General features: G+C 45.4%; 7 protein-coding genes across 9 annotated transcripts in view; 6 read left to right on the plus strand and 1 right to left on the minus strand.

Annotated features, from left to right (window-relative positions):
- Positions 1-6,281: 6,281 nt before the first annotated feature.
- On the plus strand, positions 6,282-9,802 carry gdf10b (growth differentiation factor 10b). Its single transcript, XM_084670229.1, has 3 exons — positions 6,282-6,761; positions 7,577-8,520; positions 8,638-9,802. Exons 1-3 carry the CDS (start codon positions 6,506-6,508, stop codon positions 8,827-8,829), a joined length of 1,392 nt encoding a protein of 463 aa, XP_084526355.1. The 5' UTR covers positions 6,282-6,505; the 3' UTR covers positions 8,830-9,802.
- Positions 9,803-10,821: 1,019 nt separating this feature from the next.
- Positions 10,822-13,586, plus strand: gdf2 (growth differentiation factor 2). Its single transcript, XM_084670370.1, has 2 exons — positions 10,822-11,256; positions 11,636-13,586. The coding sequence occupies exons 1-2, from the start codon at positions 10,896-10,898 to the stop codon at positions 12,658-12,660; spliced, it is 1,386 nt and encodes a 461-aa protein (XP_084526496.1). The 5' UTR covers positions 10,822-10,895; the 3' UTR covers positions 12,661-13,586.
- A 1,344-nt stretch (positions 13,587-14,930) lies between these two features.
- Positions 14,931-17,753, plus strand: irbpl (interphotoreceptor retinoid-binding protein like). The gene has a single exon (XM_084670727.1). It carries the CDS (start codon positions 14,931-14,933, stop codon positions 17,706-17,708), a length of 2,778 nt encoding a protein of 925 aa, XP_084526853.1. The 3' UTR covers positions 17,709-17,753.
- A 1,770-nt stretch (positions 17,754-19,523) lies between these two features.
- On the plus strand, positions 19,524-21,866 carry rbp3 (retinol binding protein 3). The gene is made up of 4 exons (XM_084670728.1): positions 19,524-20,717; positions 20,887-21,077; positions 21,275-21,417; positions 21,538-21,866. Exons 1-4 carry the CDS (start codon positions 19,524-19,526, stop codon positions 21,861-21,863), a joined length of 1,854 nt encoding a protein of 617 aa, XP_084526854.1. The 3' UTR covers positions 21,864-21,866.
- A 935-nt stretch (positions 21,867-22,801) lies between these two features.
- On the plus strand, positions 22,802-44,344 carry antxr1c (ANTXR cell adhesion molecule 1c). Of its 3 annotated transcripts, none has more exons than XM_084670269.1 (18): positions 22,802-23,717; positions 28,922-28,996; positions 30,019-30,090; positions 30,189-30,270; positions 30,375-30,405; positions 30,551-30,624; positions 30,790-30,858; positions 31,596-31,676; positions 31,810-31,870; positions 32,802-32,900; positions 32,998-33,067; positions 35,176-35,254; positions 35,710-35,805; positions 36,339-36,377; positions 36,998-37,096; positions 37,306-37,473; positions 37,842-37,922; positions 42,128-44,344. In XM_084670269.1, the coding sequence occupies exons 1-18, from the start codon at positions 23,563-23,565 to the stop codon at positions 42,386-42,388; spliced, it is 1,692 nt and encodes a 563-aa protein (XP_084526395.1). In that variant the 5' UTR covers positions 22,802-23,562; the 3' UTR covers positions 42,389-44,344. The 3 variants fall into 3 exon arrangements, with proteins under 3 accessions (XP_084526395.1, XP_084526396.1, XP_084526397.1); XM_084670270.1 differs by lacking the exon at positions 42,128-44,344 and adding an exon at positions 41,624-41,948 and having other exon boundaries at positions 22,804-23,717; XM_084670271.1 differs by lacking the exon at positions 42,128-44,344 and adding an exon at positions 41,681-41,948 and having other exon boundaries at positions 22,807-23,717.
- A 6,189-nt stretch (positions 44,345-50,533) lies between these two features.
- Positions 50,534-60,533, minus strand: ubtd1b (ubiquitin domain containing 1b). Its single transcript, XM_084669552.1, has 4 exons — positions 59,733-60,533; positions 55,065-55,292; positions 54,378-54,535; positions 50,534-53,922 (listed from the first exon to the last, which is right to left on the minus strand). The coding sequence occupies exons 1-4, from the start codon at positions 59,818-59,820 to the stop codon at positions 53,587-53,589; spliced, it is 810 nt and encodes a 269-aa protein (XP_084525678.1). The 5' UTR covers positions 59,821-60,533; the 3' UTR covers positions 50,534-53,586.
- A 347-nt stretch (positions 60,534-60,880) lies between these two features.
- mms19 (MMS19 homolog, cytosolic iron-sulfur assembly component) overlaps positions 60,881-68,797 on the plus strand; it is a 10,148-nt gene continuing 2,231 nt past the window's right edge. The window contains exons 1-27 of the mRNA XM_084669533.1: positions 60,881-61,020; positions 61,505-61,553; positions 61,799-61,899; positions 62,146-62,231; positions 62,379-62,453; positions 62,652-62,721; positions 62,822-62,950; positions 63,100-63,161; positions 63,465-63,551; positions 63,893-63,967; positions 64,080-64,157; positions 64,340-64,478; positions 64,733-64,887; positions 64,994-65,072; positions 65,508-65,633; positions 65,811-65,892; positions 66,021-66,118; positions 66,272-66,433; positions 66,545-66,700; positions 66,876-66,975; positions 67,061-67,163; positions 67,244-67,318; positions 67,445-67,571; positions 67,738-67,844; positions 68,167-68,223; positions 68,422-68,608; positions 68,725-68,797. The exon at positions 68,725-68,797 is cut by the window's right edge and continues 10 nt beyond it. Coding sequence (XP_084525659.1) covers positions 60,930-61,020; positions 61,505-61,553; positions 61,799-61,899; positions 62,146-62,231; positions 62,379-62,453; positions 62,652-62,721; positions 62,822-62,950; positions 63,100-63,161; positions 63,465-63,551; positions 63,893-63,967; positions 64,080-64,157; positions 64,340-64,478; positions 64,733-64,887; positions 64,994-65,072; positions 65,508-65,633; positions 65,811-65,892; positions 66,021-66,118; positions 66,272-66,433; positions 66,545-66,700; positions 66,876-66,975; positions 67,061-67,163; positions 67,244-67,318; positions 67,445-67,571; positions 67,738-67,844; positions 68,167-68,223; positions 68,422-68,608; positions 68,725-68,797 — 2,729 coding nt within the window. The 5' untranslated portion in view covers positions 60,881-60,929. The remainder of the gene's footprint in view (positions 61,021-61,504; positions 61,554-61,798; positions 61,900-62,145; positions 62,232-62,378; positions 62,454-62,651; positions 62,722-62,821; positions 62,951-63,099; positions 63,162-63,464; positions 63,552-63,892; positions 63,968-64,079; positions 64,158-64,339; positions 64,479-64,732; positions 64,888-64,993; positions 65,073-65,507; positions 65,634-65,810; positions 65,893-66,020; positions 66,119-66,271; positions 66,434-66,544; positions 66,701-66,875; positions 66,976-67,060; positions 67,164-67,243; positions 67,319-67,444; positions 67,572-67,737; positions 67,845-68,166; positions 68,224-68,421; positions 68,609-68,724) is intronic.

The raw sequence follows: 68,797 nt of genomic DNA on the forward strand, positions 1-68,797 counted from the left end.
CTAATCTCCCTGATATAAAACTACACTGCTTAAACTATCAGTTAGTATTCGGTTGAGGAAGGTCCCCCACTGTTCCCTGAAAGGACTTAAAACGTCAAAAACAGCAGAATATGAATATCGGGTATCAATGTTAAATAGACCTTTGACTGAAAAACAACATCCACGTGGAAACACTCCAGACACACTTCATCAGCCGTGGTCCGGTATGAATTATAAACACTGACACAGGGAACCTAACCCTGTAATGTCTGTGAATGGTGTGCATGTGTGTGTGTGTGTGTGTGTGTGTATAGCCTCCTGGTAGTGATAATCAAATATATCAGCTCCAACTGTTGAGTCTCCACTGGTCCCGCTGTGAAGGGCTGCATGTGTTTTACTGACCCACAAGAATCTGGATGTGAATACCCACAGGCTTACTCATAACTCCAGCCCCAGCCCCAGCCCCAGCACCTACCCCATCCCCAACCCCAACCCTCAGTCTAAGCTAAGTTAAGCTCAGTCTAAGCTGGTCTGTCTTTCTGTTTCTGTGTTTTCCATGACCACTGGGTTGAACAGGCTGGACAGGTGCCATGCAGGCCGGCAGGTACAGTAGCTAAGAGCATGCTGGATACTTGGAGACCTTCAGGGTGACCACTAGAGACCAGCGGAGCAGCTCATCTCAGAAACCTTCAGCTCATCATGCTGATCTCACTACACCAGAGGGGCTTCAAGGTGGTTTGAATGCTCTCCGTTTCTCAGACAAACTCATCTCACAGCCCAACCAACTGTTGTCTATGTATGGTAACAATCAAACCTGTAGCCTACAATCATGCTCCGGGTTCTTTTCGGGAGATCCATAAGAATCCATGGCCAAATCCTCCACCTATTCTGTCATTGGCTGAATACGAGGCCATAGAGGATGATTCCCCCATGGTGCATGATGTCACAGTGGTGGTATACAGTGGGACACAGTTGGGGAGGCGGCCCATTGTCTCCTAGGGGACCTATTCCCTCAATATTGTTTCTACACGACCTTTTCTTATGCTTTAAATCCCAGCCATGGCATCCCCTGCTGAGTGAATGGGCCCAAGGGATTATAGACCGCCCCATACAATCTATGGACAACTCTCCTAACACCAGCAACTAACAACACACAATGCTGGCCAGGCACTCTTGTGCTTTTGTGAGGTGCTATTCAAAATCAGGTCCATCGAGGGGGTTGAAATCTGACAGTTGGTCTGGAGACACATTCTTCAGTTATGAGGCCATTTAAATGGAAGGCGTAAACACTTGTTGATGGTTAAATGTTACCCAACCTTTCCCCTATATTTTATATAGTCATGAGAAAGTGGCTGCCTGTTAAAGTGGGAGTCTAAAGTTACATTTTTTGTATACTTCTTTTGTGACTAGACAGACATAGAAATTAATCAAAGTTACATGTTGAAATTAGTCTCTTACCCTTGGGGCTGTTTGGAGAGGCAGTATCAGATGTCTTGAGTGAAGCTGGGTCTGCGTTTGACTGACTTCACCCCCTCATAACACACAGGCAACATGAAAGACAGAAGGTGAATTGCGAAGTGGGACTTTCTGTGGTGGGATAAAAGCAGCAGGCAACCTTCACAATTGTCTGGGAGCGTTTTCCAGATATTAGATGCTTGGGGTTCACGTCAGGGTCAAACGATCGTTCTCAGCAATTTGAGAGGATGTGTAACAGAAATGCACTGCAGAGGTTCTAATTACAGATACAAGTCTAACAGACCAAACATAACATTAGCACCAGTCAATGTTGGCTCACTGTCAAGTCTGTGTACTGTTTGTGTGTGCACTTTGTCACTACCAATGTGAAGTTCAACTTTGTCCTGATCTTAGACAATCAAGCATTCAGTCACCGAATCACTATCCTAAATCCTAAACCACTATCTACACAACCATGTGAGATTTAAGGGTCAGGTGACATTGAAAAAATGAAAATATTGCTATCACTGTCTGTTGTTTCTACCACAACACTGTGGTGACACGGAACAGAAGCTGAATGAACAGTCCCAGCCAGTGGGTGTAACGCCTGAGACAGAGACTCCCTCATCCCTCCATCCTGAGGGGAACTAATGGTGAGTGACAGGGAGGCAGAGATGAAAGCTGGCCTGGTGCAGAATAGAGGGGGTGCGATGAGGGGGTGGCATGTCGAGTGGGGTGCAGGAGCTCATATCAAACATGACTGCCAGAGGGAAACCACCTTAGTTAGGATTGGATGGACTGGATGCAGTTGGAGCTGAACTCTCAACTTCTCTTCTCATTACCTTTGCTTTTTTGTTTTCTCTGTTGCATATTGTCTTCTTTCTCTCTCTCTCTCTCTCTCTCTCTCTCTCTCTCTCTCTCTCTCTCTCTCTCTCTCTCTCTATCTTCCCCCACTAATGATTCCCTCAGTGCTTAGTTGTCTGATAAATACAACAGATTTTAGACAACTCATCACAGTGATGGGCCATGTTTACGTAGACAGTCTTTGACAGAGATCAGGATCCTTTTACGTAAACCCCAGAATTCCTTAATCAAGCGTTCCTGTATGGATGCATGAAAAGAAACCATTTATAGACATGAAAAAGGGCCCATTTTGGCAGACTTTAGGTGTGAGGGCCAAGGAAAACAGTTTTGCTGGGCCAAAAAACTCTTGTCTGCAACACGTGAAGCTAATTCCATTCTTTCTCTCATGAAAAGAGATGAGAAAAACTGCCAAAACTTGCTGGTAGCTAACATACCGTGTCCACATGCATGTGTGACTGAGGCATAGACATAATGTATCACTGGGGATGAATGTAGGGCTTAAGGGCAAATCTCATCACTGTTGCACTGGGGCCAAAGGCAAGTAAGGAGTGAATTACACACTGTTGGGGGGGGGAAAGAGAGAGTGTGAAAGAAATAGAAAGAGAGAGAGAGAGAATGTCAGAGAGAGAGAGAGAGAGAGAGAGAGAAAGAGAGAGAGAGAGAGAGAGAGAGAGAGAGAGAGAGAGAGAGAGAGAGAGAGAGAGAGAGAGAGAGAGAGAGAGAGAGAGAGAGAGAGAGAGAGTTTGGTTGATGCCATCACTCCATTTGGTGCATTAATGTGGAGTGTAATGGTCTTGCTGACTGAGGGATGATGAAAAAACTACACTTCCTGTTTCGGGAGCTCTTAATGTGATTGATAACAGTGAGGATGGAAGACAACGCTCTATGGCCAATCAGGCTTTCCCCATGTCATCGCAGGCATAAACAAAGATAGGCCAGACTGACTGTTATTGTGACCCCCCGCCCCCTCCTCTCCAACCCCAGCCAGAAGTAGATACAGATGGATTTTAGAAACCAGCTGCTGCCTGGAGCCGGCCTCACCCCCCGTCGTCCAAACAGAAGCCTAACATGTGTATAATGGCTGTAACAAAATACCACCATCCATTCATCATAACTGACGACCACATCAAACTTGCTTAGTCTTTGGATGCACATCTGAGAAGATGAATTAGCAACACAATTAACCCCAACTGCCTTTTGCGTGACGAAAACAACGCAAAGCTTTAGGAGAGTGATACTCATGACTTAACGACAGTTTGAAAATAATATGAGGTACGAGAGGAGGACATTCCTTCCAGTAAATTGATCGTATGGATGTAAAAGTGTGTCAAAATTAAATTGAAATGTACAGTTACAGTTACTGTAACTCAGTTACTGTAACTGTTCTGAAGACAAGACCAAACCACTGGTTTCTCTCTCTCCCAAAGCACTCTGGGATTTCCCCGACACCTTAAAAAAAACATTACCATTAAAACAAAAGATACCTCACGTCATCTCTCCCCACGGAGATGTTGGGCAACACAGCTTAGGCCTAATTGAGGGCTTCTGAAGAGAGAAATCCAGTAATGGCACTCCAAACTGTCCGTCTAATTGGGACACTTGAGGTGGTAAAAGCGTCTGAGGCTGAGGAGAGATTCATCATGTTGATTGTTGGCCCTGAACCTGCCCTGTGCGTGGGGTTATGGTTTTGGTTGTTGCAGATGCTAGTGGGTCTCCTGAGAGCGAACTTAACCGCTAGACTCATTCTGCTGGGACCCGCTCGTTACCTCTGGAAGCGAAGCCCATATCTGAACTCTGGTGATAAATGACTCAGATCTGCTGTGCTCTGGCAGTCTGTGGCACAGGGTCAAGCCGTCAGTGCATTTTTGAGACTGAGAAGAGAAACCTGGCGAGATGACACTGGGTCTGTGGAACACGAACACATTCACACACGCACAGACACACACACACACATACAAAAATGGAGATGATTCTGTCAGCAAGCTTCCCAGGTGAGGGATGGGTAAACGAAGCCAGCCTCACTTCAACCTCCATTTTCTTTTTTTGACTTATAAACCCTAACAATTTTCAAAGATTTGCACTCGTAAATTTGTCACAAACAGCTTAACTTTTCCAGGAGGCGTTCCATCTTCTGTTGGCATTGGACACCATGCTGTATGTTAATTCCTGAGACATCCGGATATCTCTAGGAAAAGGAAGGAGAGAGCAAGAAGGAGAGAAAGAAGGAGAGAGAAAGGCTTGAGAGGGACAACAGAGAACGAGAGAGAGTGTGAAAGCGAGAGTAGGGGGGTTCTTTCTGTGTTTCTCTACAGCAGTCAGTTGTCAGAGGGACATTGATGTGAGCTGAACTAACTCTCTGTGTGTGTCCATGAGGGTGGTATGGCAGAGGACCCAGACTGTGGGGGAGGACTGTGAGATCACACACCAGCAGTCTGGCAACGTTCAGATGGAGTGAGGGTTTCATGGTCCTACTCCTCCTCCAACAACGACGATAGACAGACAGACATCCATGACTAAATCTGTCAGACTGTTTTTTTTTGTGTGTGTGTTTTTTTTTGTTGCTGCAGCCAGCTGTAAGAAAACAAGTGGAAGTGGGGATGAGGAAGGAGGTAGGAGGATGGGGAAGAAGTGAGGGAGGAGGATGGGGTGAAAGCCAAAAGCAACATGGCAGACTCGGCTTACTGTCTTTCAGCCTTCTCTTGATGATGAGGACCCCAGGCAAATATTCCTTGAATGAGAGCATATTTCAGCCCCAACCTCATCTTTCTAACAGAGGTGCTTCGTGCATGATGTCATAGAGGATAAGATATAGTAAATGGGTCTCACTGTGCGTGAATGAGGACAATGTCTGGTTCTGTTGCACCGATTACAAACGCAGGGTTTCTGTGAATACAATGAGCTGAATGATTAATATGGCCTGAGGTAGCTTATTGGATGGACCGACAACAGTGACTGATTCATGTGGAGAGTCACTGAAAGTTAGGTTGAATGAGATGCCTTAACTTGGAGCTGCGTACTGATTTCTGATCATATTGGCGTTGATTGATACACAGAATCATTATTAATTATGAAGCACAAATAATTAAGCTGCAAGAATGATATTGGGAATAACCAAAAATAAGCTGAATGACAACTAAGAGCCTTTTTTAGCTAATAACACTCATCTAACACAGGAGTCTTTCTGTCAGGAAGAACAGCTCCTTGATCATATGATGATAGCTGATACCATCTTGTCCTGCTTTGTAGAGAGAGATAACATTATGGCAGACCAACGTCTCAGTGAGTAGATAGCCAATGGTCAAAGCCAGTCTGATCTCTGATGTAGGACACGATACAAAAGTGTCATGGTGTGAAAGAGCTCCAGTGATGGTTGTTGAGGCCAAGAGAAGGCATTTTAATAAGCGTCTGACCTCCAGCAGGCCCTGGTAACTTGTCTGTCGCCACCTCCATGACAGGGCAGCCATTGTTCTACTGACTAGGGCCCAACCTGTTGGGAGGCTGGTAAGGGACCATAAAGGTGTAGCTCAATCCTGAATCAGGAACATGGAGAGTGAAATACAATGAATCATTGAAAGCACTTTGTAATTAATTGTGCCATGCCCATAGAATTTTTTTTGTGCCATGCCCATAGAATTTTTTTTTTTAACAAATTGTACCAAATACAATCTATTCTAAAATAATAATTTAAACTAATTGAATTTCGCTTATTAAATTACAGTCACTCATATAGAGATTCTAAAGTCAAAATTCAAAATATAAAAATGACTTAACTGACCATGTCAATTTACAATATTGACGTGAAGTTGTTCAGACATTCAAAGTTACTCACGGTTAGTCATGCCCATTGGCGCACAGCAGAATTGTATCATTCTAGTGGGAGAACTTTGCAGTTCTCTCGTTGGCTGATTGCTCCTGGCGTCACCATCTGTCATGGCTATAGTAGACAACCTCCAGCAGTAAGCAGAGTCAAGTGTAGACTGTAAACTCTGAATGTCTCTGTCTATAGTTTGAGGATTAACTCTGAAAACGCGCCCTGTCTTTCCTTGATAAGACGGGTCATCACGTGCAAACGATCCATCGCATTCTGCACTGGACATTTCGTGAAAGCACATGACTTTGTATCCGCTTTAGGTTGTATATGCAACATTGCTAAATTTTGTTAAATAAAACAAAAATTTGATGGACTAAGACATATTTGCATTTAAAAATGAAGAAGACGTTTTTAAATCTTGTGCGTTTTTTATTAATTTTGGACAGTCTTTGCAGAGTTGCATCGGAAGCCTTTTCTGACATTAAGCAGCAGGACAGCGATGTCCTAGGAAGTACCGATCATACCTTTGCGCACGAGAGTACACACCGGGACACGGTCTCCATCAGCATGTTCAAAGTCTATGAAAAGTACAGTAAGGAACCTCACCGTAAGAGAGACGGAAACACCGTTCGAGGTTTCAAAGCTGTCCCGGGTGAGTATTTCCCATGTTTAGAATGTATTGCGCAGCAGTGCATATAATGAAATACGCAGTGACAAAAGAGACGCACAAAATCTGTGTGTGGGTGCCACCTCAACTCAAGAGTTGCAAGAGTTGCTGTTAGGATTGTTGCAACACGGATCTTAAGGTCAGTAAATGGTCATAATCCATATCTCAAAATAAATATCCTTATACAGCTCAATGTTTTTGCAAAATATCACTGAACAGTAAGGTGTTCATGATAACTCCACAGTTATACTTTATCGTGGTCTTCAAATACACAAACTGGAACGCAGTGTGGAACATCACTGATCTAAGTGTGAGGCAGAAGAGGCTATTATCACACCCTGACAGCCTTAGAGAGGCTCATGGAAAATTCTCAGAGGAGCACTCTCCGCTAAGCATTTCCATATGGCTCACATCCAGTGTGATGCAATGTTTACCTTTCAAACTGTAGGTGAATTCCAGGTTAAAAGAATAGTCTGTTTTTAGATTCAAGGTTGGATTGTACAAAGGGGCCAAAGTACCTGTACATGAATGTTAAGTCCCATCAACAATCCATTCATTGTGGTTGAAATATTGAAATTATTGAGGCCAAAGTTGTGCTTTTTCTGTGGGTAAATATGAATTAACGGGATGAAGGTATCAATAAGAAAGGACTAAAGCATTTTAAAGCAGAAACAATTTACAAGCTGGAAGTTTACTGCTAAGAAAGAGTGTTTCATGATAAAGTACTAGGATTGTTATCATCTTTTGTAATTACTATTATGTATTTTTTTCTATTCTTATTTTATCCTTTCCTTTTACAGGAGACTGTAAGGCTTCCTCCTGTTTCCAGTTCAATCTGTCTTCCATCCCAGACTCTGAGCGAATCCTATCCGCCAGCGTTCACTTCCTGGTTCAGCGTCCTCGTTCTCGACCCGGGGTTTGCAGGCATTCTCGGAAGCTGTCCTGCCGCCTCCAACACCTCCAGAGCTCAGCTCCACCTTCCCAGCTTCTGTTCAGAGGAACGTCCCCCAACTCGGCCTTCCCTTCCCTGCTGGGAAACCTCACCTTGCCTCCCCTCCGGAAGAGTGCCTGGCAGACAAGGGATGTTACAGCGGTGATCAAGCATGCCAGGGTTCTTAGCGAGCTCCTCATCACTGCAGAATTGGATCTGGGAGTGAAGCACCATCAACAACAGAGGCTCCACCACCAGAATCACCCAGAGCGCCACCCTCAAGCCAACCTTCCCTACATGCTGGTCTACACGGACGACCTGACAATAGACGAACCCAACAGTGTGGCCATGACCTTACAGAGGTACGGTCCTTTCCCTGTTGGGGAGGAACCCACACGACCCCCCAATGCCTCCCCCCCGGCTTCCCCCTCCAGGGTGAGGAGAAACGTGCCAGAACAGGACATGCAGCTCCAGACCAACCACCTTCCTGAGGTGCACTACAACACTCTGAAGAACCACGAGCTCTGGCAAAGCACATACTTTGCCCCCAAAGCCAAGCCATCGACAGTCAAAGATGGCCGCCACAAGCTAAACCTGGAGGGCAGTGAGGCGCTGAGTAAGCCTCAGGTGCTGAGCTTTGACGAGAGAACCATGAAGAAGGCCAGAAGGAGGCAGTGGAGTGAGCCCAGAGCCTGTTCTAGAAGGTACCTCAGAGTCGATTTTGCAGACATCGGCTGGAGCGAGTGGGTGCTGGCTCCCAAAGCTTTTGATGCCTTCTACTGTGCAGGCATCTGTGGGTTCCCCATCCCTAAGGTGAGTGAAAGTTGGTTGAAGGCCTGTCATTTTGTACTTGTGTGCCATTTTTTACGTTTATTTTACACATCTAAATGTGAAAAAACTGTTTTTATAAAGTTCCTTTTCCTCCTCCAGGTTGTGCGTCCTTCTAACCACGCTACGATCCAGAGCATTGTCCGGGCGGTGGGCATAGTGCCTGGGGTTCCAGAACCCTGCTGTGTCCCGGACAAGATGAGCCCACTAAGTGTTCTCTTCCTGGACCCAGACAAGAACATGGTCCTGAAGGTCTACCCAGGCATGTCTGTGGACACCTGTGCCTGCCGGTAAAAGGACTGCCACAAAACGGACTTCGGAAACGTTATTTATAAAGTCACAAAAGAAATACAGAAAAGCAGACATTTTTGGATGAGAGACGGAAGTGGATCATATACTCATGGAGAGGAATGTAGGTGAGGATTGGAACAATGATCCATATAACATGAAGATATACTCAGACACTCAATGGGACAGCTGCAGGGATGTTTTGGTTTTTCTGGGTGGACTCCCAAAAGGACTACTGTCCCATTTGGAGACTCAATGAGTTTTTTCTCTCTTTCTTATAGCTCAGATAATGGACTCCATAGTATAATACACAATTGAACTATTGGATTCAAGTGGGCTTTGGTTTGAGCAGTGCCCATTAAGTAATGCGTGCCCAGTCCAGTACTGAAAACACTTATGTAAATAGTAATGCTACTAATACAACTAAATGAGACATACAGTATATTTGTACATTATGTGTTTTGATGTATGAATTAAGTTAAGCCAGTACAGTAGTTTAATGCTGTGTTCAGTAGTGTTGTAGTTGATGCATGAGAGAAACTATGTAGAATATAGTGTACTATATATGTACTTTGATTACATGATTTATATTATATAACTCACTGTACAATACAGATGTGATTACTTTAGCTAAGCATTTTAAAGGGAAATGTATTTCACATATGCTCAACGATGGAGACAAAAGTTATATGAGACCATACTGCCCTCTACTGTTTGGAAGGGAAAAGCCGTCTGAAATGACATTCACAGATTTATGGTTTGATGTGACCACCAAATGTGATTGTTTGACACCACATTATAACTGTGCATTTAGGGTCTGTACTGTATAAGCTACACAAATAGTTGTGTACAAATGATTTTGTACACAACAAATGACAATTTGTTTTGAAAAATATATATATAATGACAATTTTAAATGGTAATAAACCGAAATGTACAGTTGATGCATTTAAGTCCATTTCAGATATTGTTTGTTCATTAAAAGGTTAATTAAACAATATTTTACTCTTTGTTTTCTGTTTGGCTTCCTTGAAAAGGAAAGTCCTTAGGTGTCTTCACTTGTCTGTCATTAATTTCTCAATCCAGTTCTTTAATTGTGTCCTTTCTCAAAGAGACACTGTTTCTCTCATCTATTGAAATGTAAACCTAAAGAATATTCTTCTCTCTCTTTACATGCCAAAATATTCCATAAAGAGTGCTTTGAGCTGACAGAATGTGCCAGAATAAAATGTTTTGTCTGAGCCCCAAGCAGGGCCAGCCAGAGAGTGACTGTGAATGAAGGAGACCACAGTGTAGTGAAATGCCAGAAGCTGGGCCAATGTCCGCTGTCACACGCTGGCCCAGGGTCGGGTCCCCCCCCCCCCCCCCCCACAGCGTCATGGAACCCCAGTACTGTGAGTGTCGACATACAGTAGTAGACCTGGCCAGTTCACAGTGACAGAGGAGGCAGTTACATGCACATGGAGGATGTTCTGTAAGTTGTCGTTAAGTACTTAATCAGTGCTATCAATTGGACCTTAGCTTCATTATAATAAAAGGATTGGTGCTCTTTTGCAAAAAATGGTTAATACAGTTTCCTATTTGGGTTTATTATTTGGGTGTAAGTTACATTCCCCATGTTTTATGTATTCGTTAGGGCATCAGCAAGCTTCCTCTGGGCTGACAGTTGACCTCTAGGGGAGGAAAGCTGAGAGTGAGTGTGTGTCTGTCAGTTTGCCTCACAGTGTCCAGTGTGTTCCTCATTATCGCTGCAACTCTGTGAAATGTTTAGAGAATATTCATTAGCAGCAAAGTCTCCAGTGATAACAGCAACCTAAAATGGAACATCAATGGTGAAGATAAGCACAGCAGTGCTACTATTTTGGTTGACATGACTGGCCTGTTTACTCTAGAGCATGGGAGCGGACCCCTGGACTGTGGCACTGGCACAGGGAATCCACATTTACACTGTTGTCGTCGCAAAGTTGCTTTAAAGCACATAGTAGTAGGGAAGAATGAAGTGAAGAAGGAAAAAAAAGACATTAAAGCCTAGGAAGTTTGCAGAGGTACTTGAAGCTCGAACGTTCTAAAAGATGCAGTGTTCTAGAACCTTCCTATTCCAAATGTGTCTGAGTTTACTGGTCTCTACTGGCTCTTGTAGATGTAAGCCTCTAAACAAGGTCATCCTGACAGAGGACCCAAAGGGATTCTTGCATTTCTCCGACCAGGACCTCATTGAGGAGGATGAGGTGGATGCGGATGCACAGTCCGAGCTGGAGAGCTTCCTGGGGACCATGAAGGAAGAGTTTCTGAGGAAGCTGAACCTGTCCGAGGTTCCTCAGGAGCACAGCAGGATCTACCCCCCTCAGTTCATGATGGAGCTGTACAACAAATACGCCTCTGATACGTCTGCCATGCCACGCTCTGATGTCATTCGCAGCTTCACCCTTCAAGGTATGTGTGTGAAAAAGCTCACTCAGGAAATAGGGGTAATATACTCTCTGTATATGTGTAGAACAAATATTTGTAGTCAGAGGAAGGTACAGGCGGGCAGAGAGAAATTGATGTTCAGGCTAGGTTTTTTTCTCTGCTGTCTCAACACTATGTTAACACGGTCAACATTGTATGATACTGTGTGTGTAGAAAAAATACAAACCCGGGACCTTTTACAGAATGGCCACTGATACCAGGTTGTTATTGACTTGTGTGTGACATGTCACACAAGTCAATAACCTCCTGGTTTCTTCTTCTGTGGTCTTTTATGGAACATAATCTACAATCTACCTAAAGGTGTATCATTGCCAAACCACCTGACTGTTTGAAATTTCAACAGATCTCTGTCACTCAGAGAGAAACGGCTCCAGGTCCAAACACAGGCTCCTGTTCAACGTGACGGTCCCTGAGCACGAGGAGGTCACCATGGCCGAGCTGCGTCTCTTCACCCTGCCGGAGGAGAGGTCCTCTACCGGGGTGGGGGGCACCATCAGGGTCTACGAGCTGGATCACACTGGCAGCAAACCCACACCTTTACTCCTGGATGGGAGGGAGGTCATGGGATCACATCCCTCATGGGAAGCGTTTGACGTGACCCATGCGATACAGTGTTGGTCTGGCCGAGGTAGAGGCGGTGGGGTCGGTGCGTTCGAGGTGGTGGTGGATCAATGGGAAGGTGGCCGGACATTCAGTGACAGTGGTGATGGCGCGGCGGCCGAGGGTCTGGACGTGAGCGTGGCCGTTGGGATCAACACCTCCGCAGCTGTCCTGGTCTTCTCGGACGACCTGGGGAGCAGGAGGAGGGAGGCGAGGAAGGAGCTGACGGAGATGATCCTCCGTGAGGAGGATACCGTCCTGTCGTCTGGCAGCTCTCCTCAGAACGAAGATGACGAAAACATCGATGACAACAACAACAACAGCATCGACGACGATGGGAACAACACCCCCGCTGCCGACGACGAGGACGACCACGGCAGCGCCGGCGTCCTCAGCCGTGTGGACCTCCACCCGCGGAGGAGGCGCCGCAGGAGGAGAAGGCAGGTGGAGAGCAGCTACTGCCGACGCACCTCCATGCGGGTCAACTTCAAAGACATCGGGTGGGATAAGTGGATCGTGGCGCCGCCAGAGTACGACGCCTTTGAGTGTCGTGGCGTGTGTTTCTTCCCGCTGACAAGTGACATGACCCCCTCGAAACACGCCCTGATCCAGACCCTGGTAAACCTTCGCAACCCCAAGAAGGCCAACATGGCATGCTGTGTTCCCACCAAACTGGACCCCATTACAGTCATGTACCAGGAGAAGGGCATTATAACTGTGCGACACCTGTATGAAGAGATGAAGGTGGCTGCGTGTGGGTGCAGGTAGTCAGAGGGCTAAATATACAGTGGTGGTGGTGGTGGTGGTGGAGTCTCTCCTGGTTGTAAATCTGTACATTCCTATTGTATTTTGGTCTCATCCAAATGTAGGTGTATGTTCCATCAACGCACATTTTGTCTTATTTTAGCAGTGAAGCCTATGATAACTTTTGTCTATGTTTTGGATTGTTATGATCATATGAAATAGATAATTGGATTGTGTGTATTGTTATGTATTATTAAACAAAGATTTATTTAAGATTATTCTAGACTCTGTCATCATTATAGTCTTGCATATGTTTATGATGTCAGATAAAACGATTGTACATAATAATGTTGTAACTTATCAGTTGTCACTTGTTTATGTTTGTTTCAGTCATAGAAGATGAATGTTTGATTTGACATTAACTTTATACCTTTTTGAAAGATTGAAATGATAATACTATGACTGTTGTGCTGAGAGCACACCATACAGAAACATTTAAACTTCTATTTTCATAGAAATTTACGTGTAAGTATGTATAAGTATGTAAGTATAAGTGTACTTTCACAGTGTACGTGTGAGTATATAAGTGTAAAGGTATTGTAAGAGGATGGATACAGTATGAATTTGAGTGTACGGTATACTTTTTCTATAAAGCAAAGAATAACATCAAAAACCTTTGTGCATTATTTTCTTTTATTTTCCATAACTTTGAACTGAAATGCACTGTAGCTGGAAGGGCTTCATCAAAACACAAATTCTGTTGCATTTACAGTAGTATGTTTTACGATGACAGATTAGTCAACAATGTATTTTAATCACAGTTAACTACTCTTTCCCGTCTGGACAAAGCCTTTGTTAACCATTAGGGGATGACATTTACAATTACATCACTATATCGTGTCAGAGACTAATATAACCTTGTCTTTATTTACCACTTGTTGTATTAAAATAAGACGTGCACTGTTTGATTTTAGCCTTGTTGCTCTCCTCTGCCCCAATTGGATTCCTTCCCTAGCTGATCCCCTCCTCTGTACGCCACAGAACTGACGCAGTGAACAATGGACCTGGACTGGTCTTAAACACAGACTCTTGGTTGTGATTGGCCCCTACAAATCGGCAGAGGGGATTATGTAAGACTGTAGGGGTATTAGAACTTTAGGTAGATTATCCGTCCAATGTCCAGTATTAGCATTGAGGAGAAGTGTGTATGTTAGTTGTGTAATACCCTGTTGAATGACTTCAGTTGGGTTGTACTTCTCAGCCAAGTTCATGTACAGAGAAAGTGTGGCCAGTCACCAATATTTTCAACTGGTGATATGACATAAAAACAAATCTATAGAAAACTGCAACTTCAAATGTTCCCTTCTTAGAGTTGAAATTGACCCTTCAATGAACTATTTGAACAGGAATGAAAATAGAAAATCAAAGACATTTAAGACAACAAGCTAAAAGCAGTTTTTTTGAATAGCTGCAGGGAAGAGGATCCTTTGAAAATGGCATCAGCTTCATCTTCATGTTTATCACCAGCTGCTATGTCTTCTGTTCCTTTTTCATTTCCTCTCATCCTGTGTGTTTTAAGACGGCTTACCACGTGTAGCCCGCACAAACTGTGTAATCATGTCATCCTCTGCTGTGCTGTGTGACCCAGACATGACCTCCCAAAGCCTAACCCTGTCCTCCGCTCCCCACCTGGCCTGGTTTGGGTCTGGCTTGTGCTGACCTGCTGCAGGTCTGACATAAGTGAATTGGACTTTCACTTCCCGGTTTTCGCAATGATAAGGGGATTTGTCTTTGGAACTAAACCAGATTTACTTTCCCATGCAAGTAACTGAAGCACTGAAACATTGAAAGTGTTTGCTGTGCACAACATTTTTGAACATGTGAACTTTGTAATTTATTTAGACTTTTAATCCCATTATATGAAATGCTGATTATCATTCTGGATCCGGAAAACAAAATTCTGATGAACTTCACACAAACATTTGTTTTACAGTGAGGTTCTTTATGAAACGGATGGCCCACAGTAAAAGTTAAAAAGATATGATCAGATGAGCCTGCATAGAACACCTCAAATACCAGACAATATCTCCAGTTGTGATTTTATTTTAAGCCGATGCACCGCAGATAATGCGATTAAGGGTTTATTGGGGACAAAAGCCTCTTAAGTCCATGTTGTTGTCCAAAAACCTGGCAGAGAAAACATTCCCTCCCAGTAAAGCACTGTCCCTCCAAATAGATGAACCAAATGCTGATAAATAGATGAAACATTCTCTGTCTCAACACCAGTAACGATCATGATGGCAGGAGTTCCACTCACACCAACGATTCTTTTGGTGGTTCTTTGTCACATTCTAGGTGCCAATTCTTCATTCCAGCCTGCCCTGGTTCTGGATATGGCTGAGATTCTTCTGGAAAACTACTGCTTCCCTGAGAACCTGATGGGGATGCAAGAGGCCATCCAGCAAGCTATTAAAAGCGGAGAGATCCTGCAGATCTCTGACAGAAAGACCCTGGCCGCCGTCCTGACGGTCGGAGTGCAGGGGGCGCTCAACGACCCCCGCCTCGCCGTGTCCTACGAACCCAACTTTGTCCCGGTGATGCCGCCGGTGCTGCCATCCCTCCCCATGGAGCAGCTGGTGAGGCTGGTGAGGAATTCTGTGAAGCTGGAGCTGCTGGAGAACAACGTGGGTTACCTGAGGATCGACCGGATCATCGGGGAGGAGACAGCGGCCAAGCTGGGCCCATTGCTGAGGGACAACATCTGGAACAAAGTGGCACATGCCTCCTCCCTGATCTTTGACCTCCGCTTCAGCACGGCTGGAGAACAGTCTGGAGTTCCCTTCATCATCTCCTTCTTCTCTGACCCAGGGCCCACCGTCCACATAGATACCATATTTGACAGACCCTCCAACACCACCGAGGAGCAGTGGACCATGCCATCCATCTTGGGAGAAAGGTTCGGCAAGAAAAAGGACCTGATCATCTTGACCAGCAAGCGAACCATGGGGGCGTCTGAAGCAGTGGCCTACACTCTGAAGCACATGAAGAGGGCAATCGTTGTGGGGGAGCGGTCGGCCGGAGGCTCGGTAAAAGTGCAGAAGATCAGGATTGGAGATTCAGGGTTCTACATCACAGTTCCTGTTGCCAGGTCAGTCAACCCAATCACTGGGCAGAGTTGGGAGGTGAGTGGCGTGTCACCGTCAGTTAATGTAATCGCTAAAGAAGCCGTGGCAAACGCAATATCCCTATTGGCTGTCAGGAGTACCATTCCGAAGGCAGTCCAGACCATATCTGATATTATCGGAAGGTTCTACTCCTTCACAGACAGGGTTCCGACTCTCCTCCACCATCTCGCCTCCTCTGACTTCTTCTCCGTTGTCTCAGAGGAAGACCTGGCAGCCAAACTCAACCACGAGCTGCAGTCCGTTTGTGAGGACCCTCGGCTGATCATCAAGCTGTCCCAGGACCATCCAGTCATCATTGAGGAGGACTTTGAAGCCGAGAAGGTTCCAGATGACCCGGAGTTCCTGAAGAACCTGGTGGATACTGTTTTCAAAGTACAGATTCTACCCGGTAACACTGGTTACCTGAGTTTTGATAAGTTCGGCGAGGTGTCTGTAATGGATAAACTTGCAGAAGAAATTGCCAATAAGGTATATGAGCCCCTGAAAGACACTGAGAACCTGATAATAGACCTGCGCTACAACACAGGAGGGCCTTCAGCTTCACTCCCCATCCTTCTTTCCTTCCTCCAAGACGAATCACAAAAACGCCACTTCTTCACGATTTACGACAGGATACAGAACGTCACCACAGAGTACCACACCTTGGCTGGTTTCACAGGCCCAGTCTATGGCTCCAAGCGAGGGGTGTACGTTCTGACCAGCTACTACACCGCCAGTGCTGGGGAGGAGTTTGCCTATCTGATGCAGTCTCTTCACCGTGGCACCGTTATCGGAGAGATCACCTCAGGGACTCTGATGCACTCCAAGTCGTTCCAGGTTGAAGACACAGACATTGTTATAACTGTCCCTTTTGTGAACTTCATAGACAACAGTGGAGAGTGCTGGCTGGGGGGAGGGGTTGTGCCTGATGCCATAGTGTTAGCTGAGGATGCTGTGGAAAATGCTCATGAGATCATAGAGTTCCACAAAGGGGTCAGAACCCTGGTGGAGGAAACAGGCCAGCTGCTGGAGATTCACTACGCAATCCCAGAGGTCGCTCTTAAGGTCAGTAAGGTTCTGTTGGCCAAGTGGGCTGAGGGGTCATACAGAGCGGTGGTGGATTACGAATCTCTCGCCTCGCAACTGACCTCTGACCTCCAGGAGACGTCGGGTGACCACCGCCTCCACATTTTCTACTGCGACATTGAGCCTGAGTCGCTCCACGAGGTGCCCAAAATCCCCACCGTCGAGGAGGTGGGCTACATCATCGACGCACTGTTCAAGAGCGAGGTGTTGCCAGGGAACGTGGGATACTTACGGTTTGACATGATGGTAGACGTGGACGTTGTCAAAGCCATCGGCCCCCAGCTCATCAAACTGATCTGGAGCAAACTGGTGAACACTGATACATTGATAATTGACATGAGGTACAATACAGGCGGCTACCCCACTGCCATCCCACTGCTGTGCACCTACTTCTTTGACGCTGCACCTCTCAGGCACCTCTACACTGTCTTTGACCGCTCAACCACCACCATGACTGAGATCATGACCCTGCCAGAGGTCATGGGTCAACGGTACGGCTCTTCCAAAGACATCTACATCCTGACTAGTCACATGACTGGCTCGGCCGCTGAGGCCTTCACCAGGACCATAAAGGATCTGGACAGGGCCACGGTGGTCGGAGAGCCCACCGTCGGGGGTTCAGTCTCCAGTGGGACGTATCGGATCGCGGACAGTATCCTGTACGCTTCGGTCCCTAACCAGCTGGTCCTGAGTGCCGTCACAGGGAAGGTGTGGAGTGTGTCTGGAGTGGAGCCTCATGTGGTAGCCCAAGCAACTGATGCCCTGGCTGTGGCCCAGAGGATCATCGCGGCCAGGCTGGTGAAGAGAGAACAGGGGACATAGATACTGTTTGTGGGTTTGTCTTTGGATTGTACGGTTCATGTGTAGTTGGTCATTTAGATGGTAATCAATGTTTGTTTTCCGATGGAGACTCAATTACGATTTTAATAATTTCCCTGAAAATAAATGCTTTAAATGTAATGCTAGAATCCAACTGACTACATAACACAATTATCAAAGAAACATACAACATAATTACATAACAAATAGTGGATTGCACATTATGAGGAATTTGGTCACCTAAAGAAAACCTCAGTTTTACACCAAAAATGTATCCCTTGTGACTGCAGGACGGATGGAGATTAATTGAGTTGCCTTTACAGAATTACCAATAGCTATATGTTATTTTGTGTGCATTATTTGATTTGGTTAATTAATAAACCAATTTGATTAATTATTTCTGTTCCATGTACTATTTAATATATCTATGTTTGTGTATTAGGTGGAATTAGTAGCCAGGCCAATGTGATTTTTTTTTACAAAAGTTCAAACATGTCTATTATTCAGTGAGTTACACATTGATTTAATTGTTTTGAATACTTTTGTGAAATGAATGTCTTACGTTATGTTAATTTGTTATGTGTTCTGTGTCTGGAGGAAATTCACTATCAAGACAAACAACAGTCAGTAGAGGGAGCAATTCCCACATAAATCTAAAATTCCAACCATTGAGTTGTTTTACTTCATAAGACAGGCCCTCTTTGACTTGGAAAATTGAATGGATGGAAAATCACTGATCCAACTTAACAGTGTGTAAAAGCATATACTTTCACCTAGCTTGGATATGACATAAAAGAGAGTCAGGACGTATTTTAGAAGACTTTAATCTTTTAGGTATTTAAGTAGTTGAAGTTAGTCAGAACAAGTGTTGGTGAAACAGTGGCAAGACCTCTGTATACTTCTCAAATGGTGTAAAGTTATTGTTGTAATGAATTTGTTTGCCACTATGTTTATTTTTTTAAATATATATAATTGAACATAAAATAATTAAAATAATTATGTCAAATAAAACTGCAATGTAAATCTAGTGGTCAACCAATGTTGCTCCGTGTGTGGGAGAAGGAAAGTGCTTATGTGAGCTGTGGGAGTAATGCTGACTGGGACTTAGCATACCACACTGTGAAGGCTAGTTTGTAGTCTGATAAGTGGAATACAGAGCTCAGCAACCATAAGCATTCTTAGTTTTGAAAAAGGTCAATCCCTCAATAGGTAAAACCTTGTTGAAATACACTTTCCAGCTTATAGGTCACAGTTTACAGCTTTTACATCCGTAAATCTAACATTCTGTACAGTCCACCAAACCCAATGAACCATGCTCATTGTCAGACCCATATAGATGTCTCAACTGCATATTCATATGTACTACACTATATGTACTACTATGTTCATATGTATTCATATGTACTACATCAATCACATTCAAATCTTATGAAAATACTCAAAACACCTTATTTGACAAAAATAACTACGTATTTGTGAAACCTTATAAGCTCCAAGTATAATAGCCTAATCTTTTCAGATATATTTTCTATGTAGAACGTCACCTCACTCAAATATAAACACCAGTTTATATTTAACGTATACATCTTGGAAAACATGTTGCACCTAATTTGGCTAACTTGTTATTGTGCTTACAAAAGCACTCAGGATAATGCGATTAGGGATTTATTGTGAGGAAAATCCTCTTATGCGTGTGTTAACAGAAACCTTCCAGTGGATACAATCTCAGTTGACAGAGGACCTCTTTGCAGACGGAGGTACAACTGCTAAAAGAACTTCCAACTGTGGGTTTCATCTGTGGTCTCGAACCCGGACACGATGGCAAGAGCTCTCCTCCTGGTCGTCTCCCTGGCTGTCCTGGGCAATGTCTTCATCACCCAGGCTGCTTTCGCCCCCAGCCTGATTGTGGACATGGCCAAGATCCTCATGGACAACTACTGCTCCCCTGAAAAACTCACTGGGATGCAGGAAGCAATCGATGCAGCCAGCAGCAACACAGAGATCCTCAGCATCCCGGATCCAGAGACCCTGGCCAACGTGCTCACCGCCGGGGTCCAGAGCACCATTAACGACCCTCGTCTGGTGATCTCCTACGAGCCCAACTACGTCCCGGTCGCCCCTCCGCAGCTTCCTCCTCTGCCCCCGGATCAGCTGATTGCTATGCTCCAGAATTCCATCAAGTTGGAGGTGCTGGAGGGCAACATCGGCTACCTGAGGATTGACCACATTATTGGGGAGGAAATGGCTGAGAAAATCGGCCCCCTGCTCCTGGAGCTGGTCTGGAATAAGATCTTGCCCACTTCTGCTCTCATCTTCGACCTCCGCTACACCGGCAGTGGTGATCTCTCGGGGATCCCTTACATCGTGTCATATTTCACAGATTCAGAACCCCTGATTCACATCGACAGTGTTTACAACCGGGCGTCCGACACCACCACAGAGCTCTGGTCCATGCCCGCTCTCCTGGGGCAGCGCTATGGCACCAAGAAGCCCTTGGTGCTCCTCACCAGCAAGAACACTAAGGGCATTGCTGAAGATGTTGCCTACTGCCTCCAGAATCTCAAAAGGGCGACCGTTGTGGGAGAGAAAACCGCCGGAGGCTCCGTGAAGATTGACAAGATCAAGGTGGGCGACAGCGATTTCTACCTGGCCATCCCCAGTGCCAAGTCCATCAACCCAATTACTGGAAACACCTGGGAAGTCACAGGAGTGTCCCCCAACATTGAGGTCGACCCAGAAGATGCCCTCGCCAAAGCAATAGACATCATCAACCTCCGTGCCCAGATCCCTGCCATCGTTGAAGGAGCTGGAGCACTTGTGGCAGATAATTACGCATTTGAGAGCGTGGGAGCTGATGTAGCAGAGAAGTTGAATGGTATCCTGGCCAGTGGAGACTATAGCATGGTCTCCTCCAAGGAAGAACTGGAGACCAAACTCACTGCTGATCTCAAGACTTTGTCAGGGGACAAAATGCTGAAGACCACCCATAACACACCAACCCTGCCCCCAATGGTAAGGAATGAATATCTTCTGTGTCATCTTAGTCTTTGGGAAATTGTGGTATATGTATTGTAACCTACTTAATTTTCCATCAAACATCTTTAATGTAATTTATTCATGTTTTATACATGTACGTATGTGTTATATGTATGTAGCTGATTGTCATATTTGTCTGCCTTAGGACTATACTCCTGAGATGTTTATCCAGCTGATCAAGGTGTCATTCCAAACTGATGTATTTGAGAATAACATTGGCTACCTGCGCTTCGACATGTTTGGGGACTTCGAGGAGGTCCGCGCCATTGCACAAATCATCGTGGAACATGTGTGGAACAAAGTAGTCAACACTGACGGAATGATTGTTGACCTCAGGTAAAATGTTCTGTTTATAAGATGGTGTGTAAGGGGCAGGAACGGAATGGTTGTTTTTTCCATTTCGTCAAACTTATTTTAGCTAGACTTTTGTCATAAATTTCATTGGTCTAGGAGAGGTGGCATGTTATTTAGTACAGGTTGACAGGGACTATAATTTCTGTACAGAAGTAAGCGTATAAACTGTATGTTTGCAGGAACAACATTGGGGGACCGACCACAGCCATAGCAGGGTTTTGCTCCTACTTCTTTGATGCGGACAAGCAGGTCCTTCTGGATAAGTTGTACGACAGACCATCTGGCACCACCAAGGAACTTTGGACCCTGCCTGAACTTACTGGTAAGAAAACAAAGTATTTGCCCTCTTGTACTTCGCCAGACTCTGTATTCTTTAACGAGTCTCTTAAGATGACTCAGCATTGTTTTTCAGTCTCTCCTCCTTCTTCTTCACTCCCACCAGGTACGAGATACGGCACCAAGAAAAGTCTGCTCATCTTGACCAGCGGAGCCACAGCCGGCGCCGCCGAGGAGTTTGTCTACATCATGAAGAAGCACGGCCGAGCCATGATCGTTGGGGAGACCACCTCCGGCTCCTCCCACCCACCCAATACGTTCCGTGTGGGCGAGTCTGACATCTTCCTCAGCATCCCCACCGTCCACTCCGACACCACCCAGGGACCTGCCTGGGAGGGGGCCGGTATTGCCCCCCACATCCCCGTGCCTGCCGAGGCGGCCCTCGACACAGCAAAGGGTATCCTCAACAAGCACTTTGGTAGCCAGAAGTGACTCCCTAACCAGGATATTGCTGGCAGCCAAAGGGTGCCAGATTAGTTGAGTTTAGTGTGTAGGGTACAGTACAGTTCAACAGTTGTGAAATGAGTTATTCAAATTCCATGCACCTAAGCCTTTGTTGCTTTTTACTGATAATTTGTGACATATAATAATGTGATTTTAGAAGGACTGAAGGAAAGTGGAATGTTTTAAGAAGTGTGAGCTTTTACTGAGATGTGACTGTTGGTGAAGTGGTTTGAATGCCATGAACATTTGTGTTAATAATCTTTGGGGTTTTTTTGAGGCGGAACAGCTTTTCTTTTGGGCTGTTAAAAAGAACCTTTTGTGGTATTCCAACCTGGTAAACGGAAGTACAATTTTGAAGATTAGTCATAAGGTTGATTCAAATTGTTGGAAGATTTCTTGAAACAATATCGTATTGTCATGTAGTTTAATTTGGAATACATTTACAAACAAGTCTCTTGGGAAGAACTGTCTCAATTTCAGGTTGGGTTCTGTTTTCAGTGTAAGGCTAGTATTGTGTCTGTACAAAATGATGTGCCATGTACGGCAATTTGGGTTGTATCAATTCCAACAGTGGGACACAATAAATACAATGGGAACATAAAAAATCACAGTTTGAGTTTTGTCTTTCACAAAAGATGTTATTAATTAATTTCGATACAAGTCTTCATATAATATCAATCCACAGTCTCGGCATTCAAACATAATCTGTACAAATCTCACCAGCTCTTGTCGAAATGACAAATTAAAACAGTTCAAAACCTTACCACGTTCTTGTCAAGGTGGTGAGTGTGTTTATAGATACACACAACGCTAGATTCTGCTAAGTGGGACACCTCAATACAGTCAGCTGTGTAAAATACATTGCGTATACAAACACGTGCTTCAGCAGCAGAAAGGGGGCTCATGTCTGTTTCAAGACCCCTATGGAACTGAACTAAAGATTAGCAGTTTGTGTGTTGGATGACTGACGATGACTAATCGTCTAAATAGGATATTTGTCGTCTAATTAGGATATTTGTCTGGTGAAGTCCAAAATGATATAAAATACGTCAAAAAAAGCAGCATCCCATCTATGCTAGATCTAAGATACATGTGCTCACCTCTGTGGCTGTCCAGATTTTTCTTTAGAGGGAGGCGCAAAATGGAATCTTAACCCATCTTGAAATATGAAACCTGGTTCAATTCAGTCTAGCGTGTCGCCGATCTACCAGTACCCATTACGCCAGCTTCACTCTTCATTGCCTTTGCATTTTGCTTGTTTACAAAAAAGTTTTAACACTCAATGTTAAGATTTTTATGCGGTTCTCCGAAGTAGCGTACTTCTTTTCTTTCTTTCTTTCTTTTTTTACGACGAGCGGATTATAACCAAATAGTATATTCTGACAGAAAACTTAAGCCATAAATTGCCCATAGGACAGTAAGGTCCTCAACCTTTCAGTATTTTCATCCTCCTTGCGCATCCTCAATGTGATCGCGCATCTAGAATCAGACTACTTTGTCACGGGAATGTTTGGAAACTGACCTCAACAACGAATTACCCAACATCCGACTACCCTTTTGTTTTGTCTGACCAGGGCAATCACTGTGTCGAGAAGTCATTTCAAATTATTTGGGAATGTGAGACAGCACTGAATTAGTTTTTCCATTTCGTTTTTGGAAGGAATATAACTTTTACTGGTGGAAAAAGATGGCGAGGTTTTTGATGAGCATGTCTCTTGCTCTTGTTTTTGTGGGGTTCTTGGTTTTTACTTTACCTTATGCAAAAGGACAGGCGGAGGTACAAGACGAAGAGGAGGAAAGTACTTGTCAAGGTGCTTTCGACTTGTATTTTGTGCTTGACAAGTAAGTTTTTACGCATTACATAATCATGCCAGTGAAAAACCCAAGTGTATTGCCTACACTCTAAGTAATAGTAAGTATATCTTTAGTGTAATTGTGATATTAGACCTAGCCTAATTGAATGGTTCAGACAGTCCGGAATTGTGCAACCGCACACGCTGCACAGCTGTTGCTGTTCATCAGTGAGTGCATCAGTTTCTACTAAAGCCCAATTTGACCCTTTGCATTACATTCGTGATTATGATGATTATTACAATTGTTTCTTACGGGTACTTTTTAGATTAAAATTAAGATCCATCTCACAAATGTGTGTGTGTGTTGGTGCAAGCATGTGTGTGCGTGCATTCGTGTTCTTTTCGTGCGCTTGGGTGATGACGCCATAGGAGGCTGACTCTCAGGGGAAGTTTGCTGAATAAGCACAAGGATGAGGAGAGATCTCATTTGGCATTCGTTACTTCTCTCTGTACATAAGCATCGTGCAAGTCTCCCCATGCCAGATGATTGTTTTTACAAGATGGTGGGACACCGCTTCTTCAGGAGTGTAGTCAGTCTTGAGAAGAACTTTTTCACTAGCCTATATTCCTCCACAGTGACCAAATCATTCATTTCCTGTTCGTCCACCCACGTTGGAAAAATGTGGTCCTGACATCTCAGTATGGGCCATCAGAGAGCCTTTAGAAGGACTGGTTCCATGTATTTCTTTGCAGTTTTCATATATTTCTGTCATTTAAGACTAGCATTGGATTAAAAACATCTCTCTGAAGACATGAGTTTAACAAGCAATCCCATAGTTGTGTTATACATTAATGTAAATTCAACTTTTACAAACCTTTTTTCAGTGACTAATGTGTGAGTCGCTCTGATGTAGCCCAGCGCTGGAGTGATAATACTGTTGATGATTCCAAAAAAATGGATTGTTCATTACACATTCCCCAGGGCCCCATGATTGGTTCTGCACAGTCAGGGCCTTGATTCAGAGCTGTCTGTATGTGCACGTGCAAATAAGGAAGAAGGGTTCCTTAATGTAATAGATGACAGAAGCATTCTAATTCTGCCTGTTCCACAGAATCAAATAACTCAGTAGAGCTGACCAAGAGTAATTATTCGATGAACATTCAGTCCTTTCATGTGTTGTGGCATGTTAGCTTTTCAGTAGGGTGTCGTTTGTCTGTGTTGTGGCCCATTTCTTTCTGAGATTGACTTTGCGCTGACTCAGTCTGCTATGTTCAAACCTGCTGTTTTATAAGGTACAACGACACAAAACAACAAGGCGTGTTCCCCACAGAACAGTTGTGAAGATTAAAAGAAAAATATACTGTTGCTCTCACTGTTTATGTCTTTATTTCTAAAGCTTTACTGAAGCCTGATGGATCATACTACAACACTGCTAACATGTACATAGGTGAGAGTCACCTGCTGTATAAAGTAGTTCGCACCTCTGTCCCATTTTGCTATGAGGATCATTGTATTTCTATCCAGTGGCAAGTGATAACAATTCATGTTGATTTGACAGTTTCATTTTCCCAAATGGGAACAGTCATTATTCATCTTATTCCACAGCCTTTTTGTGCTGTACTTTGTTCCGATCTCAAATCAACCTGCAGTGCTCAATGTTTACGTTGCATGAAGTCAGGTTGGATGTGGCCTGCCGCCATCAACAACATTCAACATCTCCTGTCTGATATTGTATTTAGCTCTCTTCTCAGCAGGGTGTTAATCGTGAGAGGGTTGTTGTTCTTCTTTGGAGCCAGAGTTTCAGTATGGCGTGTAGTCATCAGGTCATCGAGGCCAACACAACCCAAACCACAGCTGGCGTCTATAAATATTTTGAACGTGTCAGAACCTTCAAGCTTTGGAATGTTCTTTTCTCTGGAGGGCCCGGCCTCCATAGAGGGACCAGAAGGAGCCGTTATCCCGTGGGTTTAGCAGGGCCGAATGCCTTGTTAAATGTTATCACGCCGTCTAGAGTCCCTGGAGGGCTAAGAAACGCGAACAAGGCAGACATCTTTGAATGGGTTCAATGCCAGTCGAGAGAGAGAGAGACAGAGAGAGAGAGACAGCGAGAGAGAGAGAGAGAGAGAGAGAAGAGAGACAGAGAGAGAGAGAGATGAAACCGAGAGGAGCAGAGAGGGGACAGGAAATGCATAAAAAGAGAGAGGCGGAGATGTATTCCACACAGAGACAAAGACAGGAGAGATTGTGAAAAAGAACACAGGGAGAGAGGGAAGGGTTGTAATGGATGCAGGCTTGGTACTCCCAGACATACCAAGGGCCTCCAGCTAAAAGTAGGTTAGTGGTTTTCTTCGAACAAATCCCTGTGCCTAGTCAGTTAAATTGGAGCGAGATCATTGGTTGCTGGCTGGGGTGGTTCTTAGCAGGCCCAGCTGGAATAGGAGATTGGGCTTCTTCATGGTGTAGGATTTTTCCCCTCAACACTTAGAAGTGTGAGAGGGAAGCTGATGGTCTTTTAACTGAGGGTCTGACAAAGCTTTTTCCCACTTGTCATAGCCCCTCTCAGTGCCTCTGAAAACACACTGTCTTGTTACATAGACTCTCTCCCTCACACTGTCCTCTCCATCCCATCTCTCTTTTCCCTCCACTCTCTTTCACTCTTCTTTGTTTTCTCATTCTTACCCAGTCAGCATAAAAATGATTAAATATTCTCTGTAGGTTGCCATGAGACTTTCATGTGTTTGGAATGGATTTACTCTGTGACATTTAGCGCAGTCCTGACATGGTCTGCTTAGCGTTGCTGGATGTTAATGATCCATGTTGCCTCCCAGAGTGCCTTGAGGTATTTGGAAACGATACAAGCACAGCACAGACATCTGCACTGGAGACATGGTATCAGACGTGGTCCAGCAGAGATGAACTTCAATCACAGGAAGTCCTCAGAGGCCTAGAGAAAAGGATGTTTCTTCCCTGGAATAAAGTTTCTGCCCTATACTGTACAAGAAGGGAATATTAACCCACAGTGACATTACCGACAACAGTTTTCAGTGGTCGAGTATGTTTCCTGAAAATTCTTGAATGTTACCAAAGATTCCTGAAAATTCCCATGGAAAGTTTGACCTCTGACCATACCTTGGATTTTGTATGAGTTGATATTTCTAAACCCATCTGCCTGTTTTTTTGTGTGGGCTTACAGACAGGGAACTAGCATTGTGGTTGACACATCATAGGTCTGTTCTGCTCACTGAGCAGATGACAGTGCAGGAAGCCCACACGTTGATTTAATCATCTCTCGTTAATCATCATTTCAATATAACAAAGATTTTGTCTGACTATTTTCTCTTCTAGCTTTCTCTCACAAATCAACCTGCTTCCAGCTGTCACTGCTTCCTCTCTTATTCCACTTTCTCTCCTTCAAAATAATTGTTCTCACTATCTCTTATCTCTTTATCCCTGCGTCTCTCAAATGAAATGCATATGGACTATCATGTACAATTCATCATGTGCTGTACCGATTAGTCACTGCGAAACGCACACAGTCTGGATGTGTATGACACAATTTCAAGTTGCCAGGGGCTGTTGCCAGGGGCTGTTGCCAGGGGCTGTTTTGTCAACACATTGTAAAAATGTGTGTTAACTAACTTATAGAACCTTTTAACCTCGTTGGAAACCAAAGATACTTTGAACTCTCAGGCTTGGGGCTTGACTCAAGTCTATAAAAGTAGATCAGAGAATTGTCACCGCAAGAAAAGTTTTCATCGAGGATCTCACGAGAAAATAGCCAACTTCCTACCCTAATGCTGTTTGCACAGGTGAGGAAACTGCAAGCTAGGCCTCAATCCCACGAAGGCTGCTCTGCTCCTGTCCAACATAAACAAGATCCATTGTGATGTAAAGAAAAACCATCAGCAGTCAAAAACCAAGACAGGGGTCCTGAGCTTCACCCCTGACTTGTATAAATACTGAAACCATAACCCACTATGACTGGTAGGCTACATGAAAGAAGGAAGAAACATATTTCCTCCCCGCTGTAATGGAACAAGCTACATCCATGAAACACTTGGCTTCTTTTCCACCAGGTCAGGCCTTGGCCTTCATGGGTCCAACACGCATCACTTCTGTTTACTTAGCACAACAGTCTTCCAACATCTAAGCAAAAAGCTTTCTGCTTTTATGCACCTAATGTGCTTGTTTTCAACACTTAGCACAGCATCCGATTACGTTATTGGGCAGTCCTGAAAACTTGGCACTAAAGGAGTATCGACTGTATGAACAGGGTCAAGATGGATGTTATGTTGAGACGTACTTTTATCATGTTTTTAGGATATAAACGTTAGAGAGCTTTGAAAAATAACTTGAGAGTTCCCATAATACAGATATACTTGACATATTTCAAATACACAGTCAAACACTTCTGCAACGATGTATTCATACAAACATGTTATAAATACTACTGTATACCTAACACTATAGAAATAGCTTACTGATGCTAAACTGGGGAAACAAGTCTCTATGTCTGTCTCCCACTTGTTGACATTATTCCGGCCATCAGCCAGCATGTGTGTGTGTGGGCCACTTCATCCTTTAAGAGGGACTAGGGCTTTGCTAGGGAAAGGGAGTCAAGTGGCTGAACGGTGAGGGAATCGGGCTAGTAACCTGAGGGTCGCGAGATTGATTCCCGGCCGAGCCAAATGATGTTGTGTCCTTGGCAAGGCACTTCACCCTACTGTGTCCCTGTACTTACTGTAAGTCGCTCTGGATAAGAGCGTCTGCTAAATGACTAAATGTAAATGTACCACAAACAATAAGATAATTTCCCATGTGTCATCCATGGCTAAGACATTTGGCCCTGGCCCCTGATATCGTTCTGTCTCACACAAACAAACACGCACACGTAATGTTCCGTGTGCGTTGTGTGGTTGTCTGTGTTTTGAGGTTTCACAGAGAGGTTAATTGTTTCCACCCCCTGGGGAGAGCCAGTGCAGTTTCCTCTGCCCTGAGGGGGAACCAGGGTGCTATATCAGACACTCCCTCATCAGGCCCTGATGTTGCCCCCACACCCACTGGGCTCTAATGAATTGAGAGGGCTAACTGTTTTGAGTTGAAAGAGATTTTGCCATTTGTTCAAAAGACTTTCTTGCTTATTGCTTATTTATTACTTCAATATTGTTGTTATTGAATAATCATTAAATGTCCTTTGTGGATTGAATTAGATGTTGAGGATTTTCTTTCTTTTTCTCTCTTTTTCTGTAAAGATCTGGCAGTGTCAAGAACCACTGGAAAGACGAAATCTACCCCTTCGTGGAGCGTCTGACTATGAAGTTCATCAGGTGAGAGAACAAAAGCAAAACGGATGGTAAAAAATAACAAAGTAAAAACCTTCATCTGTGCATGCCTGGTTTTGGACCAGGGACAGATTAAAGACAAAGCCACACTTGATTACTTCTTCTGGAGAAACCATCTCCCACAGTGGACTGACAGGAAATTTGTAAATGCACTTTGGCAGACTGGTTAATGGCATGAGTCATGATCAACACCGGTTTGTGAGGTTTGAGTTGCATATGACCAGACGTGACTAAAATCCTGTTCAACACTTGAAACAGAACATGGCAGCATAGTTTGGCAGACATTGTTTATGTGAGGAGGTGCTTAATCTTATTTTGAGACTATAAGACGTATTAGCTCATTTACAGTAAGCTCAGCAAGCTAAATCAGTCATCTGACCAACAGCAGCATTGGGGTATGTTATTGTCGGCAACCTGTATAAATCAGCATATCAGTTTGGGTGGTATTGTTTTGACTCAATTCCCAGTCATAGTCTCAACAGCACCTGATGCCTTAGCCCTGACCTCATCTGTAGAACGGCTCTATCTCTTTGTCCCCTTAACTCCGGCCTCAATGAATTCATGTTTTCAGTCGACTTCAAAGTCAAGTCAAGAAATAAATAAACCACCAAAACAATCCACTTTCAAGGTCTCGTCTTATTCTAAGCATTGGGTGATAGATGATCCTCTCTAAACATTTTTAATCAAACAAACAATGGGACAACATTCTTGGGCATTCTCCACATGAGAGAGTTTTGTGACATATTTTGACATGCACATGCATATGTTTGTCTCAAGTCGCATTCCCGTTGATGGAAAACATTGAATCTGTTGCATGTGATGCGTCAATCTGTCATATGGTCCGTGCTGTCATTGTTTGTCTACAGAGAAAGTCTTAAATCAAACATTGTAATCTTCAGTCCTTGGAGAGTTGCCCAATAGATGTCCAATTCAAAAAGACAACAGGAAAAAACAAAACCAGAAAGTAGCGTGTGCGTGATGTTTGTTGTTGTTTTGCCCTGCCACAGCCCCATGCTCAGGATGTCATTCATCGTCTTCTCAACCCGAGGAACCACCATCATGAAACTGACAGAGAACAGGTAAGGAACGTGTGCGTGGATTATTTGGTGTACAAGAAATACAGTCAAATTGTAGTCTGAACGTATATATGTGTATTTGTGTGCGTGTGTGTTCTCAGACAGGAGATAAGGAAGGGTTTGAATGTGCTGAGTAAAGAGGTCCCAGGGGGAGACACGTTCATGCACCTGGGTTTGGAGAAGGTAGGCCTGGGTTAGCTCGCGTATCATTAGTGTTAGCGTTAGCTCACAAATCATTACTGTTAGAGATATTTTTGAATGTAAACAATGTATCTTTCTCTTCCAAGGCAAATGACCAGATCCGCCAGGAAAACTTTAGTAAGTGCCTGATGAACTTCGCTTGGCTTTTATAGTCATTTAAATATAAACATGCTTTTGATCCTACCATTAATTACATGGTCCTGCTCACAGTGAAGTTTGCTTTGTGATGTTTGAGTCTTACGGCCCTTCTCTTTGTTTCCAGGGACAGCCAGTGTCATCATCGCGTTGACTGATGGAGAGCTAAACGAATATCAGCTGGACACTGCTCAGCAGAAGGTGAGGCCTGCTGGGATTCTCTGTGATGCATCATGGGATGGATAGCAGGAAGAGCAAGGCCTCATGCTCAGGCCCCATTCACAAGCTCTTATCAGTTTAGCAAGGTAACAAGTCCACGTTTGATCCACCCCAAATATTGTCTTTTTGTTTGCCTCTCCACATAAGGCAGTGGAAGCTCGATCTCTGGGAGCCATTGTGTACTGTATCGGAGTCAAAGACTTCAATGAGACACAGGTAAGAGTTTTTTTTTTTAACCATTTAATAAATGCTTTGGCTGTGAGGTATGGACTGGGACTGATATGGTAGGTTGGACGGTAATTAAACTATTGGAGACACATGCTTGCCATCAGCCTATTGAGGAGGATGCCTCAGAGTCTGGACATCAATCAAAGTCATATTATTCTTCCGCCAGGGCCAGACCTTTATGTATATACAAGCAAGTACAGACCTGACTGTATGTCCATAGACCTCGAGCTTGATTAGCCCTTCTTTTATGGTTGAGTGAGAGCAGAAATTAAACTTGATTTTGTGTGTATATTAGTGCTCTCCTCTTGATTTCCCAATGTGATGTAGGTAGAAGTTAAATACCTGCAGTTAAAATGGTACAGATCCAAAGGGGAAATTTAGGCAGGATATTACCTCATTATTTCAATAGCTCAGTGAATCGGTTATGTTCTGTATAGTTTGTCTCTTGTTACTGTGTGTCTAGAGGAAGCTCATTGGTCTGTATAAATAAATAGCATGAGTTCTGCTCCTCCTCCGGTCTCTACTCTGATCTCTCTTCTGGTCTCTCTCCTGGTCTGTCTCCCATAGCAGTCAGCAGACCAGACAAAGACCCTGGGGAGGGCGGAGACATGAAGACATCTCTACATCTGTAAACTGACTTATTTTCCTCCCATTTACCCCCCCACCTCTCTCTTTCTTTCTCTCTCTCTCTCTGTATCTCTCTCTTCCTGGTATCCGTTCTGTAGCTGGCCACCATCGCAGACACGATTGAACATGTGTTTCCTGTGACGGGGGGGTTCCGTGCTCTCCAAGGAGTGATCAACTCGGTAAATAAACTCTAGTTAGGAAAACAGATGCAGACAGGCCTAGCATAGCGGCTAGCTAAACAGACCTGGTCTTCCCTCTAGTCTCTCTATCTGTTTCCCAGGCCTAACATCATCGATGCCTTCTCTTTCACAGATCATCAAGAAGTCCTGCATCGAGATTCTAGCAGCTGAACCATCCAGTGTGTGTGCAGGAGGTGGGTGGGGTGGCCCCATAGAGATGTGTCTTTTAGGGAGTCAGGTGGCTGAGCGGTTAGGGAATCGAGCTAGTAATCTGTAGGTTGCCAGTTCGTTTCCCGGCCGTGCCAAATGATGTTGTGTCCCTTGGGCAAGGCACTTCACCCTTCTTGCTTCGGTGGAATGTCCCTGTACTTGATGTAAGTCGCTCTGGAGAAGAGCGTCTGCTAAATGACTAAATGTAAATGTAACCAGATAGCTCAAGCTGTTTTATTGATATAAACAGTAGGATGCATCATAACCTTAGTGTATCTTTTTAACAAACAATACATTGTGACTATTCTAAGTTGACTTAAAGCGATTTATCACCATTGATATTTTCCACTCTCCTTTCTTTTGTGGGGCACTGGGGACAGTTGACCCCCCCTGTCCCCCCGCCCCCAGCCCCCTGTCCCCTCAGGACCTGAGCACACCCATGGCAACCCCCTTGTCTCCTGTCATTCTCTAAGTGCTGTGCTCATTATATTAAGGGGTCAACCTGCTGCCCTACCCTCCAACTGGGGCTCAGCTGGGACATCAAATGACCACGTACTGACAGGAACAGAACCATATATGGATGTCGAGCCCCACTGCCCCAAGCTAACAAATGGCTTTAATAGATATGTTCCTGATTAAATGACTCTAATGCCTCAGCTGCAGTCCTGTGTCTGTTTCTGTGGCAGGCGCCTAGATTGAAGAGTCAATTTAATAAATGGTTTGTCCTCCCCAAGAGAAACAGGCCTTTAAGGACTAAATTGAGTTATTGGAATTGGCCTATTTGTGGTCACCAGCTGATGCGTTTACTTTGTCAAACAGTATAAAAGAAATACATTATTATTATTAGTATTATATTTCAATCCTCCACTCATCTCTGTGTTAAGCTAACAAAAATATGACTCTGGTATTTTGCAGAGTCATTCCAGGTGGTTGTGCGGGGTAATGGGTTCCTCCATGCTCGAAACACTGAGCAGGTGCTCTGCAGCTTCAAAGTCAACGATACCCTCACCATCAGTGAGTACCTGGTCTTATGTACCTGCCATATATTAACCCTAACCCATTAGTCTTGGCCTGCCAGTGTGCGCGCATTGACAAGTGTGTTTCTGCCTAGATGAGAAGCCTGTTACTATTCAGGACACCTACCTGCTGTGTCCTGCCCCTGTCATAGACGAGATCGGGAAGTAAGTGTCTTCTTTAGTAAACTGTCTTCACATGGCAATGAGTGGTCCTGCAGCAAGAAAAGTGTTGTGATAATACTGTGCTGCTTTCTGCGTGAAGAAAGGGCCTTGTGTGTTGACCCAGGTCATGGAGGAAATACACTCACTTGCCTCCCCCCTTCCACACACACACATGCACACACAGGCCTGCTGAACATTAGCTTTCTTTACGATCCCAGCCCAGGTCCACATTCCTCCTCTCTTTATCCCACTCTCTGTTGCTCTTTAAGTATGTTGATTCCCTCACTCTCACTTTATTTCTATTTATTTTCACTTTTTTTGTTTTACTTCTCTCTCTTTCAAGTTCTCTCTCTTTTGTCTCTCTATCTTCATCGCTCTCCGTCTCCTTGTTCTAGCCTTTTCTCTTGGTCTCTTGAGTTCACTGAGTTCAGTGTTTTCAGAACAAGGATAGTGCTTCAGTTTCCTCTTAATCCCCCAAACTGTCACACCCCACAACATCAGCCTATCAGACTGTCTTCTTACAGTACTTCATTAGACCTCTGGTTCTCCTTTCTAATGTCAACAAACCGCCCGACTGCTTAAAGAGAACCAGAGTTCACCAGGTCATAAAAAGAGGGGTCTGAAAGGGTCATGGTGTATGATCTAGACCAGGTTGCTCTGCCTCTGACCAGCAACAACACAGTGTCTGTAACCCTGGCAGATATGTAAACCTTTTTATTAATATCAGAGACAGAGAGAGAGAGAGAGAGAGAGAGAGAGAAAGAGAGAGAGAGAGAGAGAGAGAGAAAGAAAGAAAGAAAACTGAGGCGACATCATGTACCCCAAGCCCACAGCCACACCTCTCATCCCGTCCGTCATTCTCATCATTTTTGTCACATCTCTCTCTCTCTCTTTCTCTCTCTTTCTTTTCTCTCTCTCTCTCTCTCTCTCTCTCTCTCTCTCTCTCTCTCTCTCTCTCTCTCTCTCTCTCTCTCGCTCTCTCTCTCTCTTTTCTCTCTCTCGCTTTCTCTCTCTCTCTCTCTCGCTTTCTCTCTCATGCTATCTAGGCCCTCCAGCCTTTATTTTGTCATCTCCCTTTTTCGATCGAAATCTCCCTGTTCTCTCCATCTTCTCACTGCTTTTCTTCTCTCTCTGTCTGTTGTGCCCCCAGCCCTTCTCTCCGTGCCAGTAGTAGTGATCAAAGCAGCTTCGTTTCTGCTCCGGCTCTTTGATGTGCTTGCTTAACAGATGTCTGACACCACGCATCCACCACAGACGCTTCCTCTCCCCTGTTTTTTTACGAACATCCTCAAATTTGCAGTGCCCAGTTTGCTTTGGCCGGGCTCCCCTTCTTTGCCTTCACACACTTCATCCTCCCCTTTTCCCCCAACCGCTGTTGTTTTTCCTTTATCTTTTCAAGCTCTTTTAACCTGCAAAGTGATTTTATCACCTCAAGGCCAAATTGATTTATTTTCTTCTCTGACATTTAAGGGTGCACAAAGACCGACACTCGCACACTCACACACAGATGCACACATGCACATTTGAGACTTCTTCATGGCCAATAGCTCTCCAGCTTCTTAGGTATGTTAGTCATGAACTTCACCTACATACCCTGTCTCCAGTCTGACTAGTATCTCACTTTCTATCGCTATCCTAGCCAGACTAGATACACCTCATCACCCATCCACCCTGACCAGCCTTTAACTTTCCCCTGTTCATTTTGACAGCCAGGAGCTCTGAACCCCTGAAACATGATTCAAGGGTTAAGTTTGAGGTCAAGTTTAGAACATCTTAGAGGTTTCCCAGGCTACCCAAGGTCAGTTTCTGAGAACATGTCATTTATTATTTTTGGTTACTTTCCAGGAAACAGATCAAAAGAAGTGTAATTTGTTGGCTTCTAAGCATCTATAATGCCAATCCTGGAAACCATCTTATTCACAGATGGGAAAACAGAGTCTGTTTTTACAAATCTCTTACTCCCTAGCTCAGGTCAATTACTTTTAACATTACCTTTCACCTTTAGCATATATACTGCACCTCAAACCTTTCTAAGTTCACAAAAGGTCTACTACTTGATTCATTATTATGATAACGTTTTTTCATGTCTGTTTTTTTGTGTGTAATTTCAGGGTTATCTATCTCCAAGTGAGCATGAATGAAGGATTGTCTTTCATCAGCAGTAATGTCCACATCACAACTACAGAGTGTGTAAGTACAGTGCTATGGCACTCCACAGGCCCTCATAAGATGCCTTGCTTTCTTCTGTGGAGCCAAACCACAGGGTCTTCAAACCCGATCCACTCAAAGCCCCCCAAAGCCCTTGTCAGAGCAAGCCTTTCACCCCACCCCATCCTGCCACAAGACAGATAGGGGAAAACACCACCACATCTGAACTCCTATCTCTGGAGCCTAATGGGAACCAGACCGGCCCTGTTTTAAGACCCACCATTTCACTTTTCAATTGAAGTCTTTTAAAAGATGCTCTTATCCTGAAATCAGAAGTGCACTGCACGTCTGTCAGTGAGACAGCCGCATATCTCAAGTTTCACCCTCTTCTCAAAGGTGTGTGTTGGCTCGTTTGTGTGTGTGTGTGTGTGTGTGTGTGTGTGTGGGGGTGGTTGTGTGTGGGTGGTTCTCACTGGGTTTGATCTCCCTTCTGACAGTTTGATGGAACTATCCTCCTGATCACCCTGCTGGTTCTGTTCCTGCTGCTGGCTATGCTCTTCATGTGGTGGTTCTGGCCGCTGTGCTGCACAGTGGTACGTCACTTACCACACACACTCCACCCCAACACACACCCTCTATGCCACCACACACACAGTCCACCCCACCACACCTTCTAGGCCACCACACACACTCTCTACCACACCACACACACTCTGGTCTGATGATGGATCAGTTCAGTAACAATCACTTGGACAACATGTGTCTCGATTTTCAGACAGTAAGCATCAAAATAATGGATGTAATTCACAATCATCTCAAATAAATTGATTGCATGTTCTTGAGAATTTTCAGATAACAGCTGTAGGCCTAGCCACTTTCTTTCAAATCTGTCGATATAAACGTAAGATATCGAGTAGTTTTTCACCTATTGGTTTCCAGGTCGTGTTATCACAATGCAGTGAATTAATAATATTTAAAAATGAACCTACATGTATGTATGTTATTCCAGTGTTTTTGGGGCCATTACTTCATGATCGATATGTTTATGATAGTTATAATGAACTCCTCATGTGACCACCCAGAGGGCACAGTAATGAAATGTTTCTGTGTCAACTTCCTGTTGTAGGTGATCAAAGAACCCCTTCCTCCTCCCCCTCCAGAGCCCGTAAGTCACCCCTTCAATCTCTGCCTCGACAACATACACACTCCTGAAAGACTGCACTCATGAACACACATGCACAGTTGTAGCCAAAGCTGTTCAATATAGAATAGCCCTTAAAGAATATCAGTGCAGACTATTCTCTTCTTCTTTATCGGTGAGACAAGTCAGAGTTCAAACGAGCATTTCTCCACATAGAAGGCTTCTGTTAGACTTTCCCTAGGTTTTACAGCTGGGTGGCACACACACTGATTCCTTGTACACCAATCTCATTATATGCGTTACATTTGGGCTGCATGGTCAGAAGAAGGCTCTCTGTGTTCTCCTGTCCGTATGCCCTCATCCTCTCAGGGAATATTGAATACTGGGCTGGCATACTGGGCTGACTGATAAAGCCCTGTGTGTAGCTGTGTGTGTGGGTGTGCATGTGTGTGTGCATGCCTAATGTGTTGTGATCTTGTGGTGTAGTGGTTGCTTGGCAATCAGGTTTTAAAAGTGCATATGTTCCACCCTTTCACATTTTACACACACAGGGAACTTTTCTCTGACATTTGGAAAGAAACAGTTGGTGTTCGTGTTCTTTAGAGCTAAGTGTGTGTGTGTGTGTGACTGTGTGTGGGTGTCAGGAGTCTGATGATGAGGATGGGATGCCCAAGAAGAAGTGGCCCACAGTGGACGCCTCCTACTATGGAGGCAGAGGGGTGGGAGGCATCAAGAGGATGGAGGTAAGCTAGAGGCAATCGTTAGGATCAGAGCTGAAAGGTTTTTATTGTACTCGGAATCCAAACCATAAACCCACCTTTTAATTACTCCAAGTAACTCGTTTACTCCTCGAGAGCTAGCATTAGCGCCTGTGTCCACACTGTTAGTAGTAAACCTAAGGCCCTTTCCCCAGATAACTCGCCCTCCGTACTGCTAACTCGCCCTCCTCTAGGTGCGCTGGGGTGGGAAGGGATCGACCGAGGAGGGGGCTAAGCTGGAGAAGCCGAAGAACGCCGTGGTCAAAATGCCGGAGCAGGAGTTTGAACCGTACGAGCCCAAACCCAAGAAAAATCACAACAGGAAACCGGCCCAGGACAGGAAATGGTACACGCCCATACAGGTAAAAACAGCCACCATTTGTCATCTGGTGTACAGTAGCCTTCTGTGAGATTACATATTGGCTTTTCATTTGTGTAACAGTTTGCTAAGTACTATGTGCACACTTGAACCAATTAGCCACTAATAAGCCACTGTATAGCCTGAAATAAGACATAGCCCATTGGACATACGTACTTTTGAAGCAACTGTAGCAGGGGTTTCTCATTGGGCGTGTGTACGGTTTCTAGAGTTTATGCATGTTATGCAGTAGACTCCACAGATCCTGTACAGATTTCTAGCTAGCATGTTTCTGTGGCTTGTTTGCATTCTGTGTGTTATAACTGTGTTTTTAACTGTACTCTCGTTCCTGCTTCTCTCTGTCATCTGTAGGGTAAACTGGATGCCATTTGGGCTCTATTTCGCCGTGGTTATGACCAGGTCTCTCTGATGAGGCCCCAGCCAGGAGATCATGTAAGTTGCAAACTTAGGAGTTTAAAAGCTTACCCAAATAGCGGGAAGCAAATCTGTGCTTTGTTTGTAGAGCTATGTGGTAGAGGGTCAGAGAATCAGAAACATATGACAGAGTTGCTTTAAAACAGCACACCAGGGTATAGCAGCCCCACCCCTCACTCTGTCAGAACCCAGTCTACCTCTTTATCACACCCTGCCTCCTTCCCAGCTACTTCAGGCTGACTCCTCCCTCCTTCCTCCCTCCTCCCTGTCACACCTTCAAGATCACACCTCACCTTCGCTCCATTTTTCTCCATCCTCCCTCCTTCACTCCTTTCCTCTCCTTCCTTCCATCCCTCCATCATGTCTCCTCTCTGAAGCCCACTCCTGCTGCGGCACACACCTCAGCTGGGTCATGTGTCAGGTCCTGATCTGTTCCAGACCTGGCCTGGCCCCACACCTGCTTTTGATCAGACGCCATCAAAAACAGATATAAACCAGAACCCCAGACTCTGGACCGGCTCCAGGCATCTTCTTAAAGCTCTAGAACCTCTCCGCTCGCCTGGTGCGACCAAGCATGTGGTTCAACTTTGTCACCCTGACTCTTTTGATTAATACCTACAAATAAGTATGTGCCTGGCTGGAGGGGCTTGATTGGGCTGTAGATGGTCAAAGCTATCTTTGACATCACACAACGTTTTGGATGGGAAGGATTCAGATGGATGAACCCAACTGAACCCTCTGTAAATAAGGAAAGGTTTTGTAAACAGTGGGTACATTTCTTTGTTGGATCATAGTGAAGAAAGCGGTTCCTCACAATTGTGTGCAATACTTCTCAATGCCCTTTGTGGTATGGTGATACCATACCAGCAACCAGCAACCACCAACACCAGTATCGGATTACTTATTTAACTCTTTGTTCTGAAGAGCGCTTTTGCTTCAAAGCTTGTTCAATTTTCTTCATCCTGAATACGCCCCTAATCTGCCCTCCGCTCTCCCTCTCTTCCCCCTGTGTCCCACCCTCCTTCCCCAGCTATAGCCTGCAGAGATGGCTCCCATCCAGGTGCTTGTTAAAAATCATGTGTTATTTGCAGAAAATCTTCTATAACCTTCATTTATTTTACTGGAATTCCACATTTAGTAGTGTTTTCTTGGCTCAGAAAGAGAATGGCAGGGGTTTACTGCTAGATAAGCTTTCAACTTTCAACAAAAAGGGTATATCAACCAGAAAAGAGAAACCGTCCTAGTGAGTTTCAGCCTTTACAACATTCTGTGCCTGATTCTGTTGATCGGGACTCTTCTTCGGTGAGATTTTGACCCAGGGAAAACTTTTAACGATCTCCACATGCGAAAGGTTACATGACTCAATGCTTATTCCAGAGGAATCGTCTACGTCTTTCTATGTAATGGCGTCGCCTACTCCAGTAATTTGCGGTGTATTACAGAGCAAAAGCATTCCCAGGCCAGGCTACGACAGTCCGGATGGACTTGGTGCTGCTTCTGCAGGAGAGATCACAGGCACTGGGCATGGCTGCTCCTTCATGTCCCCATTGTGACTTGAGGAGATCCTGTTAACCTGCCTGGATCCATTTTCTAAATGTCTGTCCCCTGGAACACACTATTTTGGCTATTATGCCGTAATTGTGGAAATTAATGTGCTCATGCACACATACGCACACTGACCCAAGAGCATTAAAACACACACACACACGTATACACACACAATTGCACACACGCACACACACACACACACACAGGCCCTGTGTGCATTGTTGAGCCCTTCTGGACAGGGTCACTCTGGATTCCTGACAGATGTCTGTCACCCTGTTGGCACGTTGCATTTTATCACCAAGGCAATTGCTATGGCGACGCCTGAATGCTACTATTGAGAGATGCCTGGCTTAAGGCCTCTTACTGTGCAATCCTGTCAAACTAGACTGTAACATACTCATATCCTCAAGGCCTGGGATATCAAGGCCAGATTCCTTAGATTTTACTGCACAATGGAGCTGCTATATCTTTGAGTCATTTGTCTCTTCCAAACTACCCGAGCCTGAGCAGAGCCACTGCCATGACGACACCAACAAATAGAAAGACTGCAGCTGCAAAAGTTTCCTTTCTGAGCTTTTTTTCTTCCCTCCCTCCACAGCCCCCTCTCTTGTATCTTAGTCTTTTACCGCTCTTCCTCTCTTTCTGCCTCTCATTCTTATTGTATATTTCCCCATTGGTCTCTTCTGTTCTGTCAAATTGTTTCTGCCTCTCGTCCTCCACTCCTTGTTTCTCCTTCCTCTCCCAGTCTATCCCATCACCCCTCTTTTCTCCTCACTACTAATACTTCTTATACAGATGTTTGTTTACGCAAAATAGGCGAGGGTTCAGTCAGTGTGTGATTGAAAACACAGAACAGGCCATTACCATCTTACTGTGTCTGGTTTGTCATCTCTAAGCATTGTCTTTAAGCATTGCCTAGCCTACGTTGTTTTATAGACTATCATTATCTACATCGGTCTAGCCGGCTACAACCTGGCCAGGGTACCTTAACCTAGTGTAGCATATGAGCCTATCTAACCTGGCTCACACCACTACATAAGACCTCAGCTATGCATAAGGGCCCAGCTCTGCTCTGCGACTTCTGGCACCGCAACTCCTACGTCAAACAGCATGTGCTGGAGTCTGAGGTTGAATTAGAGGGTTGGCGTTAATGTCTCCCTTGACGCGAGGTTAGCTCCTACAAGAGAACATGAGGTAATACCCGGCGGAGACAAGACGCCATAGCAGATCCAGCCAGTCAGGCCACATCAAATGCAGTGAAGAACCCCTGGCTGCTCTGGGTCGAGGCCCAGCAGAGAGCTGCAGACTGGTGGGGCCGGACAGATCACTTGGAACAGATTTAGTTTTTGGTCTTTTGTGTTTGTAGGATAGGATGAAGAATCAGGTTTGTGGGTCAAAGAAAGATTATTCAGCTATTGCTATAACATCTGGGGACGTCACCTGGTCGGTGTTTTGGTCTCTAGATTGGATCTTGGATGTTTTTGAAATGGTGCACCAGAGAAGAGGGTCATTTTTGTAGTTCTAGATACTTCTCTTGGGGAGGTAAAACTTTTTTACTTCAGGGAATGTCAGGCTAGCTTTGAAATGTGATTTTGGTTACCAGCGGAATCTTCTCTGTTTTTCCTCTGCATAATTTACAAGTCACCATGACTGGAATGTGTCCACAGTTGTTTTCATTGATTCTTTGCCAGTGTGGCTTCTCACTGAGTGTATAGTATGTGTGTGTGTGTGTGTTTGTGTGTGTGTGTCTGTGTGCTTACCCATGTGTACATTCGTTAATGTTTGAAATCCTCTACATTCTGACCATGTATGTCCATGCCTCTCTCTGTTTGCATGGGGTAGGGAAATAAAGTTTGACCATTGACCAGTCATCTGTCTCACCTTCATAAATCAGTTAGACTGCTTTTCTGTACCCCCGATTACCACCAGACTCCCAGTCAGGCAGGCTTGAAGCACAGCAAGGCTGTGGTGAAAGGTGGGGGTTCAGCTATGTGTGGGAAAAGATGGGGGTTGTGGATAGTGGTTACTGTGGTTGGGTCAAAAGTTTAGCTAAAAAAAACACAGGTCCATAAAAAAAACTTGCCTAAGACTTTAATAACCCCCCCATCCACACCGTCTTTCGTTATGATCTTTCTCTCTCTCTCTTTTTCCTTCTATCCCTCTCTCTCTAGCTTACCCTTCTTGTCTTTCTTTTTCCTATCTCTCCCTCCGTTTGGTACCATAAACAGCATGCACAGTTTGGAAGGCAGCCATGATTTCATTGGTCACAAGACAGAACATTGGACTAAGAGGGCGGTGGGGTGCGAGATGTCCCAGCAGGACGTTCTGGGTAATCTGTGGACCCAGCTGGCCAAGCTCAGAGAGCAGGCAGTGATCCCCCTCTGACCTAGGGGTCAGCTAGAATCAGCTGCCTTATCCCTCTCAGACATACAGTAGGTTGGACACGTGTGTGTGTGTCTGTGTCTGTGTGTAAGTGTGCTTTCATCTGTTGCTTCCCTTCCCTTTCATTTTTCTCTCTCTCTCTCTCTCTCTCTCTCTCTCTCTCTCTCTCTCTCTCTCTCTCTCTCTCTCTCTCTCTCTCTCTCTCTCTCTCTCTCTCTCTCTTTCCCTCCCTCCCTCCCTCCCTCCCTCCCTCCCTCCCTCCCTCCCTCCCTCCCTCTCTCTCTCTCCCTCAGGGCCGTTGCATCAACTTCACCAGAGTGAAAGAGGAGGCGGCTGCAGCAAAAGCTGCCCCAAAGGCTCCCAGCCCCACCCCTCCTCCACCTGACTACCGCCCTCTGATCCAGCCCACCACGCCCCCTCCTCAGACCAGCCTTCCCCCACGGGCTCCGCCCGGAAACAACCTTCCCCCAGGACCACCTCCCTCCCGTACCCCCCCTGGACCCCCCTGCCCCCCTCCCACACGCCCCCCACCTTCCCTCAACAACAAGCCGTGAGACGAGAGAGAGAGATAGGCACCCCACTCCAGTAAGCACAGTCCACCTTGCCAAAGTGCCAAAGATGCTCCCTTCACAAGTATTTATTGGAGCCTGGGGTGTTGTTGGAAATGCGTGGTTTGTTGCTGGACAGCAAAGTATGTAGTAATAGGAGGGAAACAAGATACTATACTGCAATGAACAAATTGTTTTTTTAATCAACTACTGAGTATCCAATGGTGTTAAGAGGTCAAGGTTACAGTAGACCTGCATGTGAATCTCTTTCAGTCCATTTTCAAGGCAGTATGAATTCGATTTTCTCCATTACTAAGATTCAAATCAGAATCGTCTTAAATCATCAGGTGACGTTGGCATGTTATCGGGTGTTGACAAACCATTGAAAATGAAGTTGAATTGGAGCTTTTTGTCATGAATTTTTTGTATGGTATATGAATGCTTAAATGGTTGATAATTCTGCTGCAATGTCTTTAAAAAATCAAGAGAACACAAGGTATCTCCGTCCTCAAATTTCATTTGTGTCTCTGCTATGATACCCCCCTCCACTCTTTTTAGTCTCATACTCAGGATTGAAACACAAGAGGGGTTTAATCTTTCCTCTAGGTACATCTATGTCCCCTGAACAATAAAACAGGGATGAATCTAAATGCAAGGAGATGTTTGTAGAGATATCACCAAATATTTTGTGGTCGATATCATTGAGGCTTTGGATGTGTCCTTTATTTAGTTTTGATAGAATACAGCCTGCAGGTATATCTTTATCAATATTGGCATCTGTGCACATAGAATGCAGTTCATAGATAATATTATAGTTGTTTTCCTTTTGTTCATTTTCTTTCCTATCGCTTTTGAAACAACCAGTCAGGTCATCATCTCTTTAACACATTCCCAAACCTGTACTGTACTATGATGGCATTGTATTGTTTACCTTTTTTTTTTACAACTAAATCAACGGTCACATTGCAACTGCAGGGCAGTTCACAGCATCTAATTTATTAACCCCCGGGGGCATGACGAGGGTACTTGAAATACGACAAGGTGTCCAACTTCCAAGACGGACACTGTGCACAAAGTTAGAAACACAACTATCCACAAAACTTCATTACCCAGAGTTCCTCAACCCCTGTTAGTCTATAGTCCTGCTCTAGTCTATATGTTGTTGGAATGTTACTGATCAGACAGTCAGTAAGGTTCGTTGGTCCGTTTCGAACTGTGTAATAACTGTCCGTGACCGTGTAATTACCATGTTGTGTCAATATGATGTTTTGTCGACGTCATTGTGCCAATGTTGTAATTACTGGAGTAATTACAGTTATTATTTTGACTACACATGGATAGAGCTGAATCATCTGTTAGCAGTTTGAATGATTTGAAATGATGGTACAGTAAGAGGTTGAGAAACACTGGAGTGCTATTCTTCACACAGTGCCTATTTTCTTTCATACTTTTATACTCTGTTTGTTGTACTTCATTCCATTATGTCTTATACTATAGTGTTACTATTAGTTCCTTTGATGTATCGTAACACTGCTGAAAGCTTTTGATGACAAAAAGTGCATTTTTTTTGTAATTGTATTAATTGGCCATAGTGAAACACAAATCAAGTTCTAGACAGTATATCAATATGTGATAACTTCACAATCAACAGCCTTAATTTGTGACATGAACAGATATTTTTTCAGAAGCCCAATTCACCCCAGTAACAGACTTTGCGAAGCAACAGTGTCAGATAAACCTCCTTTACATTTTTTCATGTATGTTCCTTTTAACATCCCTGCTTCAGTATGCCCATCACCAGGACATTTCCTGAGCTGTGTTCTGATAAAAAAGCTAAAAGATGCATTTATGTTTATCCTTGTAATTGTACATTCTATGAACAGTGGTACTGTTATTATGGAAAGACATATGCAATGTTTGCCTTTTAAACAGTTTTAATAAAGGTTGACTTCCAAGCTTCTAGCTGAGACTGGATCGTAGTGTGTCTGGACGTGTATGTGACCGTGTGTGAGACTGTACAGGAAGTGTGTCTGCCAATGTTTGAAATATATAGGATGTTGAATTTCCTTTTGCAGCTGCACCTAGTAACATTGGACAGAGCTAAGGGAGCTCCCTCAAGAATGGTGAACCACACACCCTTACACACACACACACACACACACACATACACACACCCTTACACACACACACACACACACAAACACACACACACCCTTACACACACACACACACACACACATACACACACCCTTACACACACACACACACACACACACACCCTTACACACACACACACACCCACCCACCCTTATACACACACACACACACACACTTAACAGATGTTTCTTTGACCTCTGTATAACCCTAGGTAATAGATAACCCTTGTCGTGTTGTTAGTGGTCACTTAGACCCAGTTTGTTATTGTTGTGACGGTCACTGCACTTCTCATACATCAGAAACAGTGTCATCGAGACTTCAGTTGTCACCAGACAGTATCCTCTTTTGCATCTGAGCCAACAGGATGTAACTGGCACACGAGTCGTATTAAAGCAATACATTTTGCCAAGAAGGTGGTGTTCAGCATAATGACAGGTAATTACTCCTTAACTAATGACACCCTGATCGGAGATCTACCATGGGATCAGAGAACAGCACTACAGTGAACATATTATTCATGATGGTTGGAGGATATACCGTCATCATAACTGAATCTCTTATGTTTTTTACTGTAATGACTTTAAGATGCCCAGAATAGCTGCTATGAGCAGTTCCAGCTGTATAATTGCTGTGTAGTCCATTTCCCCCTGTCCTTACAGAGGAGATGAGGATGTGGGATAGAAACAGAGACAAACAGAGAGTGAGACCAGAAGAGAGAGAGGGATAGAGAGATGGTGAGTTGGGTGATATATATATATATATATATATATATATATAGAGAGAGAGAGAGAGAGAGAGAGAGAGAGAGAGATAGAGAGAGAGAGAAAGAGAGAGAGAGAGAGAGAGAGAGAGAGAGAGAAAGAAACAGGGCTGCTCCCTTTATAAGAGACGGGGAGCGATCGAGGTCTGGGCTAAGGCTTTCCTCTTTTTCTCCTCTCCTTCCAGCTATCTCTCCTTTCATCCATCTCTCCTTCCATCCATCTCTCCTTCCATCCATCACTCCTTCCCTCTTTTCTCCTCTCCCAGGGGTGAACACATGGTCGATAAGGGATATAAGGTTTTGGACCCAGCTCTCCTGCCCAGATACCATCAGCTCCTCCTCCAGCTCTATCAGCATAAATCACAACCCAGAACCACATAGTCCTCCATGCAGACACACCGAACCGCTTACTGTTGTTCTACAGCTGTAATCGCTGTGGCTGGTGAGAGAGGGGGAGAGAGAGAGAGATAGGGGGGGGGGGGGGAGTAGAACATAGACCAACTCCGATCTCTGTCTGTGGCTTTACAGTATGTCTGTCTTAATTGTTGCAACACTATATCCAGAACCAACAGTGCAGGCCTTGGGATTCTACCTCTTAAAACCAGAGGCTTTTACAGCAGCAGGATACTGATTTATAAGGCTGCTACGATGTGTAGTAAAATACTCCATCAAACTATCATGTACTGTTTATTAGACCAGCATCCACAAATAATGCTTTCCCATGGAGTATCAGTGGTGTACATTCAACTCCATTCTCTTTCTTTCTTTCTCTTTCTTTTTCATTCGCTCTCACACTTTTTCCTTTTCCTGACAGTGTCCAAAACAACAATTCCCATTTCCTGTGTTTTGCCTGATTACAGTTTTCTATGAGACAGGGTTTTCTTTCTTGTCTCATTTCAACCATAATGACCAAGTGGTGCTGTGTTGAAACAGCAGGGAACTGTGGGAAATAACCCTTTGGATTGCACTTTTCTGCATCTTCCCTCCCCTAGCCTCTCCTCCTTTCCTTTTTTCTTCCCCTCTATCTCTGTTTCTCATCTCTCACCACCACCACCTCCTCCTCCCAGGTGTATCTTCCCCTCTTCCCTCTCACCTTCTCCCTCATCCCCCGTTCCTCACCCCCCCCCCCCCCCCCAGTCTCTCTTCTGCGGTCTAAGAGCAGTCAGACCAGTAAATTCCCTGGCCTTCTGTTTATGCAAAGAGAAAACCACGTACATGAGCAGTCAGTGAAAAAACCAGGCCCAGAGGAATGTGCTGATGGCTGGGGTTTCATCTGGATCTCACATTACAACCCAGACTGAACCTCCCTGACCCACTCCTAACTCTCCTAACTTTCCTAAACCTAACAGTCCTAAACACTCCTGCTTTATGCCTCTTCCCTCTCCCCTCCTTCTCCTACGTCCTGTTTTTAGTCTGCTGCATCTTGTTTCCTTCACCTGCCTCCTTTCCCCCCAGGCATGCTTCATTCTCCACGGCTCCTGTACCCCTGTCCTATGTCCCTTGCTTCCTGCCTCCTTCCTCCTGCCTCCTTTTCACCCAGTTTTGTCTCATGCTTCCTGTCTCCTGTCTATGTCGTTTTACCCCCTATATTCTGCCTCCTGTTCCCCCGGGCCCATGTCTCCTGCCTCCTAAATCATGCTTTCTGGTAATTCCCTAAATCATGACCCCTCATCTTCCTCCCATTATGCCTCTCTGTCCTTTCCTCCCTGCCCTGCTAAGCTAGTATTGTCATCATGCCTTTATTTGGTTGTTCTGGTATCCAGGGCAACTGGAAAGTCCAAACAGTGGGATGGAAAGCTGTCTTGTAAGCAGAGCAGGGAACTGTAGGTCATACTTAGACCCTGCATGCTTAACACACCCAATATTCTGCTTATCTCCTAGGTCTGCTAGTAGGGTCTCCTAGGTCTGCTAGCAGGGTCTCCTAGGTCTGCTAGCAGGGAACCGAATGTTTGGAGAGGATCCTGTTTCATGTCAGATATCCAGAGACCTCACTTGCTGGGAGAATTGACACTTTAAAAAGTGTTTGGTTGGTCCATCAGGTTGTGTTGTTACTTTGACCCAATTCCACCAGTACTTGGAGCAGCTTCTTATTTACTAAGAACTAATTGTCATTGCTCACCCTTGAAAAAAAACTAATTAAATGTTGAAAGTCCCCTTATTTTAAGTGCATGTGTATGTATGGGTGTGTGTGTCTATGTGTGTGTGTGTATGTGATTGTGTGTGTGAGAAACAAGGCTCTATGTTTGAGCAACATCTTCCAAGGTAACAATATCAGGAATGGAACTTGGATGGAGCTGTTCAACACACATGAACTTATTCAACTAGATTTAATGTCCACCACTCCAGAGTTACAGGGGTCAGAGTCAGGGAGGACCAATGGTTCATGAGAAGATGTATGAATACCACTGGATACAAATGTTTCTGCTCTTATTCTAAAACTGGCAGTTGGGTGAGATTCTGAAGATTCAGGGTTGGAAACACGGTCCCTTCCCTAAGATTAGTTAGAATGCATGTAGAATGTCCTGAATGCAAGATGAGAAGGCCTCCTTGTTCATCCGTTTCAATCGAGATTTTCCATTCAGGGAGGTTGTGCTGTACATACTGTATTGCGTCAAGGTTTACTCAACTTTAAGTCCAGCAGTGGAAGGTAACAACTCGGCTCTGCCCTGCTCTGAATAGAATTACAGTTATGTGATGCAAACGTGGCAAAGCCCCCTCCACCGTTGCCCTCAGCCCTCTTTCCCCTCCCTTCCCCTCTCTCCCCCTCCGTATCCCACTCTTCCTACTCCCCCTCTCTCCAGTGCTCACTTCCTCCCTCTTGTGCTGCCCAAGCCAAGCCAACCTCGGGGGCTCTGGGGGCGACTTGTGTGGCACAGACCGAGCCTCACTGTGTCACTGGAATGGAAGCAAAACAGGCTGACCCCTACTGGTGGGAGGAAGAGGTGCACCCCCACAAACCAGGCATTGCATATTAAGATGCAGTTTTTCCCATTTTCAAATTGAACATTAAAACAACAGTCTATAACTTTGAAACTAGCCTGGATCTTAGGAACCCTTTCAGAGAACCTGTACTGAGATGAATTGAGACTGAGGCTTGGCTTCATTTGTGAGCAGAAAAATTGTTCCACAGCATGCACATGGTTCGAGGACACAGCATGATAGGAATAGTCTCACTGACACGCACACACACACACATGGAGCTGGCTGTGTTTTACCTTACCATGGCCAGCGACAAGACAGAGAAAATATGTGTGTGTGAGAGACAGACAGAGAGAGAGAGAGAGAGAGAGAGAGAGAGAGAGAGAGAGAGAGAGAGATGAGAGAGAGAGAGGGTGAGGAGGGCAGACATAGATACTTTAAGAGAGACATGACACATGCAGGGTAAAGTCAATGGAGGGACAAGCAGCAGCTGCCTGCCAGGAGTGTCTGGAAAGCTCCTCTATTGAGTGTGGTGACTCCAACTGTCATCAGGTGTTCAGTCAACCAAGGATTTGAGTGAAGGAGAAAAATGAAAAGAGAGAGAGGAAGAGAAAGAGAGAGGGAGGGAGGGCGAAAGTGGGAGAAAAACAGAGTGTGTCTGCAGTGAGACGATGGACAATTCCTTTTGTGTTCTTTGAGAAAAACAACTGACTGCAGAAGGAATGGAGGGCATGTTATGATTGCACTGAATCAATACATACACACATACACACACACACACAAAACTTGAATGTGACATTTCTTGGCTTAACTAAACCTTGCTCTCGTGGATGAATTTTAGAGAGGCACTGACCATCAGCTCACAGACATTCAACGGGATGAAGCGAGCATGGGAAGGGGTGAGAAGTATGATCTTGCAGCTCAACACCTTGCATCCATTGCATCAAATAATTGGAGCCACAGCCTTCTTGGTTGGTTGGAACTCGAACGTACTGGCCAGAGGCAGACACAGGACACAGATACATCTGTGCCAACCAGCCTTCATGTACAGGTCACTGGCGCTTGTCCAGCTGTCACAGTGTCACAGTGACGTCAGCTCAGCCCATGTTGGTCGTCCCACAGTTCATCAGGTTCCTGCCTGCTTTGTTTACGCCTGCGAAAGCCAGCGTCAGCACCAGGTGAGCGCTGGGTAAGTAGATGAGTGGGATGATCGTCAGGTGAGCAACCCAGCCGGCTCGCCAACAGATTAGTATTAAAGCCCCCCTTCTGAACTTGGCTCGCTCACAGACACACACACACACACACACAAACACACACACACACAGACACACACACACAAACACACACAGACACACCGCCCACCACCCCACACACACACAGTGGCAGGTCACCTGGCTGGCTGAGAGGATTGCTTGGTTTTGTCTATTCTGGTCAGAGCTTTCTGTTATTCTGGACAAAGAGCTGCTCAGTTAGCAAAAGATCCGGTGTCTCTGGGAATACTCCACCCTCCTCCCTGCCCCACCACCCACCACCTATCCTGGCCGCTCTGACCCGGAGTGCTCCATGAAGGCCAGTTCCCTCACCTCTCTTTGCTTTCACACACTTTTTTTTTTTTTATGAAAATGAGCTGCACTGCAGATTAGAATTAAGGATTAGAATGTTGAGGGGGAATGTTAAGAAGGGTAATTTCAGAACAGAGGCATGAGGGGTCACCATTACTATAAAGTACCTCTCCTTCGTTATGACCCTAAACTTACAGTAAGTCTTGCTCAACACGCAAGCTGTTTGTCCCACAAGTCTATCAGAGGAAGCTGAGTACTGTGTTTCTGAGAAATTGAGTAATTTCAGAAATCATTTCTTAAGTGGAAGTTTGGAAAATTACAGTGAGAAGATGTTCACACACACACACAAGTTCTGAGCAATCCAACTGGATTGTCCTGCTATAATGTACCTGTGCATGTGTGTAGCAAGGGTCATTTTGAGTCTGCAGTGCCTCATACTGCAGAGGAAGCTGTCCTCTCAGTCACCCGGTGGACTGTATTTGGTTAGAGAATGGAAGTGGATGAGAGAAAGAGAAATGAAGAGAAAGAAGTCTCAACCAACTTTTTTCAGAAATGTAGCACTTGTCCTCCCAACCCTTCACGTGGAGCAGTGTGAACTAAGGAGGTACGTTTAGGTCATACTGCTACTCTGTGGACGCAGACTGCAATTACAGGAAAGTAAAGGGTTATTTTATATCCAGAGGGTGGCAGTATCGCCTACAATATCCACCACATCTTAAAAGGTCTTCAAAGAACCAAAGAAATTACTAAATGTTTCTCGAATAGTTTTATTTGACAGTTAAAAACAAGGTTGAAAATGAAATCAGCATATAAATTTACACATCACTTGTAAAATAAATTGTAGGCATATTTAATTATCAGAAATCTCAATATAATAATCACGTATTTATTTTCCAAAATGACTAAATATACAGATCTTTATACATGTATACCCCTGGGGACGTTCATCAAAGACACATTTGCATGTTTTTCTTCCGAGTCGCCCGTCGGGCAGAGGAAGCTTCCTCAACCGACCTTGTTGAAAACGCTTTACTAATCTGCAATGGCTTCTGGGTATGTTGAAGTTAGAGGGGAAAGCAGTATAGTGTCTTTTAGTCATCTTCAGAAGAAAAGAAAACCCTAGAATAAATATCCACGGCCTTATGGCTTTTTGTACCAAGGTTACGTCCATGGCAGGTCTGTCTGGAGAGCCCATATCAGTACCTTGAATATAACTGATATGATGGACAGAGAAAGAGAGCATTCACACAACATGACATGTCAATTCCCCGCCACAAAAAGCTGAACAATTGTCATACAGACTATACATTTACATACAGGCACACACACTTTGAACAAGATGAACAAAAACACAGGTGAGACTCGAGTTCCCTTATACAGACCACATCAGGCTGACCATCCCTCCTCCTGACACTTTGTCCTAACTCACTCTCTGCAAGGACGGATGTTCTCCCCCGGCGACAAAGGCTCGCTAACAGTAGGCCTATGGCCTTGTCAGCTCCATTTCTACAGTATGTGATTCAATGCAGGCTGGGGAGTGGGGAAGTGCACAGTCCAGGAATCAGGGTGGTGAACTGAGATGGAGCCAGAGTCGAGCCTTCCATCTCTCGTATTGATTAGAATGAGGTGGCTATTTTTATACCAGGCTCCAGTGTCACTAAAACATACCCCAAGACACTTCCTAAAACAAAACCACTGTACAATTAAATGTTTTGTGAGGGGTGATGACACTTTTTAAATATACCAAAAAAGAGATAAAGGCTATAAACTGACATAGAAAACGGTTGAAAGATGTGATTGTCCTGGACAGGAATATAGTTTTGCAGTTCTAGCTTATAGAGAATAGTCATAACTAATGCAATCAGAAATATGGAGTTAAAAAGTATGAGGTCTATTTTGTATTGCACATACATAGCAGTTGAGAGAAATAAGTATTCAAGTCTGTTTTTTTCTTTTCAGTCACAACTATTTCCACAACATGATTTAGCTGAATAAATTGTTTTTCTAATAACCTACACAGGCAAGAGACAACGAGGACTGCAGAAGGGCTGACATCAAAGTAATGTGAGGAAGATGCGTTCTCAACAGCAAAGCAAATATCTTTTGATGTGATCCTGGACCATGGTGTCGGATTGCAACTCGAAAGTAATGAGTTTAGACCAGAACACTCCTGGTCTCGACCCCAGTCATATCTGGTTTTCTATGCGTGTGCAGCCTCATATACTAGAGTTGAATGTGAAACAGCAAGGTGGACAGAGCGGCGTCTCTGCGTGTGTGCCTTCTTTGTCCGCCTCTCACTACCTGGACTGCAGGTGATGAGGGAGAAGAGAAGACCAGCTACCTCACAGAGATCACAACTGCAAACATGACCCTGCTCTCCTGTCATCTCCTTGATTACAACAGAACAAGAGACTGAGGGAGAGAGAGAGGGAGAAGAAGGGCGAGAGAACTCCTTTGAGAGGTATTTCGGATGTGAATGAAACATTCTTGCACCTATGAGTACAGTTAGGTTTTATCAGTGATTGATTAACAGGGACAACTCTTCCCTCAAACTCTGAGCTTCACATGTAAATGTGGAAACATTTATGTCAAAAGGAGGCTGGGCACATACAACAGACTGTACGCTGCATACAGAACTAGATAGGGCTGAGGAACATAGGAGCAGGCCAAAGTATGATTGAAAGCATTTCCTCTGCCTTGAGGAAGTCTGCCTGGAGTGTTAGGTGGAGCTGTGGGTGGAGTTGGCATTTTTCTATCATGTGTTACATTGTGTCAGGCATGAACAATCAAGCACCAATGTGAAAATTGGCCATAATTCCAAATAGTATTTCTTGTACAATAGTAGGACACGTAGCAGGATGTGACCACAGGAATGACGCACACCACCAGTAAAACATCTTCAACAAACTGGTAGAGACAGATAGACCATTATGAAAGGCAGCGGTAGAGTTTGCATTGACCCATTATTTATATTTCTATTATCAGTGGATTCCTGAATCTAGTGACAGAAGGCGGAGCAGTAAAACTAGCGTTTCCAGGGATTCCATTTAGTCTGGTTTTCTGTCGTCGAAAGGCACACAAACTACCAACAAGTATAATAAAATTGAGTGTGCAAAAAAGCTTGGTTGAGATTCTCTCTACAAAACAAAGAAAGAAAAAAGATAAGAGAAAGAGAGAGAGAAAAACAAAGAGTCATCCGCCTCAAGGGAGAAAGTCGTCTCTCCCTCCCCTCTCCCCAGTCCTCGGGGTCAAAAGGCATCCCAGTGCAGAGTCCAGGAACATAGATGTGCTTAACAACCAACGCATACGACTCTGCCAGAGATCCTTCTATTGGCACTTAGTTAGCTAGTTAACATCAGTGCAGACAGCAGAGCAGGGGGAGGCAGGAGGGCAGCAGATTCCCACTGGCCCTAGTCCAATCAGAAAGGAGATCTGTTGTGATTTGGGTTGGTAAATTTGAAAGGGGATGGGGTTGAGGGCGAGAGTTGCAGTCCCAACCTGAAATGCAGAATTCCCCCTCTGAAATCACTCACTTGGCTGTTCCATAGGCCAACCAATTACTTGAACAGCCAGAGAACCGATCGGTTACAGTTACATATGGACACGCTTTAATTGTTCAGTTGGACACTTGAATAAAAAGCAGCACATTGGAGTTGCTCCCTTATAAGTGTTGTTCATTTAGTTATAGATTTACAAAAAGAAGAAACAAAGAGAGTCTCTTCTTCAAGAACCACATGAATACAAATGTATTATCCTGGGTTTGCTCGGACCCCGCCCCCTCCATCCCTCCTTTCCTCTTCTAGGGCTCAGTTGGTGGGAGCTGTGGGGGTCGAGGAGGTGGTGGGGGTCGAGGAGGTGGTGGGGGTCGTAGGGGTGGTGGGGGTCGTAGGGGTCGTAGCGGTGGTGGGGGTGGTTGGGTTAGTGATGGGGGCCTGCGGGTTGACAATGACCTGGATGACAAAGTCCTTCTGGATCTTGGTGTCCTGGAGCCGGGTCTTGTCTGTGAGGAGCTTCCCAGAGAAGAACCAGCGCTGGTGGGCCACGTCGATGTCCTCCTGGGCCTGCAGCTGCTTCTTCAGCAGGCCGATGGCGTCCGACATGCTGGCGCTCAGACGCAGGTCCTTCCCTGTCGACAGACGCACCTGAGGACAACAACCCCGCAGCAGAGACAAACCCCCGGGGTCAGGACGAGAACAGCTCTCAAAGATGTTCATGAGGAGATTCCTTCAAATTATACCAGGTAGCAAGGCCGTAATCATAATACATATTTGGGGGGACACATCCCCCCAATATTCAAATCTGTTCAAAATGTCCCCCCGAATATAGTGATATAAAAATATAAATGTGCTACGCTACGACAGGCAACCACGCACGCTGTCCGAAATTATCATAAAAAATGTAATTTGTCCCCTCCAATGTTGAGTCCATGGCTACGGCCTTGCCAGGTAGTCATATCCCTTTTTGAAATACACATAGCAAGCACAAAGGCAAATACAGCATAGACAAAGCATATACAAATACTGTATTTCCCACAGAGCTAAGTCCATCACATAGGTAACAGGACCCATCAACAGCAGAGTAACAGTTTGAGTGGCACCTTGAGCTGGAACTCCTTTTTGGGGGCTGCAGGGGGCTCGGGGCTGTCGCTGGGGTCCTCATCGCTGCGCTCAGAGATTAAGTTGATGGGAGGGGCCAGGCAGTAGACAGGAAGCTGATAGCGGTTCCCCAGCTCGTCATAACACTCCGTCAGGGTGCCTGGTGACAGACACGCACAGGTCAGGGGTCAAACGCTGTTATATGGGGGTCTTGTGTTGGCTATTGAGCATGTGAGAGTGAGTGTGTTCTCACTGTATGTCAGCATTAAAGCAGCTCTGTCCACTGTGCCAGGGCTGTGACCAGTGCTGGGTCAGAGCTGTGACCAGAGCTGTGACCAGAGCTGTGCCAGGGCTGTGACCAGAGCTGTGCCAGGGCTGTGCCAGGGCTGTGCCAGGGCTGTGACCAGAGCTGTGACCAGAGCTGTGACCAGAGCTGTGACCAGAGCTGTGCCAGGGCTGGGTCAGAGCTGTGACCAGAGGTGGGCCAGGGCTGTGACCAGGGCTGTGACCAGGGCTGTGACCAGGGCTGTGACCAGAGCTGGGTCAGGGCTGTGACCAGGGCTGTGCCAGGGCTGTGCCAGGGCTGTGCCAGGGCTGTGACCAGGGCTGTGCCAGGGCTGGGTCAGAGCTGTGGTCAGAGCTGGGTCAGAGCTAGGTCAGCGCTGGGTCAGAGGTGTGCGTGTGCTCACCGTGCGGCAGCGTTGTGCTCGCTCCGTCCACGATGGCCTGAGCCAGCTCATGGTCGTTACACTCCAGGGCCACCGCCGCCGCCTTCAGGGCGTCCCAGATCTCCTTGCGTCCCTCGAAGGCGGGCGCCGTGTCCCAGAATTCATCTCTCTTGCTTCTCAGCTGACCCTCCGTCATGGGGTAATCACTCTTCCACTTCGGGCGGTCCTTCTTCAAGGGCTCGTTACGACCTGGAGAGGGACGGTGCAAACAACCAGACCATTAGTGTCTGTCTAACGTATCACAGACTCCCAGATGTAAGACGCGAGGTCTAGGCCTCCACTGACTGGAGGCTTAGACAGCAGTTGTATGGGTCAGTATACATGAGTAAAGCTTACACAACATATGGTCTGCATGCTGCACTCTACTCTGCTAGTACAGTAATTACACCTTCATGAACAGTGTAAGACGGTCAGATTATTTACATGTCAAACAGCCCCCCCTCCCCCCAGTCTGACCCCACCCTACGACCTTAACTAACACATTTTCTGCGGGAAACCCTGAAAATAATTGCCCTATATGACAAACAGGCTCACTTCAGTGTACTGTCACGGTAGATGGTTGGGATAGATACTTGGGCTGCTGCACATGGCTGGCTAGTGTGCCTATAATATACATGGTTTAGCAGACACTGCAGCCTGTGTAATCCAGCATCAGATAGGGGGGAGGGTCTGCCACAAGCCGGGTCTGTCAGTCACTGATCGGTCTACCATCTGGGTGTGTCAAGTGTATGTCAAACTACCTGTCGGCCGACTGCAATTGTCGTAACAGGCTACAAAACTAAAACCTAAATCACGGTCATATTCAAGTTACTGTATACAAGACCATATTCCATGACATGACAGAATTCTAGTCATTCAAGTTTGTTGTAGGTGCAACAGTTTATCTGTTGATTCAGGCTGAATTTGGGCTTCACAACTACTGGCTGACGAGGGAGGTGTATGGGCTCTCAGTGATATGTTATGTTAATCGCAATCAACCTGACCAATTTTTGTCATGTATTATATCTACATTTTAATTCCTATGTGTTCCTGCTGTATTCTATATTGTGCACTGACAGCAGTCATGTGCCTGCCTGAGTGTTTGAAAATATTGGCTGTTATATTGTTTTTTTCACTATAAACTTCGTCCTCTGACCTTCATGCCTCAGAGAGACTTTGTCTGAACTGGTGAGTCTGAACTGGTGACATGTATGTTCTCTACAATCAGCTATTTTTTTTTACAAAACGTATAAACCCAGAACCTAAACTGACAAGTCACATTGCTCTAGTGGAGACAAACATAACGTTCTCCAAACACTTGGTGGGTCTGTCTGTGGGTCTGTCTGTGTCTGCAGAAGGGTGAGTGTGTCTGCAGAAGGGTGATAAGTCATAGGGTAGAGATAAGGGGAAGCCACACACGGGCACATTAAGAGGCACGCTCACACAGGCATACGGACACACTCGAAACAAGCGCACAGTTCTAACAGTGCTGCTATGAAAGGAGGGGTCTGAGTGGATGAGGTGTTAAAGTCAGGCAGCTAAGTTTTACAGTCCACACCACAGTGAGACTTTGGCCCTGCCCATCCCAGGCTAGAACAACAACAGGTCTCAGGGAGCTGCAGCTCCATCCAGCACAGCAGGCCTGGGCCCTGTCTGAACAATCGAAACGTTTACATTTAGTCATTTAGCAAACGCTCTTATCCAGAGCGACTGACAGTAAAGTACAGGGACATTCCCCCAGAGGCAAGTAGGGTGAAGTGCCTCGCCCAAGGACACAACGTCATTTGGCACGGCCGGGAATCGAACCAGCAACCTTCTGATTAATAGCCCGACTCCCTAACCTACTCCCTAACCACTCAGCCATCTGACCCCCGAAACATACGTCCTCACTTCTTTTACTCTCTTCGTATGTGACTGGAAGCATGTCCTTCTCAGCAAAGCTGGAACCAGTCCAGTCATCAGTGATTAAATCAGTGTTTTCTCAAAGAGAAGGATGGCTGATTCACAAAGTTATTCTAATGAGCCTTGTTGAGACAAAACCTCTGAACGGGAAGTCTGCTTCGTGCCCATTGACAACCAGGCCAGTACACAACTAGGGATCGTTAAGGAGGAGAAAGACGCAACCGTGAGACAGTTTGCCAAGTATCTGAAAGGTCACCTTTCCTCCAAACAAATTATTTATAGTGCAGGCAGCTTACAGAGAGTAATCAGCAGGACATGTGCCGGTGTAGGATTTGCAGGGAGAGTTGGATAGAAGTCTGACGTTGGGGCTTCCTGGTAACACTCAGAGAAGGGTGCTGGGGGGCGGCTGAGGGGGCTTGTGTGCTATAAGGAATGCTGTAGCTAATATGCTAGCTTTCAAAATGACTAGTAAAGATTGAGTAGCGAACAATGGTATACAAAAGGTAAAAGATGATGTCTATAGCACATAAGATCTGGGTCAATGTGGTGTTTTGTCAACATCACCCAACAATTCAAATGGAATCTGTTTAAAGGCTGTTATCAACCCATGGTGGTCTACTGACCCTAGTTTGCTGCAGAAGAGGAACATTTCAGACATGAAGCAACAGCATGGCTGGGTATTGGTCATACAGAGCTAGTAACAGTTGCTACATGTTTTGAGGTTATGAGAACATAACAGAAAAACTGAAATGCTTGTGAAATAGGCCTAGTTTCCAGGGTAGGACCACATCATAAAATGCTGTCATTTAACATTTTAAATAAGAGGACTTAGGCCTCACCGGGCCTCATTTACCAGAGAGCAAAAACTCAAAGTGTAGGCAGTCACTCACCATCCTCTATCCTACATATGCAATGTAGGCTAAACTAAACCTTAAAGTAGACGAGGACATTTCAACCTGCACTGGAGCTAGCCTATATTTAGCGTAGGGTTAGGCTACATAGGTTGAAAACAAAGCAAGGGAAGGATTGATTGGGACGTTTTTAGGTTTATTTATGTTGTTACTAGTGTAAGTAAATCATTTCTAACTTCCACATATAACTGTATCCAAATGGAAAACAGGCATCTGTCAATAGCATTTTCTCAGTAATTTATCTCATAAACACTCCAAAAGTCTTGGTCCTCAACATTCTGGTGATACAGATCAAGCCTAGCCACACTCTGCTTTGTGTATTGCCGGCCCAATATCCATCCACCACATAGCTATTTTGTTAAATTAAAGCTGGCCTAGATCTAGACCCATATCAACTAGCCCCACCTCAAAGAGCTGGACACTGATGGACCTAGCCTACGTCTCAGCCTTGCTATACAACTAGAATGTGAAGGAGGATGCTTATTAGATTCACAAGTTGATATCCACCATGAGAGGCTAGCCATCGATAGACATTCTATAAACCAGAGGTCTTCAACCCTGGTCCTCAGGGACCCCCTGTCCTGCATGTTTTAGATGTTTCCCTAACTTAACTTTCTGCTTCATGCAGGCTAATACAAATAGGCAACAGCCTGTTCTTTCACCTTTGCAGCTAGGTAATAATGTAAAAGTTATGCTGCCAGGTTAATTATAAAAACACCAAGTCTACAGGGAGGTGCATTATGAAATGTCTCGACTTATTTGGGTTCTAAAACGATATCATCAACATTGCTTCAACACTGAGTATATTGAGTCTGTGTGTCTACCTGCCTGGTGCACTGAGTCCAGGCAGAGTAGACAATGCTGGGGACATGATGTGACTTGTTCTCATTACCGCTGCCTGGGAGTGCCTTTACTCTACCTGCCTGTACCAGGCACTAGCAGCGAGAGGTAGCTGGGTTACAATATCCACTGGCCCTGGTCTGAGATCACTATGAGTTTACCCTTCAGAGAGAGGTAATGATTTGAGGTGAGCGAGCAAGATTTGTGGGCTTTATTTTTTTACAATCACCACAGCTTCCAGAAGGGCACATTGTGAATAGAATAGTGCAGGGCTTTACTGGTTGTCAGAGACAACCAAAGTCAGCCTGCAGGTCAGAGATGTTCAGCCAGGTTCCCTGAATCATTATTTATGAATGATGGCTCAACTTAAGAAAGTTTGCCAACTCTCAAACTATATAGTGCCATCCATCTGATGAATTTACATTTTACACCAAGTGCTTCAGATGTTATTCAGATGTCATCAGTCATGACAAAATCAAAGGAGCACAACATTGTTGACAGCCACTATTTATCTTATCCTTACAGAGCTCAGTCCTGGTGGTAATGTACTTGCACTGACTGAACAGAAACTGAAATCTAAATTTGCTCAAGAACCATAACCATGCATGCGATTCTGTGCATTTTATTCTTTATATAGAGATGGCACTTGGTGGTAAGTTAACAGGAAACAAGGCACTGATGCTTCATTTTCGTCCTGCACGATGGGGGAGGGGAGATTAACCATTTTGCAGCCATAGATCCCGACATGCATGAACAAACTTCAGAGAAAAAGAATCGATGGCCTGTAGCTGGCTGAAATCCTCGTAGAGTCACATGACAGTAGCCTACATTCGGAAAATATTTTACAATACAAGGTGTTAGATTTTATTGCTAGGCAAACTGGCAATTGCCGCCGTCCCCCTTCTGAAACAAAGCGCCGCTCAGTCAGGCTCAGGTGAAGGTCTGGTATAGCTGGAGAATTTTCTTGTATAAGACGACTAAAGGCAGAATTTCTTACCTCCACGTTTCCTGTGTCCCCTTCCACCACTCCGAGATGAGCCATGGCCCTGTGTGTCCTCACGTTCTCTCCCTACACATCCTCCCATATTATTCACTGGCAATGATCAGTTGGCTAACTATGTAGCTACTAGGGGCCCCATCATATGCCAACCACTGGCTAGCGAGCACTAGTTCCAAAATGAATGGTTGACGCTGCTAGCCAAATATATAAAACTAGAATCGCCAAGTCCAAACACCCGGTAAAGGTGTTTGTATTAACAGCAGGACTTGGTTGTCGGTGATTTCAGCACCAAGCTAAGAACATGATAAATAGCTACAACTAGCTCGCTAGCCAGACAAATGCTACCTAGCTACAGTGGTTTATTATTGTCTGATGCGATCCAACATTCCAAAAGACCAAGTCCCGAGCTTCACGTGCAGAACAATGAGCAAGCTGAATAACGAGCTGATAACAAGCACAGGAAGATTTGCAACGCCAGCTACGAAATGAATGTCATAATAATTTACAAGACCGTTTCTAAACAGGCTTACTATACAAGTTAGCCCGTTAGCATGATGCTACCTCCCTTTCTACCTATGTCTCGTCCGCACTCCGCACCATAGGGAAAGCTACTGCTAGTAAACAAACTTCCTTGCGCTGGCGTCCACCTTGAAAACGGCACACCCGGTGAAACACAAATTTGACTTTAGAATTGTATGCAAAATGTCCATGAGCCGAGGAAAGTTTTCCAAGCCTTTCTCGTTTCCACCTGGTCCCTTCCTGGTAAGGGTATCTGGTAATATTAACTTTTCACGCTTGCGCGTGCCCAGGGCTGGAAGTGTCAAATTATGTTACGTCACGATGTACCGTGAAGCATCCTCGGTAATAAATGGAAATATCGTATGAAATTACATCAATGACGTTTATATGTTGCTATAATTTCAGCACATATTTTAATTCATTCGATGACATACATTACATTAAATGTAGATAAATAATGAAACAACGTATTATAATAATCAAAATCAGACATAGGCTAAATGTTGTATTGACATTGTCAACATACAGAGCATACATTGACTGTCACACAGAACCGTTACATTGTAATGTTACTTATTGAGAACAGCATCATATCATAGAGCTGGGAAACTCACGGCAACAACTTTTTACGCATGCTCAATTCAGTTTGAACCACCACCACCACCAAGGCTGTTCATGATGGCTGCGGACAGTGCCTTGTTAGTGGGCTTGGTAGAAGAATTTGTATCGGGACAACAGGACAGCAAGGCAGAAGACACAGCCACAGGTAGCGAATCTATCCAGCCACTTCATTCGAGGGTCAGATTTGGAGAGCCAATTGCCAGTTATACGCACATGCCGCATGACTGATGTTCATTTAGGCTCAGCCCAGCATGACATCTGCAGGCTAAACTATGTAGCTAGCATGCTAGGAAGCTACATCCTGTATGCAACCGCATGCTGCCAAGCCACCGACATTAACGTCGGGCTGTTAAGCTTGACATATATATGTGCACCGTTTATATATTAGTCTGCATACGGAAGCTTCTTTTGCCAGCTAGATATGTTTGACTGTAGATTTCATAGCCTACATGCCAGTGTGCTTGCTAGCTAGCTAGCTAACTTTATAGCCTTTTGAAATGAGCTGTCAATGGACTATTGGCCCTTACATCCCCACGACCCCTTATCCAGTCTGACTTTATGAACAGTTCTACCGTCACATATTTAGGACTTTTAGTGATTCTAAAATGAAAATGTCGTTTCTTCATCAGGGATCAAAGCTGGAAAGTTCACAATACTACAGCTGGTGGAAGCACTGGGGTAATATGTATAGTATTGTAATTTCCTCTTAAAAATTCAGTAAAAGTCCCTATGCAATACTGTTGTATTTGCGTTCTGTACCTGGTAGAATGTCAGTGGGAGAACTTCTCTATTATGCTTCTCACTAAACCAGGCTTTTATGATATTCCATGGACAATACAGTATGTTGGTGTGTAATTGAATAGAGGTCAGCCTGAGCATCTGTAAACATCTTGTGCCCATCCTCTCCATTCCTCCCTGTGTAGACTAAGTCTGACGAGCTCCCAGCCCCAGACACGAGCACGAGCAGTCCAGCTCCTCTCTCAGGTCCTGCAGGAGTGCTATGCAGATCTCTCAGAGCAGGAAGGTCTGCTGTTCTATTATATTCTAATGTACTATGCTCTATGCTTCTAAACCCTATACTGTATTATACTCTGTTGTATAGTACTTCTTGGTTATCCCTCACACACACACACAGATGGAAAGGCTCTGTGCCCACGCATTTGGTACCTAAATATGTCTTGCAAACCTATCTAATTACCTGTTTGTGCATTAAATGATGTGATCCCGTGTACTGAAAATGTTAACCATTTATTTTATTTTGGACTCAAAGTGGAAGTTCTTATAGCCTTCTACGAGAATAGACTGAAGGACCACTATGTCATCACACCGCATGCCCTACAGGGACTGAAAGCACTGGTCAGTCACTGAATCAGCTAACTCATTCCTTGGAATAATGTCGCTCTATATGTGCAATTTGACATAAAGATAATTGCAAAAATGAAAAAACAGAGTTGGTGTGTGGCATAACATGCATATGCTCATTTTTGAAATACCCTCTTTCAGACCAAATGCACAGTGCTGCCTCCTGGGTCTGCAGTGTCTATGCTGAAGTCCCTGTTTCAGGACGTTCATGTGCAGGTAAGCTCACACAGCTGGCCTATATTTCCCTGGTGGGTAGGGTTTAGGGTAGAACTAACACAACAATGAGTTTCCACACAGTTTAATGCTGAGTAATCATTTTGCAGATGATTTGAACATATTTAGTCAACATAATTGAACTGTAAAGTAGCAATGTATAGCAAAATGATGTTTCTGTGTGTGTATTTTTTCTGTCAGTCTCTGATGCTGGCAGAGAGAGCTCATGTCTACAACATGCTTATCAACCTCATGGGATCCAGAGAACAAGGTATACAAATATTCTGCTATAAAAAAGGAAATCATATTTCATGAATCTTTTCCTTTTGGGGCCTGTAATTCACATTTGTTGTCCCATTTTCATTCCACAGAGTTGAAAGGTTTGGGGGCAGACTTTGTATTTGGATTTGTCCAATCAATGGATGGGGAAAGGGACCCACGTAACCTCCTGCTAGCCTTTCAGATTGCCCGGAATATCATCCACAGGAATTACGATTTGGGTGAAAACACAGATGAGCATGCACACACACACACACCGTGCCAAGCAGAGTTCAAATTGGAACATGTGATGTGGCTGAACCAATATATATGTGTTAGTTATATTTAAGGATGTTGCTGTAATGTGACGTGTATGCGTCTGTGTTCCCAGGTAAATTCACAGAGGAGCTGTTTGAAGTGACGTCCTGCTACTTCCCCATTGACTTCAGCCCTGTGAGTGACTGTTTACTCAGCTGCTGGGTACTAACTCCAGATCAGCCAATGACGTAATGTCTATCTCTGTCTGTGTGTTCCGGTGGACGGTAGACTAACAGACTACCACTTGGCTGAAATTCAAAAAATGGCTTGAAACTGTTTCTCCTCAGGTTCACAAAGCCTCAGATTCATCGTGACTTCATGAATTTCCCCTTTGTCTTTAAATTGAATATGATGATAATTGTTTGAAGTGGGCATTTATTTTCATGCCTTGTAGCATGATAACAATCCAGGTTTGTGTGTGTGTCTGTGTGTGTCTAGCCTCCCAACGACCCCCATGGTATCACCAAGGAGGAGCTGATTTTGACCCTGAGGGCGGTGCTGACCGGGACCCCCAGCTTTGCAGAGGTCAGGACAGGGACACAGTGCCCAGACTGTAGAGATGTAAATGGGATACAAGCTATGTAGGAGGGAAAAGCAGAGCCAAAGAGACTGGTCAAGAGAAAGAGAGAGGAAGGGGAGGGCAGGAGAAGAAAAAAAGTCTGTAGCCAAGACTGCAGTAGCTGCTACAGCTGAAGAGATCTATAGAATATGTATCAACAATACAGCTATTGATTTGTAATGTGTGTGTGTGTAAGGAAATTAAACAAAGGCAAAGAAAAAGGGTGTGCATTGTGCGCGCCAGCATGCTTGTGGGTTCGAGCTGCATAGATATGATTTGTTTGTATTTTTACAATTTGCATCTCCAGTTCCTGTTGCCGCTGATCATCGAGAAGCTGGACTCGGATGTTCAGAGTGCCAAACTGGACTCCTTACAGACTCTGGTGAGAACAAGCTTCAGCCTTGAACATCCTGTGCCCCAACCACCCAATACCACCCAACAGTCTGTCTCTGGTGCCCATGAGGCTCTTGATGTGTTTGGCATCTGTGTTGCAGAGCGCCTGTGCGTCTGTGTATGAATATAAGGATCTGGCAGAGTACCTCCCAGGGCTGTGGGCCTCGCTACGCAGAGAGGTACCCTTTAGAAGAACCACAATATTCTTATTCTACCTTATTCTCATTAACTTATTTGAACAACAACTGTCGGAGTGTAAACCAATTCAGGAACTGTGGGTCTACGTTTGAAGTGTAAGGTTAAAGCACCTTTGACCTCAATGCAGCTGGGTTGTAATTGGTTCCCCTACTCCTCCTCGCAGGTGTTCCAGACAGCCAGCGAGAGAGTGGAGTCCACCGGCCTATCAGCTCTCAGTGCTCTGACCTCCTGTCTGTCTCGCTCCGTCCTCAACTCTGACTCTGAAGACTCCCTCAATGTCTTTCTGGACCAGGTCATCAAAGGTAGCTAGTGTCTCTCCCTGCCTGTGTCCCAGACACAGAGACCGGGGGAGGGAACACGCTCTGCACCAAAGGTGGTTTTGACGTGTTGTGTACTGCAGAGGAGGTTTGCACTTCGAGAGGAAGTGAGAGCTATACGACTCCTCTACAGTGGCAGCTCAGTGCAGATGGATGCTTACACAAAGTAACCAACCTTCCTGCATGCCAGACCACCAGAACCTCCACCCACACGCGCGCCTCGTGTCTTCTCCACGCAGATTGCGAGCACCACCTGAGTGAGCCGGACCTCAAGCTGGTGTGGCCCAGTGCCAAGCTGCTGCAGGCTGCCTCTAGCGCCTCCTACAGGGCCAGCTACAGGGTGGCCGCCGCCGTCATGCCCTCCCTCATCGAGCAGTACAACAACCGCACCCAGGTAGGGGCAGCACATCTGTTTCAAATGGTTAAATCAGTGACAATTTTGGCTTTGTCTGATGCTAATCATGTGACCCCCCCCCCCCCCCCCCTTCTCCAATCTGTAGTGCGCTCATAGGCGCACCCTGCTTGAGGTGGTACAGGGCTTTGTCCAGCCGTCCAAGATTGGCCAGTTAAACACGGAAGGTGGGTGGTGTTGCTCCCCTAACCTTGTATCACGTTCATTTTCTCTCTCTATACCCTTAGAGAAGCCTCTGGCTGTGTAATGTGTTCTACCAGTGACTCATGTGGCAGGACCTCAGAGATTTCTCTGGGGATGAACACTGTTAGAACTTGCCCAGCCAAGCATGAGAACACTTAATCGCAAATCATCCTTTTGGAATGATAAAAATGCAGCACTGTTTTCTGTTCTTGACAACTAAGCTGGTTCTCCCGAAGGCTCTGAGATTTCTGATTTGTAGCTGTGTGACTTGATTACTAACCTGTCTCATGTCCTTTTCTAACCCTTTTGCCTTTCTCCCTCCCTGTTTCTGCTCCCTCCTGTCTTTCTCCGTTCCTGTCTGTCTGTCTCTGTCTCTCTCTCTGTCTCCCTGTCTGCCTCTCACTCTCCTCCCCTCCTAGATGAGAGTGTACTGAGTGACTTCCGTGCGTCCCTCTGTCGTGTTGTGTTCTCAGCGCTGACAGAGAGCAACGCAGGGCTCCAGGTCACGGCCACACGCGTGCTCACTGCACTGGCCCAGCACACAGGTGACTAGTCCTTTGTTTACACCAGCTCATACGAACACAGCCGTTAGGTAGGCTCCACATCTGTTTCTCAGCTAAAATAAGGGAATGTTCATTAGTTTCTCCTCCCGTATCCCTCTCTTCTCCCCTCCCCTCTCCTCTCTCTCCCATCTTCCCTCTCCTCTCTGTCCTGTCCCCCAGGTCTGTTGCAGCAGGCAGACGTGGAGCAGGCTGTAGCTCACCTGACCAGGCTTGTTCTTGAAGAAGCTGATGCCACAGTCAGGTGAGACCTAGTGTCTGTGTGTGGGCTCTGGTTCTGTAAGAGGTTCTGATGACAAAACACCATAATGACATAATTCTTCTCCTCTCTCTCTGTCTTCTCTCACACTGTCTGTCTCTGTGGGCCTTCAGTGTAGCAGTGCTGGACTGTGCAGGATCCTTAGCCAAGCTACACCCTGCTGCCTTCATCACCAACATGGTGCCTCGTCTAAAGGACCAGATATTTACAGGTTCTCTCCTGTTTTCTGGTTAAATCTGTATGAAAGGACAATGCCTTCAAATTGATTTCCCTCCCTGCTGCAACCAACCCCAGGCTTGTTTCAACGATGGCTAATATAACAAGATAAATACCTGAGGTAACCATCTCCCTGTCCTGCCTTCAGAGCCCATGGCCCTCGGTGATGGCTCCACTCTGTCCCAGGAGCCATCCCAGCATGCAGTGCGTCAGCGGTGTGTGTCAGCGCTGGCAGCGGTGTCGTCTCAGCCCAGTGTGGTCCAGGAGAGCACCCCAGTCCTGCTGCAGGTTCTAAGCTCCGCACACACAGGTATCTACAACACACACGTGCACAAACGCGCACAGGCACTTCATCACGTATTGTGCGACTCAGTATCACACGCGAAGAGGAGGATTTTGTTGACGATGACGATGCCTCCAGGCTCTGGCTGTTTCTCGTCAGAGGAGGTGGTGTCGGTGTGTCACAGTCTGCAGAGGATAGCAGAGCAGGCGCAGGACACAGAGGAAACCAGTCACGTCTTCCATGACATCATCATTCCGCGCCTGCTGGGACTGGCCTTGCAAGCAGCCCTGCAAGGTAAATCTTTCAACTTTTCATCCTCTGCCCTCGCCTTTTCCTCTCAAAAGAGAGTAGTTATTTACATGCATTTATATAAGGAGTGACTAAGAGGAATCAAGGGAGTCGTTTGAGCTGTGAACTGGTTTGAATCCAATTAGAATCTAACATCAATGATCTCCTCTGTTGTGCGCAGGTGAAGGGCATGCTGGTCCTCGTAGTCCTCTGGTGGAGGAGTCTATCATTTTAGCAATGGTCCCTGTCATTAGCACCACCTGTGCCAGGCTACAGCCCGCGTAAGTACACACTTTGTGTCTCTCTGTTTCTCATAATCACTCCTTCCTTTATTTGACTCCCTTGATCTCATGACCATGTCAACAGACTGGCCAGTCAGACTGCATCCAGGGCAGTATCTCTCTTCCTGGATGGGGACGTCTCCTTCCTGCTTGACAATGCCTTTCCGGACCACATCCAGCTCCTCAAGGTGAGCACGCCTGTGGGCTTTTGTCGACCGTGTGTTCGTGTTCATGGTACTGAATGATGCATGGCGCCATTGTCTTCCAGAAACAGAGCCAGTATTGGAGCCAGTCCCAGATGGTGTGTCTACTCATGGCCTGTGTCTGCTCTCTGCCCAGGAGTGTGAGTCCGCTTGTCCCCACGCCTCCCGGCCTCCGTCCTCACATGCTATGTAATGACACAAAGGCAGTTCATAACTTGTTTCTTGGTAGATGTAGTCCTTCATGTTGTGTGTGTGTGTGTGTGCAGGTGGAGGTGCCCCAGATGGACAGACTGCTGGCTGAGCTGGAGGAGCTGAGCTGTAGCAACAATCACCCTCTGTCCTACACCTTTGCTGCCAAGTGCTACGCAGGCCTAGTCAACAAAACCCCTCCAGGTAACTGTCCGGGAGGCTGTGAGTTGGGGGGCCTTACGGCTTGTCGCGTGTGTCGTGAACGTTTGAGACTTGAGACAAGTCTCAAGGTTGTGACGAAACAAGGGATCTCTGGTTTCTGAGGTGAATCCGTATTCACTTTCTCTCTCGGTGTGTGTGTGTGTTACAGGTGACTCCCTGGAGTCGTTGATAGAGAGGACCATGAAGAGAGTGTGTTCAGAGCTGGACTCCCCCTCCTCTCCCCAGCACACACAGGCTCTCACTCTGCTGCTGTGGGTGAGCTCCTTCTCTGGGCCTCCGGACCCGTACCAGCTCACACCACTATAAACTCATATGTCTTGTTCCATTTCCCTCTGTGGCCTCGCACAAACACATCATTGACTGCCACTGCACAGCCAGAAATGGAACAATGCCCAGCTACGGGCTTTCGGATCCCTTTTTCCGTTTGGCAGCAGAACAGAGATTTTCATCCCTGTGAACTGACCTTGTGTCTGAGACTGGGAGCGTCTCTCTGAGGACCTGCTGTCCATTGTGCTGCGTTGCTGCTGTAGCTAGGGCTGGGTTCATGCCAGTGTCTGAATGCTCGTGTTGTCTCCAGGTGGCCAAGGCCCTGCTGCTGAGATACCACCCTCTGTCAACCACCCTGACGGACAAGGTAACGGATCTGAGGCTCGCTGTCGCGCTCCAAACACACACACACACACACATGCACTCACACGCTTACACACCAGCAACCCAGGACACTCACACGTAGGCCTAAACACACATGCTAAGACAGACCCGCAGTGACACACAAACCAGGGTGCGTACACACTCGCACTCAGTCCAGTGACCCTATGTCTCTCGCCCTCAGCTCTTCTCCCTGCTCAGTGACTCTGAGCTGGGGACCTTGGCGGCCGACGGCTTCTCTCTCCTCATGAGTGACTCCGTGGACGTTCTGAACCGCGGGTGCCACGCGGATGTGCGCATCATGTACCGCCAGCGCTTCTTCACTGAGAACTCTGCCAAGCTGGTCCAGGGCTTTAACTCTGCCCCAGCAGGTACCAGCCATACCGTTATCCATCAGCCATCAGAGAAATACACGATTGGTGTCTGTATGTCATACTGTGTATTTCCATCTCTCTCTCCCCCTCCCCCATTTCTCTCGATCCACCAGAGAAGAAGTCTTGCTATCTGAAGGCTCTGTCCCACATCGTCAACAACCTGCCCAGAGAGGTCCAGCTCTCAGA

This window comes from Hypomesus nipponensis, chromosome 13 (genome assembly GCF_054491055.1).
Source record: "Hypomesus nipponensis isolate SF chromosome 13, ASM5449105v1, whole genome shotgun sequence".
Classification (NCBI taxonomy): Eukaryota; Metazoa; Chordata; class Actinopteri; order Osmeriformes; family Osmeridae; genus Hypomesus; species Hypomesus nipponensis.

Coding starts and splice junctions, on each gene's coding strand:
- gdf10b (XM_084670229.1), top strand. CDS start 6,506: ATGAAGAAGACGTTTTTAAATCTTGTGCGTTTTTTATTAATTTTGGAC. Junction 6,762..7,576: donor AGGTTTCAAAGCTGTCCCGG/GTGAGTATTTCC, acceptor TTCCTTTTACAG/GAGACTGTAAGGCTTCCTCC. Junction 8,521..8,637: donor GTGGGTTCCCCATCCCTAAG/GTGAGTGAAAGT, acceptor TTCCTCCTCCAG/GTTGTGCGTCCTTCTAACCA.
- gdf2 (XM_084670370.1), top strand. CDS start 10,896: ATGCAGTGTTCTAGAACCTTCCTATTCCAAATGTGTCTGAGTTTACTG. Junction 11,257..11,635: donor TCGCAGCTTCACCCTTCAAG/GTATGTGTGTGA, acceptor AAATTTCAACAG/ATCTCTGTCACTCAGAGAGA.
- irbpl (XM_084670727.1), top strand. CDS start 14,931: ATGATGGCAGGAGTTCCACTCACACCAACGATTCTTTTGGTGGTTCTT.
- rbp3 (XM_084670728.1), top strand. CDS start 19,524: ATGGCAAGAGCTCTCCTCCTGGTCGTCTCCCTGGCTGTCCTGGGCAAT. Junction 20,718..20,886: donor CACCAACCCTGCCCCCAATG/GTAAGGAATGAA, acceptor TGTCTGCCTTAG/GACTATACTCCTGAGATGTT. Junction 21,418..21,537: donor GACCCTGCCTGAACTTACTG/GTAAGAAAACAA, acceptor CACTCCCACCAG/GTACGAGATACGGCACCAAG.
- antxr1c (XM_084670269.1), top strand. CDS start 23,563: ATGGCGAGGTTTTTGATGAGCATGTCTCTTGCTCTTGTTTTTGTGGGG. Junction 30,091..30,188: donor ATGAAACTGACAGAGAACAG/GTAAGGAACGTG, acceptor GTGTGTTCTCAG/ACAGGAGATAAGGAAGGGTT. Junction 32,901..32,997: donor CAACGATACCCTCACCATCA/GTGAGTACCTGG, acceptor GTTTCTGCCTAG/ATGAGAAGCCTGTTACTATT.
- ubtd1b (XM_084669552.1), bottom strand. CDS start 59,820: ATGGGAGGATGTGTAGGGAGAGAACGTGAGGACACACAGGGCCATGGC. Junction 55,293..59,732: donor GGGACACAGGAAACGTGGAG/GTAAGAAATTCT, acceptor GTCCCTCTCCAG/GTCGTAACGAGCCCTTGAAG. Junction 54,536..55,064: donor GAGCACAACGCTGCCGCACG/GTGAGCACACGC, acceptor GTCTGTCACCAG/GCACCCTGACGGAGTGTTAT.